We start from the raw sequence: 72089 nt of genomic DNA, 5'->3' as shown, positions 1-72089 counted from the left end.
TGAAATATCTTTTCCAAGCAATCTCCTTGTTCCCTCCTCAAGGTTGCCACAATATTCCATATCATGGTATACTGCGAATGGGGCAATCAGAGCGTAAGGTCTTGATCATGTCTTTTGCTTGTTTTCTTTTCTGCTTGTGGGTTACCCAGTGTCGTTTCCACACTGCTTCCTCTGGGATTCATGTGTGATACTGGGGCAATCCTTGTGTGTTTGTTTTGAGTCAGTTCATCAGTCCTCTGGACAGTTGGTGAAAAGGCCTTGATATTCTTAGTAACCTTGGCAATTAACCAACAGTCCTATAGAAAATCTAGTGCTCAACTACATGGTGGTACTTCTCTTTGAAGTATACCCCCGCTCAAAAAGCTTCAATGGTTTCCCTTCATCTCCATTATCCCCCATCCATATCCAGCATCTGTCTCTCCTACCCCAGCTTGTGTAACCGTATCTCTCAGAATCAATCATCACTCTTAGCTTTAGGGATCCACAATCCTAGTCTTAGGGATCCACCAATCCAAATCAATCCACCAAGCCTCATCTTTCGAGATCCACAATCCTAGTCCTAGGGATCTCTGAAACCCATCTTCTGCCAATCTGACTCTTCGAAATCCTATTGCATCAGCTTTTTTAATCCCCTCATCCATCTCCCCATCTTGGATTCCTTTTATAGCACTCTGCTCCTTCATCCTCTACAATCCCTGAGATCTTAAGCTTGCTTCCTCTTGTGCCTCTGATTCTCCCTTTATCATTCTCCCGTAGTGAGAGTTTGAGCTAACTAAACCTCTTCTCTTAAGCCAATCTGAGTCTTCTTGCTCATCTCGGATTCTTGTACTTTTCAAGAAGTTGTCGAGCCTCGCTTTCTCTCCCCGCCGCCTTCTTGAGGGGGCATCTTGCAATCCATTCTCTCCTCTTCTGCTCTAGTCATGGGCATCTTATTTTCTTATCTTTGATGCCATGCCACTTGAGACATCACATCAAAGAGAGGCAAAATATAGACACCTAAAAACCTTTAGAAAATAAAGTATTTTTATTTTCTGAAAAAGTCTTGATGACATCATCATTTATTAATTAATTAATTATTTAATTTATTTATTTATTTTTATGCCATTAAATCCCTTTATCTTAATTAAAAATATTTAATTAAGAAATCCCTCCCAAAAATGTTTAAATCTTATTTAAACATTATTTCCTTATTTATTAATTATTTAATTAATAAATTGACCAAAAATCCCAAAATAAATTTTTTTTTTTTTTTTTTTCCCAAAAGTTGGCCAATTTCCTTAAGACCAATAACCTCTTCCAAAATCTTCTAATCCTTCTTTAATTTCGATTAAAGGCTAATCTCGTCATTTCCTACCCCTAATCCCAACTCAAAATATTTAATCAAGATTAAATATTAATCCTCATGTTTATTAAAAATATTTTAATAAATATCTCCTCAACCCAAACCCTTGAAATAAATAAAACTTTATTTATTTCATAAAATCTTATCCTAGGAAGTTCTAGACTCTTCTAGAAAGTCTTCATCCTCATCCAAAGCCTAGACTCGTCTAGAAGATGTCTTTAACCATAATCCTAATCCCCTCCTAACCTTGTCACATTCCCTAAACATGGGTTAGGACTTGCTAAATCAAGCCAAAGTTAACAAATATCTCCTCCTTCACCCACCCTCATTAATTGCAATCCACTTGCCATCCACTTGCCTAGTCCTAAGCCATCTCTAACCCTTCCTCTAATCATTTTTACAACCCTAAGCAAGCTTAAAACCTCCCTAACCCCTCAAATTCGAATTTCATGGTATCTCTCACAAATATCTTCAACCACAAAACTTTATAAAGCCCACAAAGTCATAAATGTTCTTACAAAGCACTTATGAAGGGTCTTTATGAAGATTTTATCCCTTGAGCCTCCTTTGTTGACTCATCCTTCCCCTTTCCTCCATCCTCTCAACATGTGACATGTGTCACTCCTTGATTGGTTGTAAGGAAGCACAATCCATGTGCTCTCCTCTCATGTAATCTAAGCCCTCCATGAGCTTTTTCCCATCCTTGCATCTTAGCCCTCAATCCCTCAAGCCTCTTGCCTATAAATTGGATCCTTCCCCTTTGCAAAATAACACAATCCGTGAAGTAAAGTTATAATGCTATTTTGAGAGCCAAATCCATACTAAAGCCATCTATCCACACCAAAAATTCACAATCATCCATTGAAGCCTTTGGAAGCATATTGAGCATACATCCTATCCATTTAGATAAAGCTACTCAACAAGAGAGCTTCTTATTGAGAGAGTCCATTAATGGCTCATATTCTCAATTGAGAGCTCATCTTAGTCTATCTTGAAGTTTATGAATTTTGTTTAGTTTGTAGAAGCTTTATTTAAATTTGGTTTCTATTAGCATACTAACATTGCTCATATACAATCTTACCTTTAGTATCATATCGGCTTACACCTTGAACCCTTAAAATTATATAACACCTTATTTTTAATAGCTTACTGGTTGCTATCAACTTGCTACAAGCATTATGTAAACACATGGGAAAGTTAAACAAAATCTCTCCAAACTCTTTTGATAACTCCAATCTTATTTTATGTAAACCTACATGTTGGGATAGGTAGATTAGTACGTGATTAAAAATGGAGCTTACTTAACATATAGAAAAGTCTCCATTTCAAATGTACATTTAATTTCCACCAACCTCAGCTTTGTGTGACCAAACATGCTATATCTTCATATCGATAACCCATTCCCTTCCACTTAGTAAACTGAGATTAAAGATGTGCTTATCTAATTCATTAAGGCTCTTCTCAGCCATTGATTTTATGTTGTCCTACCTATCTCAAAGTAAAATAAGGGATGTACATATTATGAGCTCATTTCTTTCAAGAAAACTAAGGGATGCATCCTCAAACATTTTCAAGATGAGAATACATCAAGGGCTTCCCTAAATTGTGTCCAAAATTTTTTAAATTATGAAAATGTTTTCAAAGTTAAACACAATGAGTTGCAAAGGGGAATCTTCATTTGTCCTCTTTTTTTCAAACTACATAAAGATGAAAGAAGATTAAGAAGATTATAGGGAATTTCATTTGTCCCTAAAATCATCTTTTGTCCTCTTTTTCTATGTGAGAAGAAAAGAAAATTAAAAATATGTTAATGTGTAGGCAAGGCATTAAACAACTTTCTATTGAAAAAAAACATAGGCTCTTTACATCCCCCATTTCATAAGGCATTAAACAATCTTCTATTGCAATGAAAACCTTATATGCTCATGACATTGAAATGGCCAATTCCTCGTATTCAAAACAAAGGGTCAAAGATGTAATCTCAATGGTCTCTCTATCTACTCGATAGAAATTGTGAACCATGCACTACCCTCATAGAATATTCTAAGGTTAATTTTCTAATGGAGGATATACGGAAAATGTTGATCGGTGCAAATTGTAATAATGTAATGGATGGGTGGACCAATATTACACATTAGCCACTCATGAATATCATAGCAACATGTCTAATTGGTTCAAATTTTCTTGAAGTGTCTAATTGGTTTGGTTCATATTCTCTTGAAGTTGTTGATTGTTCAAGGAAACATAAGGACACATACTTCTATTTTAGTATTTTATGAGGTATGAGAGGTCGTAGAGAGTTAGTTGGTATGATTCAACACACGTATGTAAATGGTTTAGTATGAAGGTGATGGTGCTTAAATCTTTTATTATAATGGACAAGGTTTGGAAGATATTTTGAGTTTGATATGTGTCAGTTACTAATATGTTTGGACTTTGTCTCTCATATAAACTTTCAATTCAGCACATATTAAATTAAATTTTCTAATGTGTACATAAAATGACTTGTGAATATTATAATGTAAAATACTTCAAATTTTTGCATAATAAGCTTTGACTTATGAATATTATGATGTAAAATACTTCAAATTTTTCCATAAAAAGCTTTCCATGTTCTTTCCCTATTTTTTATATAACCATCCATTTTGACATCCTTATCATCCCCAAAAACAACCTATCAAATTAGATACCTCAAAAAAAATGCATAAAATTAGGTACTTAAAATGCATCCCCAGACGCTTGCTCTTGTCTTAAAAACTTGTTGTGACAACTAAATTCTATTTGTTCAATCGTCACCTAAAATCTCATGATTACATCCTACAGGCTTGAAAGGATTTTTTAGATCTTATTAGCATCTTTGCTAAAATTTCCAAATCCACTTCCTTTTAAGGGAGCACCTATCAGTACATCATTAAACAAGGGGCACATGTGCCAAAGTTCCTACCTTCATGTTTTTATGGTTGATTGAAGTAGCTTTTGCAATGATCTCTATCTTGTCAACGCCTGTATGTTTTACTGATGGAAACTTATGGCTCAAGATTAGTTTTTTGTGTTTAGTGAGAAACTAATGGAAAATGTTGAAGTGTCTTTTAAAATGGAAATGTTCATAACATTTTTCTGTATATATACAACTAAGCTAGTGTCGATCTCAAGGATGCCTATGGCCCATGGGATATAATGTTATACGAAGAGAGAGCTAAAAGAGAGAATGATATGTTATTATAAGGACAAGTAAAGGTAGAATAATAGAGAGAGTTGAAGAGAATTTGAAAAATATTAATAAAAATCTTATTATTTGAAGAAATATATAAATAACAATAAAAATCATATTATATGAATGAACTAATCATTTCTGCCAATTCAATTATAAGAAATATTTAATTTTAAAAAATTGTTGATTACTTAAATCAAAGTACCAAAATATGTAATAAGTTTGAGGGGTAGTATTAATGGTATAAAAAAAAATTGAGCAAAATTGTAAAATAGTAGAAGATGATAAATGTGTTCAAAATAAGAAATATATTTAACTCTATATTTGATTAAAATATCTATATTTGAATAACATTTTATATATTACAAAATAAACATCAATGTAAAACTAGTGATAAATATATTTAAAATAAGAAATATAAAACATTGAAGTCTATATTTGAACTTGGTAAGCAAAATAGATAAGAATAATTAATATTGATTATACATATTTGTGAAGTGGAAGATAAAAATGATTTTTATTTTTTTAAGTTTATCCACTTGTCACAAATGTGGACAAGTTGCAATTAATACATTCATTAATAGAGGTGTTAGAAAAATGATTGTTTTTTTTTTTTTTAAAGTTTATAGACTTTCACAAATGTGAAAAAAAAAAAGTTGCAATTAATGCATTCATTAATAGAGGTGTTATAAAAAATATTTGTATTTTTGTTGAAGAAAATTAAATTTTTTCATTGCCTTTTCCATTATGACCCACTACAATTTTTTTTAAATTGTATTTTTCAATTCCAAAAAAAACATGCAAATTAATATAACTTTTGCAAACATTAGTATATCTTGAAATTTTTTAATTATGCAACTAATATGGAACCTCATGATTCCATTAGTTTCCTGCCAAAGGCAGGAACTAATAAATACATAGATATCTCCAAAGAAAATAACTATTACAGAATCTAAAACAAAATAGATTCGGGCGTGAAAAACAATGAAAAAAATAGAAATATTAAATGTATTAACATATATTTTAACAATCTTTCAAAAAAATTCTTGTGTAATTCTAAGCCTCTCATTCTCTCATTGGTAACATTGCCGCCCTTTTACATTTTGAATTTGAATGATGGCAAACCCTAAGCCTCCAGATCCGCCACCATGCCCGGACCTGCAACTCATGGTTGCGATGTGCAAAGACTTGGTCGACCTGCTGAGTGGTTGTGGGTCCATTGGTGTTGATGGGTTGTCTTGTGTTGACAATTCTACTTTGGAGGGTGGGTTGTCATGTGATGACATTGCTACTTTGGGGGGTGGAAACTCTACTTGCTGTCAGCTAGGGGGAGCTCAAAAGTCAGATGTTGGTTCTCTATCGGGGTGGAAGAGTGCGCTTGTGGGTACCCCAAGGATCAGTCTCAATATAGAGAACCCCAAGATAACTCGTGGTCAAGATGGCCCAGTGATTGCACTTCCTGGTCGTATTATGGAAAATGTGACTTTTGGCCTCAAACTTTGTGTTGTTGGCAGATTTGTTTCTTTCCGTCCTACTATTGAAATGGTACGGAAATGGGTGGATCAGAAGTGGAAGGTCAAAGGCAGTGTAAATGTTTCTGCTATGCCTAGTGGACTATTTTGTTTCAAATTTACCACGGAAGAGGATTTCAATACTGTTCTCTCTGGGACTTGGTATTTTGGGAAGCACTATTTGGCTCTAACTAGATGGCATCCGAGCTTTGATGCTAGCTTGGAGCTAAAAAAACTTGCCCCTGTCTGGGTAAGATTACTGAGTCTCCCCCTGAAATTTTGGGATGAAAAGATATTAAGGTGGGTGGGGAATTCTTTCGGTCATTTTGTCACTGCTGATAAAGTGACAATGCAAAAATTGAGGCTGGTCTATGCTAGATTCTGTGTGAATGTAGCGCTAAATAGAACACTACCTACTATTGTTACGTTGAAGACTAAATAGGGTGAGAGAGTTCAGCCCATAGAGTATGAGAATGCAGGTTTGTACTGCCAAAGATGTGGGCAATTTGGCCACCTTATAGTGGATTGCAAAGCTAAAATACGGAAAGATAAACAAAAGGAGGGATCACCAGGGATTTTTATTGAAACCTTGGGGGAACCTTCTGCAGTGTCCGAGAAGGCAGTTAAGATACCCTCTAAGGCTTTCTCCACTATGCTCCCTACTCAGGAAAATGGTTTGATTCCTGGGGGGAGGGTTGCTATGGAGGATAAGAAGGACTCAGATGAATACCCTTTCAAAAGAGATTTGGAGGATCTTTTGTGCTCACCTAAGGTGAGATCTTCGGAGGAGGCATTATTGGAAGAAGGGGAAATTGAGGTATCCCACTCTCTCCCGAGTTCCTCAACAACTCAAAAAGGGGACAACCAGCAGGATACTCCTTCCAAGGAAATGGGGGTATCCCACTTTCTCCCGGGCTCCTCAACAACACAGGTTGGGGATTGCCAGCTGATAATGCTTTCCAAGGGATGTGAAAATAGGGAGACGGTTTGCACCCCTTTGAGGATGGTTAAAGCTTCTTAGGCCGAGATAGTTGGGAAAGTAGTGGCAAGTATTGATAAGATGGCTAAGGAGATGAGCCCTTCTTCGCCTCAAGATGAGGATAATGGAGAATGAGAAGTGCAAAAGAAGAAGAGGAGGGGGGGGAGAAAACCAAATATAGGTGCCTCAAGGACAACTGGAAGACCATCGAGCAGAGTAACCAAGACAAAGAAAACTGCTAAGGATGTGGCCAGTGGTAAGCAACTTACACTAGAGATAGTAACAAAAGGTAAGAAATGAAATTCCTTTCCTGGAATATGAGGGGATTAAATAATCCCCAAAAGCAATATGCTCTCAAACAAATTATTTCTCAAGAAAAAATTGACTGTGTGCTAATACAAGAAACAAAAATGTCTAGTGCAAGTTTTGTTAAAATAGCAAGTTATATCTGGCCGAGGGCTGGGTACTTACATATGGATGCGGATGGAGCCTCGAGGGATATTGCCACCATGTGGAACTTGAACTCCATGAAGGGGTATGAGGTTGGGAAGGAAAAAAAATTCATTATCAACTATTTCCAATCTAATAGTCATTGTTGGAGGCTGATCAATATCTATGCCTCTAATAGCAGAATTGGGAGGAAGGAAATGTATGATAAGCTTACTAGGATTACTGAAACTATGAAGGAAGAGCAATGGATGTGTATGGGTGATTTCAATACTCCCCTTTACCATTCGGAAAAGTTGGGTGGTAATAAAGAATGTTCAGAGAGCTTGCAAGACCTTAATGAATTCATGAGGAAGTTGGATTTGATGGATGTGGAGTTGTGAGGAAACCCATATACTTGGACTAACAATAGGAAATGAGAGGATTTTATCCAAGTTAAGCTGGATAGACTATTACTGTCAGGGAATTGGAGTAGAATGGGTAATTCCTATCTTGAGAACCTCATCAGAATAGTTTCGGACCACTCCCCCATTTTATTCCATTGGGAGGATGGTATTAAAGGGGGATAGAAACCTTTCAAATATGAAATAATGTGGGAGTCTCACCCGGAATTCAAAGAAAGAATTCAAGATTGGTGGAACATAAGGATAGATGGTACTGCGATGTACAGGCTTACTTAGAAACTTGATAATATTCGAAGGAATGTCAAAGCCTGGGCTAAAAGTTCATATGGTGACTTATTTAAAATTAAAGGTGAAGTGGAGGAAAAGCTCAAAAAACTCCAAGGTGTCATTGCAGAAGGGAATAATTTGGAGGAGAATATTCAGGAGGAAGGGAGGTATAGAAAGAAGTGGAAAGAGATCCTTCAAAGGGAGGAAATCTTCTGAAAACAAAGGTCTAGAATCCAATGGCTAAGATAAGATAAGATAAAATTATTAATGTCCATGAAAAACCAAAACAGTTTATGGAACTAAGCATACAAACAGAAGAGACAGCGAAGCAAAGGCACCAAACGGTGACTGAAAAGGAACAAAGCAACAAGAAGAAAGAAAGACAAGGCAAGGACTAAGGGTTCTTCATTGTCACAAAGAAATTCGTAATAGAGAGGTACATCCATGGACAATCCATAGTCTTCGGATGCCGTAAAGAACCCCTATAGGACTGATGTTGCCTGTAGAGACTGGTACAATGTCTGACAGATCTGGAATGTGAAGTAGTGGAAGGCCTTTTCAAACCCTGCGGAGGAGACAAGGGAGAGAAAAAGGTGGTAATGAGTTGATCAGAAGTTCGTCTCTGATGAAAGGACTGCAGGGTGTTCTCTCGAAGATGGGTGGCCTCCTAAAGATAAAGTGCTAAACATCACTGATCAATATAACTGAAGAGCATCGAGAGAGAAGAACAGTCTCTGAAAAGGCAATAGAATCTCCCTCTGATCTCATAGTAATGAGGACAACGAAATATGAAGTGAGTCTCGGTCTCAACTTCCATCAGAGTGCATAACTTGCATAATCGATCAGCTTGATCCATATGGTGATCAGTCCGAGCCCTGAGACGATGAGAACCAACCCTAAAAGAGCCCAAAGAGAACCGTAATGCATGATTCCAACGCCAATAAAGATAGGCAGGGCGAACAACAATACCATCCTAAATAACAAGAAAATGCTCGGCATAGAAGGCCATCTTAGGTCGCAAACCACCCAGGGGATAATACCAAGTAGTGGTAATGTAGTGGTTAAACGAAGGGGATAAAAATACTACTTTTTTTCACAGGTCAACAACCAACCACAAAAGAAGAAACACTATATTAAGACTAAATGATGTAGGGGGAAGGGTTTTGAAAGAGCAAGAGATGGGTAAACATGTGGTAGAACAATTTAGTAAAGCACTTGAGAAAGACAACTTTACTTGGAACCTAGTTATCAGGAGAAGTTTGATTAATTCAATCCCAAGGATTCTTGGAGAAGAGGAAAATAGTCTGATCCTTGGTAATATCACAGAAGAAGTGAAAAGTGTTGTGTTTTCTATGAAAGCCTTTAAGGCCCTAGGACCAGATGGATTCCCTCCGACATTTTTCTAGCATTTTTGGGAGGTGGTTAAATCAGATGTGATTTGGGCCACTAGGGATTTTTTCAGAATAGGTAAACTACTAAGGAGAATAAATAAGACCTTTATTGCCTTAGTTCCGAAAAATTCAAATCCTCTGAAATTGCTTGACTTTAGACCTATAAGTTTATGTAATACTATTTATAAGATCTTTGCCAAGGTTTTAGTGAATAGATTAAAGCCTTTCTTGGAAAGAATCATTTGAAGTCCTCAAAATGGATTTGTGCCAGGAAAACAAATATTGGATGCGGCTATAACCACCCATGAGGTTATCCATTCAATGGAAAAGAATAGGCAACCTGGGATGGCATTCAAGTTGGACATTTCCAAAGCATATGATAAGGTCAATTGGGACTTCATGATGTGCTAGAAAGAATAGAATTTAGTAATAGGATCATTAACCTAATCGTGACAATGGTGGGCTCAATATAGTATTATGTCCTGCTAAATGGTTCCCCCTAGGGTAACTTGAATGCAGAAAAAGGCTTAAGACAGGGCGACCCACTTTCTCCTTATCTTTTTATTATGATAGTTGAAGTTTTAGGAAGGTCTTTCTTTAAATTAGTTAATACGGGTTGTATTAAAGGTGTTAAACCAGCTACTAATGCTGAAACTGAGGTTATACAACAGTTTGTGGATGATACCTTCCTATTTAGGGAATCTTCACTTATGGAGGCAGAAGCTTGGAAGATGATTTTACACAATTATGAAGAAAGCTCAGGGCAGCGGGTGAATTGCCATAAGAGTAAGATTTATTTCTTTAACATTGAAGCCTCGCTTCAAAGAAGGATTAGGAAAATCTTGGATTGCCAATCCGCTTGCCTCCCAGACACTTATCTAGGTTTTCCCCTTACTACTAAGGAAGTAACTAATGAATTTTGAAACACGATTGTGGAGAGAATTCAAAGGAAGCTTGCAGGTTGGAAAGGGAAGATATTAAGTAATGCTGGAAAATTACAACTGCTCACTATTACTCTTCAGGGAATCCCTATCTACTTCTTATCCATTTTCAAAATCAACCAAAACATGGCAGAGAAAATTGAGAGAATTCAAAGGAATTTCTTGTGCTCAGGGATAGAGGAGAAAAATAAATTGAGTCTAGTCAACTGAGAGGTGTGTAAACCAAAATTTAAGGGGGGGTTAGGGGTTAGAAGGTTGAAGGATCTTAAAAAAGCTCTCCTCACAAAAATTGGTTGGAGAATGGCAGAAGAAAACACAGGATGGGAAAATATCATGAAGGCTAAATATTTGTCTAATACCTCCTTTAGGTGGAACCTATATAATAATGACCTCCTTGGAGGTTCAAAGATTTGGCAAAATATTGTTAGGAATAGAGGTTTGTTGAGAGAAGGATTGAGGTGGATTGTGGGAATGGCTTCAATATCAGATTTTGGGAAGATAGGTGGATGGATGGAAAATCGTTGGCCTTGAGTAAATATAGTGGTTTAATGGAACTGCTCAAAGAGGATATAAGGGGAAAAGTCGGGGACTATATTGATCAGTGGAGGAGGTGGAAGAAGCTTCATAAGGAGGGCTACTCACATGAGGACGTTGTTATCTTAAAGGAACTGGAAGAATTGATAAAAGAACAGAGACTCCCCTTACTGCCTCAGGAGGATATTATGGCTTGAGACTTAACCCCAAATGGGAACTTCACTATAAAATCTGCATATACTTTCATGTTCAGTAAGGATCCTAGCCCAATTCTATGGTGTAAGGTATGGATTACTAACCTTATTCCTAAAATCAATTTCTTTTGGTGGATGGCACAACATGGCAAAATTTTAACACTAGACAATTTGAAAAAAAAAAGGTTCTATATAACAAACTGTTGTTGTCTGTGTAAGGAAAAGGAAGAAAGTATTTCCCACCTTTTCATAGAATGTCAGTTTGCTTTAGGGATCTGGACTAAGGTTTGGGAAAGATTTGTTGTGGCTTAGGTTATGAAGGATAACTTGGGCCAGTTTGTGGAGTGCTGGGATTGCCCCTTTTACCACCCAAGATTAATTTTTTTATGGAATATTATTCCACCATATGTTTGCTGGCACATATGGAAAGAAAGAAATAATAGGATATTTAGGGAGGAAAGTAAGAGAGTGGAAGTGGTTTTTGGAATAATGAATAAATTGTTAAAAGAAAATTTAAGAGTGGCTAAATGTAAAATGCCAAAGGAGGAGCCAGGTAGACTTGAAGGCCTGGTGGCTGAAAATTGGGGTTGTCAAGAGGATTTCTTCCTTTTTGATAACTTAGCTAGGAGGAGACAACAGACAAAATGGAGACCTCCCACCATAACACAGTATAAACTGAACTTTGATGGTTCTGCTGGAGGTGTGCTGCGGGACAGGAATGGTGATGTGCTATTGGTTTATGCGAGTAAGGTGGGGAATGGTAGCAATAATGTGGCAGAGGCTATGGTGTTATTATGGGGTCTTCAACTCTCTAGGGAAAGACAAATTATGGAGTTAACAATAGAAGGGGACTCCAAATTAGTGATTGATTTGGTTAAGGGGGAGGCTAGATCGGGATGGAAGATTAGAAATATCATCTTGGATATTAAGCAAATCTTGAATGAAATGAAAATGGCCCATCTGCAACACATCTACAGAGAGGGCAATCAAGTGGCAGACACGGCGGCTGCCATGGGGTTTAATGCAGTGGCAATCACGTGTTGGGAGAATTTAGCTGATCTCAACGAAGATTTAAGGGTGTTGATATCCAAGGAAAAAGGCGAGAAAAATTCAAGATGACGTCTATATACTTTAAAAGTAAGGCCAAATTTGACAAGACGACGATTTTAGTCACTAAATTAAACTATTGAGTTTTGGAAATAAAGGGCAAACGTATCCGTACAAATGGCAAGTGGAGTGATTACGAATTAAGAAAAATGTATTTTCGTAGTTATGGAAACCCGTTGCGAGTTTCAAATTACTCTCTAAAGGGAATTACGAAAGATATTATTAATCAGGGTGTCAAAAATCGTCGGGGTGAGAAAATTATGATTTTTCACATCCACGAAGCCCATAATAACTCGGTATAGGATTTTGGAGTCATCAAATATGGGTCTACACTTTTTATTTTCATCTTTTCAAAAGAGTTAAGGAGAGTAGTCGCAGAAAGATCGAAGCCGAAAAAGTTCAAATGCGTATTTCTGAAGAAGGGGAGTCGGAAATTGGAGAAATTGAAATGGGGGGGACCTAAATCGGTTGGAACCAACAAAAATTAAGAACTTTAAGGACAGAATGGCTACCTAGTTTTTACTAAAGGAAGGGGGTTTTTTGCCCTACATGATGTTGATGGCTAGATATGATGAGAATTGTGTGCACCAATTTGTGAACAGCTAGAATGATAGGAAGTTTACCATCAATGGTATCACCTTCCAAGTCACAGAAGAAGTAATCGCCATGGTGACCGGCCTCTCCATGAAGGGCAAAAAATGGAGAAAAGTTAACAAAATTACTGCCGAGGCCAGCATGAATAACTTTTTCGCGAAGGATGAGGTGTCGATTCGTTACAGAGGTGGGTTTAAAAGAGATAAATTACCCGCTCCTTGGGATGATGTGTCTGGTCCTTATGAGGTATCTGATGCTGGAGGGCAGGTTTAGTGTACGCTATTACTACCATTTTCCTCTGTTGATTCATTTCAGAAATAAGGACTTCATTTCTATTCCTTTTTTTCTTCTGCACTCTCTTGAAGACATGGTTGCTGATGTTAAGGAATTTACCATAATTCATTAAGGCTTAATTTTTTGCCTTTATCAATTTCACCTCGCCTTGTGTCCCCCCAGAGAGGTGGTTGTGGAAAACCCACACCATGGTCAGAACTCCCCCCCGAGCTCAAGTACAGGGACGAAAATGCACACCCCTAGGCCATCCCGTAGTAAGGAAACTAAGAAAAAGAAAAAATCCAACATAGCCTTAGAACAAAAGGGAAACAAGAAGATTAAAATTGAAAAATTAGTGGAGGTTGTTGGAGAGGATTCAAGGGAGGATAATGGGGGTAAACCTAGAAGGAGGTCTGGTAGGCTTGCCCATTCCCAGGCTAGGTGCAAACAGAAGTCCATTAGATGCCCAGTGAAAGAGGTTGAAGAAGATAGCTCTGGCAACAACAATGATAGAAGAGAGGAGGAAGATATTTCCAACTCCAAGAAGGATGATGGTAATGAGGAGAGGGAGAAAAGTTTTAACTCTGGAAACAAGTTGGTGGATGATACTCAAACCCAGGCATCTAATGGAAAAGCGAGGAAAACTGAGACCACCCATGTCTTTGTCAGCTTCTCCCTCAAACCTATTACCTTTTGTGAAGAGAACGGCAAGAAGGATAATTTCCCCATAACCATTTCATCCCCTATTAAGGAGAATTCGAAGGTTTCCTCTAACGCACGGATTTTGCAAGATAAATCACAGGTGCAAAAAATGGAGGAGGTTGCTGCAAAGGGAGACGCGGGGCCTAAAGATAGGACCGAGGTAATGGACAAGCGATACATGCATCTAGAAAGAAGGGTGAAAGCTTTGGAAGAGGGGTTCTTCACCTTCTCCAAATTCGACCTTAAAGTTACTCATGCTGCGGCAACAACCCTTCAATTGCTGGCACAAGAAAAGGAGTACGCAGGCTTGGACACGGAAAATCATAAGTTGCTCTTCAAGTTTCTTGCTGATGACTGGGCCCAAATCCTACTACATGCAAAAGGGAAGGAGAAATAAGAAAACTAAATTTTTTTATTTTCTTATCAGTTACTGGGATCTTTGGATCCAAAGACTTTTAATACTTTACTGGCAATATTGATTTCGCTGATTATCAACTGTAATTAAGGCTTGGGTTGGCTTGGGTACTTTTTTGGACAGTGTGAAAATCTAGTAGTTAGTTTGTCTCCTTTTTTGTTTTAGCTTAGTTGCTGCTCTTTGTTAGTGGTTACAGGATTTTGGATCTTTGCTTAGTTAATTTTTTGACTGCTGGTGTTTCTAGCTGGAAATGTGCTGGTTACCAGCATTTTGATTGTATATGGGCCGACCCCCTTGCTTTTGGTCGCTTTTAATTTCAAAAAGATATATTTTAAATAATTCAATCTCCACTCATGTGACTGAAAAGTGCAAAAGAATAATTGCATCGGTGATTCATGGTCAACATGATTTAAAGTTTGATATAAAACTGATAAATGAAAAAATTGCAATGCTCTGTTCTATACAAATTCCCTCCGATTTGCTCAAATGTTGCAGATAGAAAGAGCTCACTGATTAAAATGTATGAAAGAATAACTGCATTGTGGATTCATGGACAACATGCTTTGAAGTTTGATATGAGACTAGTCAATGAGAATTTTGCAATGCTGTGTTGTAAAGAAATTTCCTCCCATCTGGTCAAATGTTGCAGATAGAACAAACTCACTGATCAAACTGTACGAAAGAATAATTGCATTGTGGATTCGTGGACAATATGCTATGAAGTTTGACATAAAACCAATCAATAAGTATTTTGCAAGCTGTGTTGTAAAGAAACTCCCTCCAATTTTCTCAAGTGTTGCAGATAGCAAGAAGAATCTATTTGTACAATCATATTAATAGATAGGAACCAAAGACATGAATCTGCATCGCTACCAAACTAAACAAAGTTCAACCATATTAATAAATAGGAACCAAAGACTTGATATCAAACTTAAGCAACTTTATTAATCCTTTACAATATTTTACAGAGTAAAGAAATGATAAAAAGTGACATTAACTTTTCAAAGTTAAAGACCAGCAAACTCTATTAATATTTACAAGCTTGGAAGAAAACAGGCATTATGGCTTATACATTATAGTATAGACCAACCCCCAACCTTGGATTGTGCAAATTTTCAAAACTAAATAAAAATATTGAATCCCAGAAACAATAACAAAAAGTGTAATGGCTCAAGACCGGGCAAAAACTATGCCAATCTTCCCCCCCTCAGCTTCTCTTTCATTGACTCAGAATGGTGAGAAATGTTCAAGATCTGGATGAGTGCCCTGTCCAGGTGGACGCCTTTGATCTCTGAAAAAACACCAGGAAACTACAAATAAGCCCTTTGATAATAGTTTAACTTCCAGGGTAATATTTTCTAATCAATTTGTGAGATGCTAGCCCTTCTGCTCTCTATAAGATAAGGCCTGCTGTCTTTCCACCTAAGTTTCATGCTAAACTGGTGTCAGTCCCTAGCTTTCTGGTGCAGTTTAAGATGCCATTTAAGAAAGCTAACCAATTAATTGTTAAACTCATATGTTCATTACCGAGCAAATCGATTAGGCTCAAAACCAGGAACGCCTGGAGGACCATATGGATCAAACCGAGCACCAGGTGGAACACCTCTGTTTCAATATAAACTAAAATTATAAGAAAGCTATTTTTTCAATGGGAAGAATGAAAATATCCCGTGTCAATGTTCATCGCAATAATTAGAGCTTATATCATACCAAACAAAAATTCATTGCAATAATTAGAATTTAAATCATACCGAACTTCTCCATGGAATCCAAGCCCTTCATCACCACCCATACCAATATTACCCCATCCTGGATCGTTGGGTCCTGCCAATAGAAATTGATAAGGTTGATTGTTTTTCAAAATATGCTTATAAAACAACAAAGTATCAAAGGTAATAATTAATTATCAAAGTTACAACACAGAAAAGAATTCCACTGACCTAGAAGCATGCCACCTCCCACTCCACCCCCACTTCTGGAATGTCAGAAAAAAAAAAAAATACCGACAGCATTAGACACATATATAACTGCACGAACTTCCATTTCAAACCTAATAAAGACCTACAATATAACGCTATTTATTGTGCATTTACACAATATAATTTAATTTTACAAAACAAAACAAAAATATTCCGTGTCCTTTTAAAATCCAAGAAATTTCATATATAAGCCACCAGTTAATGAAAGTACCACCACCTGCGAGGGTAAAAACCAGCCCCAGGGCCTGGAAATAAATCACTGCCACCAACTGGAGGAACGGGAGGATAGACAAGCCTGTGAAGACACATTATAAATGAAATAATTGCAATCTCACTGACTGAAATAAGTCTCAAACTAAAACTGATAAATATTTATTAAATTTTCTATTCCTAATTTTCAAAAAAAATTATACTGCTGTTTTGGTGAAGCTAAACCTCTCTGTGTTTAAGAAATTACATATTAAAATACATTAATGAATCAGTTAAAAAACAGAAAGCCTGGCACAATTTGTTTAGGAATCAGATTTGGGTAAAAAACTCGTGGAAATCAACCTAGGTACTTTTGTGCAATTTGATTCATTTGAGACATGAAAAAAATGGAAACACATCAAAATACACTCAGAAATAAACTAACGAGTGCAAACAACTGATTACAAACTAGTTTGCAGCAATCCAGAGCTACAACCAACAAAATCTGAAGCTTCATTGAGCTCTTTTCCAAACTGCCACTCACTTGGAGCTAAACTTAATGTCAGAAGCACGCACTTATTTACATACATCAAAAAAGCTACATATCATCTTCTTCTTCCGAAGAAATAAGAAGCTGTATAGGTATTATACAAATTCTAATTTACAGGACAAATTGGATGTTATAATTATCCTTCATGATTTTTATTTGTCTACTCTCTATCTATTATTAAATTAAATAGAAAAATATTTACATATTCTTCATTATTTATTTGTCTATTTATTAAATACAAATAGACAAATATATTGAATAAAATAATTTTATATTATTAAAGCGAAAAAAAAAGCTGTCCAATCTCATATTCTTTTTTTGGGATTGGACAGCATAGTATTATTTTCAAGATCTTCTTCATCTGCTAAGAGAAGAATAAAAACCCTTGGTTTTTTTCCATTATGAGTTCTGTTGGTAGGTCCGGGATTGGTCCCGTTGTTATTATCCCATTCTTCTTAATGTCAGGAGCAATCACTGATCCCTCCACATTCAGAAACACGGTTGCTGCTGCAATATTCTTCTTCCTCAGAACTGTTGCCATAGACATTCTATTTGTCTAGAGCTGTCCAAAACTTCCTTCTTACAATTCAAATTCAAACTTATGTACCAACAATATATTATCTATCCAAAATGATTGTTGGAGTTGTTGGTAGATAAGCCCAATGTCTGCAGGCCATCTCCAGGTTGCATTTACCCTTGGCGGTTACTAAAAGGTAGGTGAGTCCAAGGAGTGTAGGACTCCTTTGTCCGAGTCAAAAAGCAGGATCATTCTCGATCCAAATCAACGATATCCAAATTTCTTCTTAAGCGTTCAAAGTTGTCCCTGCTCATTGGCTTGGTGAAAGTGCTTGTTAGTTGCTGCTCAGACCTGCAAAACTCCATTTTTATTTCACCATTCTCAACCAATTCTCTGCTCAATGTGTTTGCTTCTTCCAGGCAACACGGAATTATTTATCAATGTTATTGATGAAACATCATCACAAAAGATTGTTGTTCTATCCTCTTGTTCTTTCAAATCTGCTAAACTACTCCTTAGCCAAATAGTTTGACATGCTGCATTTGTTACTATCTACTTAGATAGAGCAATTATGGCTTGTTTCCTGTAAGCCCCTGAGATAGTTTCCAAATCCAAATGGAACGCATAACCGTATGTGCTCTTTCTATCACCCACACTTCCTACCCAATCATAATTTGGGTAGCCAACCAGATTATTTGCTGCAGTACACAGAATGTCATATCCTTTGGTGTCATTCACATGCCTCGGAATTCTTTTAACCACTTGCTAACGGGAGTCCTTTGGAGTAGCCATAAATATGAAAACCAGACTTACAATATGCATAATATCAAGTTGTAAAATGCATCAAACTTCCAATCAAACTCATGTACATTGTCAGTTTTGCATTGCTGTTGCAATCTTCCTTGCTCGACTCAAAACCTATGGTTGGTGGTGTTGGTGCAAGCTTATTGTTTTGCATTCTAAATCTCTTCAAGAACTCTTTTGCATACTTATGTTGAGAGATAACCATGTCACCATGCATTTGTTTCCTTTTATGCCTAAATAATGCCTCAAGAGACCTAAATCTGTCATCTCAAACTCTCTTTCCATGGCCTCTTTGGAATCATCAACGAGGAAAACATCATCCCCAGTACTAAATCATCTACATGCAAGACAACAATTAGAATCTTACCATCGATTGCCTCAATGTAAAGACTGGGATCACCATCACTTACGTTAAAATCGTTGCTCATCAAATATGACACAATCTTGTTGCAGCATGCATATGGAGCTTGCTTCAGCCGATTTAGAGCTTCTTCAACCTATACACGCTGTCTTCTTGACCTAGAAGTGGTGCAGGAGCACCCACACAAAGATCTTTTCTTGGGATGTGCCCAGACCATTGTGGGGTCGGTTTTTCTATTCTGTAATGATCTAGAACATTCTATAAGCCAAATCTAGAACATTTTGTAAGCTGTTTTGGCAAGAGGTTTCTTTGGGTCGGTTTTCCTATTTTGTAATACTCTAGAATGTTTCGTAGACCTCCTAGCAAGTATAAATAGAGTTTTTAGGTTTAGGTTTAATCATGTTTTTGGATACGAAGTTATGGGGACAAGAAATCTTTAGGAGAGCAAGTGTATATACTGTTCATTTGATGAATCAATTAGAAGAATATTGTTATCTATCTCTTTCTGGTGCTGGTTCCTTTTGTTTTTGCTTCCGTTGAGTTTATCTCTACATCATTTTTGGTATCAAAGCTCAGCAAAAAGTTTGGGCAAAGATGAATTGTGAGTTTGTGTTTGTTGTGACAGGTTGGGAAGAGACCCTGTAGAATGGCCACAAGACTAGGTTGGGCATGGGTTTCATATTGTGATTTTCTGATTTATAAAATTAAAATTAAAAAAAAGCGGGTGGGGGAGGGGGCGAAGAGAAGAAAAAAAAAAAAAAAAGAAGCTAGAATGAATCAAGAGATGGAAGAGAAAATGAGATTCCTAATGAGGGAACTTTAAAAAAGGAAGAAAATTTAGCAAGACTAAAAGAGGAGTTGAAGAAAAATATGGAAAAAGAAAATAGTGATCTAGATAAACAATCCATTGAAATTTCAGAAGCTTGTGAAGATGGAATAGAGAACTTGGTTGCCAATGAAGAGAAGACTTGTCCATTGGAAGGACAAAATGAACAAATTGATGCTGATATAAAAAGTTTGCAACAAATAGTTGTTGATGAACCATATGATAAAAAGGTTCTTGAAGATAGGAAAGAGGTTGAAGTGGTAATTGCCAATGAGCCTTGTGATGAAAAGGTTCATAAAGATGGAAAAGAGATGGATGTGATGGTTCTTGATGGACCCAAGAGATTGCATTTGAAGTTAAGAAAGAAGGTGGTATGGCCTATCAAAAGGTCAATAATTATAACAAGCAGAAGACTCATGATGTAGTTGAGAGAATAGAAAAGGCTCAAATAGTGATGAATTTGTCTCCAAGCATGGAGATATTGCAACATAAAAACATTGTAAAAAAGGATGCAAAGGTTCCTAAAATGAACCAAATTGATGAATTCATTTATTATGAGGTCCCATTTGCTTTTTCTAATCCATTTATTGCAGGTTTGCAAGAGTTCTACCTGAATTCTTATGTGGAAGAGTTTTATGAAAATATGAAAGTTGACTTGGGTACTTGGCAAGAGTACAGACAACAAATACCAAGGAATTGGAAGACAAGAAAGAGGAAGGACAATCCAAGGGACTTGGATTCTATTGTCCCCAAGTGTATGGTGCAAGAGCATCCACATAAAGATCTTTTCTTGGGATGTGCCCAGAACATTGTGGGGTCAGTTTTCCTATTCTATAAGCCAGATCTAGAACATTTTGTAAGCCGTTTTGGCAAGAGGTCTCTTTGGGTCAGTTTTCCTATTTTGTAATAATCTAGAATGTTTTGTAGACCGTCCTAGCAAGTATAAATAGAGTTTTTAGGTTTAGGTTTAGTCATGTTTTTGGATACAAAGTTACGTGGAGAAGAAATCTTTAGGAGAGCAAGTGTATATACTATTCATTTGATGAATCAATTAGAAGAATATTGTTATCTATCTCTTTCTAGTCCCGGTTCCTTTTGTTTTTGCTTCCGTTGAGTTTATCTCTACATCAAGAAGAAGCTTGCTTCATCCTATAAAGAGCTTTCTTCAGCCTATACACATCATCTTGCTGCTCCGCATACACTGAATTCAAGAAGACAGACTTTATGGTCATTTGAAATACCTTCCACATGTGTCATCAAAAACTCTCCCAAACTATAGTCCATATCCTTGAAAACCAATCTTGCCTTATGCCTCTCTATTCTTCCTTTGGCTTTACTCTTGGTCTTATATACACATTTAACCTCAATAATTTTCTTATTGGGAGGCAAACTAGTTAGCTCTCATGTCCAATTTGATTTAATTGCATCTATCTCTTCATCCATGGCCTCACATCATTTCTCCTCTTTAATAGCATCCACAGAAAAAATTGGATCAATATGAGAAAATAATGCAAAAATTCATATTTCATCAAAATCTTCATTGCATTTGCTTGCCTTTCTACTTGTTTGCATCAAGAGCTGTCTCCAGCTATCTCTCTCAAAGTCTATTCAAATTTAGACCTCTCTGGAGCTCTCTATCCAACTCCATATCCATTGCAACATCTTCTTGCTTCTTTTCTTACTCATCCATCATCATCATCATCAAAGGGCACTCTATTTCAAGTGCTTGAAGATGTGTCCACTAAGCCATCCCATGACTCACTCTCAATTAGCACATCACTAATAGTGATGATCTTCTTGGTGACCAGGAAGTATAGCGTATAAGCCTTGAATTCGGAACTATAGCTTGTGAATATGCACTTCTCACCCTTGTATCCAACTTTTGCCTCATCTACTTCGGCATGGCTACATGCTCATCCCAAGCTATCTCATCTAATATTTATCCAAAGTTACCACCACCTCTGCTTCTTGAATTCCTTCCAACATTGATTCTTCTCCCCTGCCTCTTGCTTTGGCTTGAGCTTTGAAAGCTTGCTCTTGGGAAGAAGTTGCAAACCTATTTTGGCATTGCTCATGAGTTTGTAGGGGACACATTAACTCATCAACAACCAATGTTGAGAAGGTCCTCTTCAATAGAAATGACTATTGCATCACACTTAGAGGCTAAACATCCAAGGATTCTCTCCGTAATCCTCCTCTCCTACATAAATCCACCAATTCTCCTCAACTAGTTAAATATACCATAGGCTATTGTATGAAAATCTGAAAGACTCGCAAATCTTCATTTGGAATCTCACAATCTCTTCAGAGTATCTGAGGCTTCACCAATCTAACTCTATTAGTCCCTTCACAACTATTTTTGGAGGATTTCCCAAACTTATTTGGCATAGTTAGATGATGCAAAGGAAGGACCTACTTGGATTAACACAAATGGTGAAGGGGATTTCTCAACTTGAGCATGGTTTGACCAATGGGCTTTCCTCTAAACCCTTGTCCCTGAACAATCCTTAGAACATCGAGAGATTGTTGTACTTGAATGTTCCCATGTCATGGACAGGCCTTAAATAAGTGGCCTAAGGGACAATAAAAAAACTCCCATGTGAAAATTTCAATACGCCAACACTTAGTGTTTACACCTATTGTTTTATTGCAACTAGGAATGTCAAACCAAAAGACAAATATTTCAACCTACAACCCATGAATTGATTAACTCCTACACATCGGACTCAAGTGATTTCATGTGTATTTGATGGTGACGCACAAGGTATACAAGCTTCACTGGTCACTACCTGGTTATTGTTGCCAATACAGTCCTAGGTCAGTCATCATAAATCACCTTTAATTTGTTAGAAATCTTCTACCAATTGCAGAAAAAGGGTTTGGGGGACCTTCTCAAACCCTCTCATCACCTTCTCCAGTCACCAAGAGGCAAAACTATGCCTTCATACCTTCAAATTTGGCATTTGAAGTATACACGGTCTAATTTTATCAGAAAAATTGGACCTATGATCAACTAGAAGCATGTGCAACTTCATCATGGAGCTCCGCAACTTTGGGACATGGTATCTCCACATAAAAAAGTTGAATTATTCACCATACCAAACGGGAGGTATGATTTTTTTTGTGCAGCTAGAAACTCTAGGCAGGGTTAAGGACAGTTTTAACCAAAAATGTCAAACTCTCAAACTACTTGATGAAAATTGATGGTTCTAGAAAAAAACAAAGTAGACTCACATGGGAACCTTCTCCGTGCCATGAAATGGACAGTACAATTTGTACGACATGAAAGAAAGGGACTGTTGCAGGAAAATAACCCAATAATTGCTCCAATATGATCTAAAATTTTCATTTGAATGGCTCTTGGGATCTTGTGTTTTAAAGGCATATTTGTATTTATGCTATTCAAGACAATTTTCAACATCCAACAAGCCCACAACTACCTGTTTAGAACATTTCAAAAAGTTGTCATTACAACATTGTCAACATCGGAGCAGCTTTTACATCTTTTAACCAATTGACCTATAACTTGCCAAAATAAATCAACATGATCCCAAAAAGTCTCAATGGAACTTTAAAGACTCAAAAACACCTAAACAACCTAGAAATCAAAAGGCGATAATAATGCTTGTGATGAGGCTCATAATGCCTGAGTCATTAACTACTGCTATTCTGAGAAATATTGCCTCTGCCAAAGATGCTACTAGTAACCTAAGGGCTTTTTGACCTTCCCTCCTTCAACTAAGTCTCCTAGTTATTTGTGAGAGCTCCAAACTAAGTTGGGTCAGTTGTATCCCACAAATCCAGTGACCACAAGTTCCCATATATCATCTGTGACCACGATGGTTCTTCATCATCTTTGCCCAACCATCATATAGTTGTACCCATTAAACAACAATGTTGTTGTCAGTTTTTTCCTCATCTCCAACCATATCTCTTGGATAAGAAACTTCAAAACTTACAGAAAAAAATGCCCAAACTCACAAGGATTTAGAGCCTAAATAGTTTTGGTACCATGTTAGAAATTTAAAATTTTTGTCTCTAATTCTTCAACTTGTTGTGTGGAGAGTGAAATGAACCCCTCTAATATAGGAAGTTCGCCCACAAACTTGCTAAGTTGGTAATTGGCTAATTTTAGAAATTGCATTAATATTCTCCAGAAACCCTTCCAAGTTTCTATTCCAAGAGAGATTCCTTCGTCACTTAAAAGTTGTTAAATGGCCATCACATTTAAACTAAGTGATCATATTCAGTCTGTTAGGACCAAAATCGAAAGTCGATTCAGTTCAAAGTCAGCTCCAAATCGATAGTTTTCTATGAAATTCGGTGCAAATTTGGTCAGACCGACCCTGGATGGATTTTTAATTGTCTGCAGCAAATTTGGACTAGTCAACACACACCCAAAATGAATTTCGGTGAATTTCAAATGCATGTCATGGCAGATTTGTCGTTTATAACCTTTATTTTAATATTTTTAATCCTAAATGTGGATTTTTCTTCCACTCGTGGGCACACAGCATTTTTCTTTTTCTTCCACTCACGCGGGCTCGCAGCGTTGTCTTCACATAACTCATGGCCATCAATATTTTTGTTAGTTATCATTTTTTCATTGCATTCACGACATAGTTAGCATTCGCGGAAGGTCATAGTTTCATTCACCGAAGGGTATGATTCATGGGAGGCATTTTTCATTGCATTTTGTGTACAACCTAGGACATGCATTATGTGATCAATTTTTGATAGACTAAGAGTTTCCAACTCTACAGGCACTATCTATACTCAACAAACACAGGTTACAGCTACAAGAAACAGCTCTACAAACAGCATGTATGTGTGTGGGTGTATAATCTCTTACAGAAAAATCAAAAAGGAACCCGAACCCAGCCCAAAAAAAATTTGGACGAATTTTGAACGGGCATCCGAACCAAAATCCAAACTGGCAACTTAGCTGTAATGGTCTTAGGTGGGTCTTGGTTGCAATTTTCGACTCTCCCAATTGTTGTGAGGTTTTCACACCATCGCCCCAAAAATTTGGGGACCCCCTTTTCGAGCAAGCCTTGGCAATTTTCGCCTGTTAGGAATTTCTCAATTGCCTTGGCAAAATTTGGAGTTGTCCAAAGGTTTTTTTTGAATTGATGATTTTACACCTTGGACACCTTCAAGCTAGGAAGGGATTTGGTTTGTTTTCACCCGGTGTGAAACTTGATTTTCCAGAACATGTAATTTTGTCCTTAGGCCAAATAAAATTCAACAACAACATTTTTTGATGGTTAAAATAATACCTAGCAAGACAAATTTGCAAATTTTAGACTTAGATGGATTTTTCAAAATTTGAAATAGTTGTATAAGCTTGAGCATTTTCAAAATGAATTTGTTAGATTTAGTCATTTTGGAAAATCTTGAATTTTTTCGATAAAAAGAAATTTTGGTAGTGAAATTGGATTAGGAAAAAGATTTATTTTGTTAAAAAATTGAAAGTGTATTGCAAAATTGAAATTGGATTAAATTGCAAAATCTCATTAATTTGGTTGAAATTTTTCCTATAAGATTTTAGAAGCGTAATTTGGAATTGAAAAATTATTTTGGCTCGCTAGACTCCATTTTAATAATATTTTAATTGCCAATACGTTGTTAAATGAAAATGTTGACATCGCCTAAGCTTACCTTGTTTCTATTTTGCAATTCTAGATCACACTAGCAATTATATGGGCCAATTTCGCTTAGGGCGTCGCTATTTTAATGTTTCATTTAAAACTGGGCCATCTTTGGAGGTTTATTTTAATTTTTTGTTTCCCTCTAGGCAAGTTGGCCCACTCTGGAGATCAACTAGAGGATATAAGAAAGGGTTTCCCCCCTCTTATTTCCTCATTCATTCTTTCCACTTCCTCTTGCAAGATTGAGCGATTTTCTTCTAAAGGGGCAAATTTCTGCCCTAAGGCGATTTTTGGGGTCTAATTTTCCATTTCTTGGCAGCAATTTCTTCCTTCAAGTTGGGAGATTTCTGCCCTAGGGAAAGTTGGAGGAGCAAATCTGATTTTTGCAAGTTGGCCAATTTCTGCCCTAAGTCAAATTTGTGAGGGAAAGCTTGATTTTTGCGAGATTGGGAGCAATGTTGAAGTCCAATATTTTTTTCTCCTTGGCAGCGATTTCTTCTTCTAGCTATGGTGATTTTATTTGGTGAAGAGGCAAGGCGATTTAAGGTCTGATTTTTTTGCATTTAAAGGCGAGTTTGGGAAGTTGAAATTCTGATTTAGGGCAGATTTTGCAAGCAATTCATTTGCTAAGGGTATCATATTTTGGAGGATTGAAATTTCCGAGATCTGATCTGAATTTGAAGAGGCCCGATTATTGGTAAAAGACAAATTTATGGTAAGATTCTCGTTCATTTTTAGGGGTGAATATTGGTTTTAAAGGCGGATTTTATTCCTTGTTCTTGCTTGGTGTGTTTCCCTTATCTTCTTCTTGCACTACTCATCCACCACTTCATCATTTCCATTGATAGGCTTATGTTGGGAGATATAAGTGTAGATTTCATGATAGGACACTTGGAGAGGCATAAATAAGCTAAACCACCCTAGGATTGAAGTTGGGAGATATAAGTGTAATCCATCCTAAGGTAACAAAGAGGCTGAAATAAGTGGTAGTCCCACCCCTAGCATTGAAGTTTGGCGATTGATAAGTGTGGAGACAGGATTTGGAGAGGCAAAAATAAGCTAAATTCCATCAATAGAAAGAAGTTTGGAGATTGATAAGTGTAGTCCATATCATTTAGAACGAAAGGGCAAAAATAAGTGTTTAGGATGGTAGATGTTAGTGCACGCAAAAACCCAAAGTGAACGAATACCAAAAAAGACAAGGAAGACATGATGCCTAAGACCACCTTCTTCTCAAAAGTGAAGCAAATAACTGATACCAACATTGGCATGATGAACATGGTACAGTTGAAGGGTAGATTGAAGAAAGGACAATCGCCCATGGCAAAGAAGATCTACAAGAGTGAAATTGTACATGTGACAGCTTTCCCTCCCACCTTGCCTTCTCCAAAATTGGTAATGGAGTGTGCATCCTGGTTTGATATTGTGACCAAGTCTATCATTTTTTATGAAGGGAAGAGAGTGTTGGCTAACATCAGTGGACAAGTGGTCGAAGAAGTATTTAATATTCCCCAGTATAAAGGCATCACAGTGGTGATGATGGACCAGGCAACCAAGTTATTTCAGGATAATCAGGAGGCTTACTTCATTCATCTAAAGAAGAATTGATTACACGAAGGCAAGAAGGGAGTTACCAAGTCGTCAAAGCTCACCAAGTCAAATTTTAAACCGGAGTATGGCGATCTTATTGTGCTTCTCAACCAAATCATGGGTGTGGCTCAAGGTATGCAATTCAAGAACTGAATGTACTATTTTATTAATGAGATTGAAAATGGAAAGAGAAAATTTGATTGGGCTAGAATTATAAGTGAAAATCTAGAGTTGCAACTTAGGACAGTGCAAAATCAAAAGTAATTCTATATGGGATCCTATCTTTTCTATCTAATTGTGAGACTATATGAAAATCATGGACTTAAGGCCTTAGGAGTGATTCGCAATGGGATGGGGCAATGTTTGGTGCATGAGTGTTATCCACAACTTCATTTGCATAACACCATAAATTATAAGATATTTTATGATGCCTTTGCCATGAAGACGATAAGGATATTACAAGGGACACCTGCTAGGAGGCTCTCATCGGAAGCGGAAGTAAAAGTTAAGAGGTATGAGAGTTGGTTCATCCAATTTCCACAATTTACATATATTAGGATAGCAAAGTATAGTTTGTCCCAAGAGACTTTCAAGGTACTCACCCAACAAGACAGTTTTGATGGAGTTGGCTAGGCAACTTGAGCATTATGACAAAATGATGAAACTTAAACGTGAGACAAGGATTACATTCTCATTTTGAATAAGCAATGATACTTGCCCCAATCCTATCACCTTTGCAACTACGGAGGAGTTAGAGCGATATCATCTAGGATGGTATAAAGCAAGATAGGGATTCGATCATAATGGTCTTATGAAGACGTCTCACGAAAACACATTCAAACATGTTCCTACTATAGAAATTTTTGGGCCAATACACAAGATGACTTTCACGTGAGAAAGCTAGCTTTCTCAAAATTGTCAATGGGCATGATGAGGGCAATCAAATGGAGAGGCCTTGTTATTCCCGATCAATTGGAAGATGATGAAAATGTGCTAAGAGAAGATTATGATACAGTGGATGGAACAAAATTGGGTCTAGTGGATTGGAATGATCATCAGGATCCTTCTTTAGAGGCGGTTATAAGGACATTTGATCTACAAACTAAATCATGGTACAATGAGAGGTTAAGGCAATTACAAAGTCGGAAGGTATGCCTTACTTATGAGAAGATGAAACCGGAGAAAGAAGGTCCAGCGAAGTTAGTCGAACAGAACGCTAGGGGCAGTAGCCAGCGACAAAGAGTCATTAAGAGCAAGAAGAGAAATTTGGAGGTTGCGAAAAGTAAAGAACATCAGGAGCCTCCAGCAAAGAGATAGAGTGCAACACCGTCAAGGGGGAGCATAATTAAGGCTAGGAGCCAAGAGGTTAATACAAGTGGACAAGGGGTCGCAGTAGAGATGAGCTATGATTCGGAATCAAGTGGTTACAATGATAGTACCGTGTACTCTCCTCTCTCGAAGAACCAACACGAAGATAGTGTGGCAGTCACTAGTGAAGAAGAGGATAGGCCAATTGATATTGAGGAAGCAAGCCAGGCGCCTAAGGCTGTTGGTGATGCTTTTCTAGTCAAACCGAATCTAGAATTGGGGAGATGCATTGCACCACTATGGTTAAGGTAAATGCTTATGCGAAGAGGCGAGGTGGTGACTATCTGAACAATTGAAGATATTCAAGGGTTAGTGGAAAAGGAAGATAGTGAGAAACAAAAACAAATTGCAAATACGGTGGCAAAAGTAATTAGAAGCAATGATGAGGATCACCAAAAAGTTCAGATTGCTATACCAAAGGTCAGCAAGGCAATGGATGAGATTGCAGCTCGGGAATATGAGATAGTAGAGCATAACTTGGGAAGAATCACGGATGACATGGAATGTGAGGAGATCTAGGAAGGCATGGTTTCAATTAGAGAAAAGTTGGGGAAAGCAAACGAGAGGATTTTAAAGTTGGAGGCTGAAAACAAGTATTGGAGAGATTGTCAAACTATCTGACAGTTGCATCAAACAGCCCTTCCTCAAGATAGTGGAAGCAACATGGAAGAGATATCCACTTCGCTCCACGAAACTAAAGATCGAATCAGTGATATAATTCAAGATAGGCAAAATTTCTTGCCTTCCTTTATCTCAACATTCAGGTCATTGGTGGCTATTAGAGACAAATTCAGAACATTTGAAGGGCAGTAGAAGGATTTCCTTCCAGTCAAGGACTTAGCCATTCCCAAGGCACGAGCATTTATTGGGCTACCGAAGAGATATTTGGAAAAAACAAGTTGGTGGATGAAGGAGGAATGAGTACGGTGGAGTCTTGTTATGTTGCCTTGACCATCAAATTGAGGATACTCGAAGAGATACAGAATGAGATTGCACAGCATAGCCTAGGTGTTGACACTTCCATTTCAACCATGTTGGGCGATGTTGGGGTTGCACTTGATTTTGAAGATATCAAAGAGGAGAACGTCAATGAGACAGAATTTGGGTTGAGATTGGGTGAGTTGGGGAAGGTTGCCATCAAGAAAAAGCATTTGGACACCCTTGCCTCCCTCATTGCCTTTATCGGATATGTGAAAGAGTATGAGAAGGGTCATGAGAAGACACTGCAAGCAGCGAGCAACATGATGAATTCAACTGAGCTCAAGATGAAGCACACGCCTTACCCTCCCATGAAGGAAGACAACGATAGGCTAGCCAAGTTCATTGCCTTGGCTAAGAAGATGAAAGAAAATGGTAGAATTATATTAAAAGACCATTTGATGTAAGCCCAAGTGGAAAATTCTCCTTCTTCTTGGGTAGGATAAGTGTTTTATTCTGATTGGCTACCATTTTGGTGCCTTTTCATTGTTGCCACTTTTCCTTTTTTTTCATTGGTCCATTGATGAGGTGGTGTCTTCTCATTGGCTGATGGGGTGGCAACCCTAATTAGGGTTTCTAGGATTTAATCTGGATTGTTGATTTTGCCTCTTAATCTCTATCGTTGGTTGTATTTTTGGCCCCTACATAAGGCCATTTACTCTTATTTGTAAAGGGTTGAAAAAAATTGTTGCTTAGATAATACCAAAATTGCTTCTCTTATCACTGTTGTGTCTTGCATGGTGATTAAGAACACTTGGTGTTATTGCATGGTTTCTACTTCCAAAGGTTGAAGAAAATTGTTGCTTAAGATATACCAAAATTGCTTCTCTTATCATTGTTGTGACTTGCATGGTAACTAGGGACACTTAGTGTTATTGCACGGTTTCTACTTCCAATAGTTAGAGTTAAATTTCATTGAATTTGTTAAAGTAGATTTTATTTCAAGAAAGTTGTTAAGCAAGAGTAAGAATAATTGGATAGTTGTATGGTGATATTAGTGGATGTTTGATAGGGATATATAAACTAGGCCACTAGCATCCTAGCAGTTGGTTAGGAAGCCTTGCGTGGTAATCTAAGTTTTTTCCCTTGAATCATTGCATCTATGGAGGTAGCGCCATTGGTAAGCTTTCATCAAATTTCGATCCCCATCCATTTGCTAATCTTTCCATTCATAGGAGTAGAAGTAAAGCAGCGAGTAGTGTAGTAGTTGGATTTCATTCTTGGAACAAGTTAGAAAATCAAAGCATTGCTAGTGGACATACCCTCCATCATCGCCATCAACATCATTTGGCACTAATATACATTGCAAAGCTAGATTCATCACCACCACAGCAAAAGTACAAGTTATCTTCAAATGAATAACGTAAGCCCACCTACGTGATTAACCAGCAAATCACATTAATATAACTGAGTTAATATCCACAGCTGTAAGGAACCTTGGAGTTCTTCTCATGTTCTTCATGAGTATTTACTTTTCAAGAGAGGGTTGAGTGTTTGATATTCCATATCAAGTATTCAATTGCTATATGTTATGTAGTGGTACAAAACTGACATCAACACCAGTGAGAGAAAAATTTGTCTTTGAAAGTCGGGAAAAGCTTGGGAGATAACACTGATGGAGATGTTGATTCTTGACATTTGGTGTCGGGAAATTTTAAGAATCTCCCAAAATCTAAAATCTTTATTATAACTCTGATGAATCTGAAACCATTCTCAAACAGCCTCACAGGATTTATTTTAAATATGAGTTACACTTCAATGTTAAATTTTATATATATTATGTTGCCCTCCAAACGGAAGAAAGTAAAGATCATCATACAATGGAGAAGCAAGCCAAAAAATGTCAACCTCGACATAGGGCACAACCCACCTGCCTACCCTCTTCCTAGGCTCAAATCTCAATAGCTCTAGATTTCTGTTCTTGCAAAACCTACAATTTCAACATTTCCACCAAGAGAAATCTGAAAGTCTCCATATTTCCACCAAGCAGAGTCTCGACATCTTCATATTTCCCCCTAGCATTATGAGATGATAAGGCTTTGGTGTGAAAACATAATGATATAACAAGCTGGGAATGATGGAAACCAAAGTGAATGCTACTCTTTGAATAGGGAGATGTGATCAGAATTCCACCATGGCTAAATGATGATGTGATAAGTTTGTGAGGTGAGAGCAAAAATATCAAGCTCCCCAAATCTCCACCTTTGCATTATATTGATATGTGTTTGGAGTGTGCAAACAACAAAATGATGTCGCCCCATCCCTTGAAGGGCAGATCACATAACACATGAAACGCAAATGAAAATTGGCAAGGAAGACTTAGCACACAATTAATTTACATATACCAATGTCATTGCTTCAGCACTGACATCAAAAACCTTGTCTTTATGTACATCCTGATAATCAATTTTAACGGATTTGTAAAAACAACTTAATCTTTTCGATTTTAGTCTTCTTTGAAGCTAGTGGACTCCCAACCCCTTTGAATATTCAACTCAAAGCAGAATGATATATATATATATATATATATCCTTCTGATGTGGCATCTAATACAAAGAGAAACAATTATCTTTGAGACAAAATATCGGACCCTTTAAAATCATCCTTATGTTTTATTTTATCGGGCTGTTATTCTTCTAACCATCTGAGACTAGTTGGTCATATGCTGCAGATACAGACAAGGATTCAATAAAGTCCTGTAAATTAGAACCTGTTCCTCCATTCTTGTATTGTTACTATCTGAAGTTTACGAACCTTCAAAACTGAAGAATTTTCTTTTTTTTGTTGGGTCGACATCTTTTATGCATTCGTTTTTCCATTCTGATCAGATATTTTATATTCTCTGCTAACGCTTGATAAAAACATCGTTTTCTTGCCCAGACGTCAATACAAATGCATCAACTGCTGTTGCAAATGCATCAAACGCTGCAGAGAAAGAAAGACTGGCATACAGGTCCTTCTATAATCAATATGAATTCAATTTGTCATATACACACATTTTCACATTTCCAACGAAACAAGACAGATGGTAAGAATGATATGTGTATGACCTTACTAATTATTTTTAATTCTGGGTATGGACTTTCAAATCCATCTGCTTATTCTGCTATAAGTAGATCAGTTACGTTCCTGTACTTTTGACATCAATGACATAGTTTTCAAAAGATTCTTTTACGTTGGGGGAAAGGATCTCTGTAAATGTAATGGCACTATATATATTTTTATGTGATTTTCAAGTGCAGACCTGAATGCATATATATAGGATTAGAAGAGACATGACTCTATGTTAATCAATATTTGTTATTGCAAGTTTATTTCCATTAGACGTTATTAACAACAATATGTGTGTGTGTGTGTGTGTGTGAATGTGTGTGTGTGTGTGTATATCAGATTGCTAATTAATCAAATGCAATAATGTTTAACCAATAACCATCAGGGATTAATCTAGATCAATTCAATCCGACTGAAGCTACAATATTAACACCATCAGCTGCTACCACATGATCGACCACTTGACTCACACATGGATCCAACAAAGAACATTTGGCACTATCACGTTTTCCAATGAACATACATACTTCCGAGAAATTCCATCACAACTACCAATGTATAACTGATCCATCAAAACTTATCGGTTTCACATCATCAACCAAATTATCAACCTAAAAGATCTACAGGAAACGATCTACATGTTACCGATTCAAGATCAAACACAAACATTCAACATGTTCTTCATTTTCCTTGTTGAATTGTCTTCAATCTACTCAAAACACATCTTCCTTTAAACCAAATCGAACACAACTCTGACACTGATCAAACAACTTAATATTACATCATAAATCCTAAATTTCTTCTCTTGAAACAACATAGATTTGATAGACCAATTAAATCATTCATTGTCTGCCATAAATCGAACCACTTGACTGTACCAACTCACTTCAAATACAACTAGAAACATCTCTCAATACTATGTGCAGTACATGAAACTTCATATATAGCAACTAGAAACATCTCTGAGTCTCCCATACCAATCGTGCACTCTAACTCATCACACAAATCAACTACAATCGATTTGTCACCTACACAGTAAAAACTTGTCTTCCTATAAACAGTTCATAACCAACAATTCAGTTGACATCAATGACAACACAATTATTAATCCAATCATCATCAAACATATGCTTCAAGACATCAATAAACTCTCTTAACAACTCTTGAAGACATCTCCATTAGTTATGTCAACAATATCCAGCTATGGTATTAATGGCAACACCAATAATAATTGATACAACATTGATTGATTGTTCCCCATGAGCTAATCCAACCTTTGATCTGCAGTGTAATACCAATACTAGGGCATGTCAGGACACCAAGATGGCAGGACAAGTTTTCAGGACAAGGGAAATGGGCCTCACTTTTGGGATGGCAGATGACAGCCAGGGGATGACTGCGAAGGGAGGACGAGGTAGGGAGGGGTATTGTATAGTATACATATAGAACTTGAAATGCTAGTTATTAAATGATGTTTCAATATAACACACCAAATTTAATTACTTGAACATACAAAAATTGCAACACGGACTAGAACAGTTGAACATTCAATATAGTAACATAGTACATACCCAATAGTAAAAATCAAAAATCAAAATTCAAATAGAAATTCAAGTGCCCATCTTAGCAGCAGTGTAGTTGTGGAATGGCAAAGGTGGGGGTACTCAGGTACTCCAAGTACCCGGTGTAGGGGCAGTTCAGGGACAATTACTTCGAGATTTGGGAGTGGGTGCAAGTCCCTATGTTTCATGGTTGATTTGTACTTCTAATACTTCTCCACCTAGGAATGTGATCTTCTAGTTCTTCTCCACCATATAGTTTTTCTCCCTACTGATCTTCTTGTTGTTCTTCTCCCCCTTTGACAACAATGCCAAAGGTGCTCCAATCATTTTTGAGTTCACTTTCATACTTTGAATCTCCAACAACTTTCTGACTAACCACTATTGATAATGAAATTGATAATGAACCAACTACTTACACGTGCTTGAGAAGTAGTCCTCGTTACATCAATCCATAGAAAGATATACATTAAAGTTCAATGAATTGATGCAATCATAGCATCTTAGTTCTAATCCGGTAGGGGAATGACCCCCTGCTCACCTCTCAAATACTCACTTGCATCCTTAGGTAATAACTTAGTGAAAATATTTGTAACTTGCTCATTTGATGTCACGTAGTCCATTCATACTTCCTCCTCTTGTACCATTTCCCTCAGAAAATGATACTTAATTGCACTATGCTTTGTCTTGGGATGTTAGACTAGACTCTTTGATATGTTATTAATACTTGTGTTTTCACAATAGATAGTAATCAATCCAATCGCCTTCTCATTTGTCCCTTCCAAGACTTGCTTGTAAAGAATTACTTAAGTCAACAACATTAACTAGTTTAGTTGTTGACAGAGATATACAATTTTGTTTCTTACTAATCCAAGAAACAAGACTCCCTCCAAGAAAGAATGCTCTGCCACTTGTGCTCTTCCAATCAGCAACATTAACTTACTTTTCCCTATCCCACAACATAGACGGCTTCAAAAATCCTAGAGGTCGTTCAATGAAAATGCGCAAGTCCCACAATGGCTGAGCTTCCCATAGGTCAAGTGCACCTAGGAGCGATTCTAGGCGTCAACAGACACCATCTTACATAGCTAGTTGAGTGCCTTCACTTGCTGCCCCCCTTTCCTCATCAACTCAGTCCTGATATAATTAAATTCATGCACTTATGAGTGTTGAGCCTCCTAGCAACAGATCATCCATTCATGTTCTCAACTTCATATCATAACTGAAATAAAGCATTTGCCTTTTATGAACGATTGGAAAATGGCAATTGGTTCATAGGATTGTGTCCTCAAGAACATGCTCACCATAACTGGACTATGAAATAGGCCCTCAAACCATAGATGTATTGGATCACCAATTGACGATCCAAAATAATGAGATGAGTAAAGAATAGATCCCACACCCTTGCACGTTTGCATCAGCAACCAAGAGACTTGACTCCTCTTCCACAATATCCAAAAGCATTGCATTTACAATACTCCTTGTTTTGCAATTTACAAAAAGAACATATTCAGATGCCTCCAAGAAAGTAACCTTTAAGAATATGCTCCTCTTTGTTTTGACTCTTTTGTAATTATGATTCTACGGCCCTTCAAATGCTTCCAATCACATGAACAATGCAGATCTTTCATTTCATTTACTCATTTTGGTAGCTGATTTGCTGCACTGCAAACAAATTTGTCAAGGGATTGCCAAATGACCTCAAGAATTTTAAAATTTGATGTACAAATCTAAATCTGTGAAAGAAGGATTTCATTATCATGGCGCCAAACTTTTCCTCAATGAGACCTCTTTGAGGCTAAGGTAGCTCAAATTTCCTTCTAGAACGGTTGAATCACTACTGAATCTATGGAATGCACTCCTCCAAAATCACTTATTTAAAAACAAAAAAACTCAGAATTCAAATCCAATCCTATTTAATTTATATTCTGCTTTCATGAAAACCTAGCTCGGATACCATGCTAATGTGTTTAAACCAGAAATAAAAATAAGCAGCAGAACCAAAATAATGAATTCTAAGACAGCAAATTATCTTAGGAAAACCCGCCAACTTAAAGGAGAAAAATTCAGCCACAAATATATCGCTTATATATAATGAACGTGCAAAAGACTGATATACAATATGCCCAAACACAAGGCAAACTCTAATTGATAATGAACAACACTCATATGATCTTGTATGAATTCCTCCTAGAAGAATATATAAAATTGCCTTGACCATTCATTGTCTTGCCATTACAAAGTGAATACCTTTCGTTATCTTGACCCTTCATTGTCTTGCCTCTTCAGTCCATTGTTCCTTTGCAGGGAGGACCTGTTGTGTGGTTTTCACACCATCGTCCCATTGCAATTGGGGACCTCTTTTCGTTTGAGCAAGTAAGGGTTTTTGTCTTAGGTGGTTTTAGTTGGTAACATTTCAAGTCTCCAAGTCTAGGATGATTGAGCAATTTTTTTGTCTCAGGTTTGTGTAAGCATTTTGATGCCGCTTAGAGGGAGTTTTCGAGGTCCAAGTCTAGGTGGAGAGTGGAATTTTAGTCCAGGAGAGATGGGTTTTTAAGAGTTGAGAAGGGGAACGAAGCTAATGAATGAACCAATCTTTTGGGGAAATTCCACCCTCTTGCAAAATTTCCCCACATTGAGTCTACCAAGTTTTGCCATCCTCTAAGGCATTAGAAGACTGATTTATGGCATGAGGCCAACACCATAAAACAAGGGATCGCCAAGGAATGTTCAAATTAAAAAAATTGAGAACACCATGTCTTGGGGAGATTTCGCATCTTCCAAAATCTCCCCAGACAACTATCATCCTTTGTTAATCACCAAAACCATCCTATCTCTTCTCAAAAAAAATGAGATAGAAAATGACAAAAATTAGAAATAAAAAAATAATAATAAGTCGTTTTGGATTGAGATGAGACTAAAATTTGCCTATATTCGCAAGATGGTTGGTTTTAAATCAAAATGAAGTTTGATAGTTATTCATGTGATTTTATTTTCAAAGTTTTTTCCACAAGCTTAATGCTTTTCTTCTTTGTTTTGCAAGGTGAATTCGAGAAGGAGGAGAGCTGGATGGAAGTTCATTCTTGGAAAATCCAAGCATTGTTGCACATACCCTCCATCGTCACACCAACAAAAAGGAGAAGCTAGAGGGCAAGGTGATGATCAAGGCCTCAAGACTTCAAGTGGATACTACAAGGAGATGTCTCAATCCCGAGGACTCAAGTAACAAGGAAGGATTCATGGTCAAACCATCAACCTGCAAACTCAAGCCGAAATCATGAGGAAATTCAGGAAAGCACAAAGGATCCAGCTACACAAGGACATGTTCAAGGAAAATCAAGAGAGATCAAGTTCACTGGTTCACAAAGATGCAAGTGATTCAAGTCAATTCCACAAGAAATTTTGAAGGATGGAGAAAATTACAAATGTTGGGGATACTCTACAGGCCAAGCCTCCAACACAGGATAAGGATAATAAGGTGGCAATTGTTTGCCTCCAATTAGAAAATTTCAGTTTCAAGCACAATCAATAAAATCATGCCAAGTGTCTCATTTTCTCATTGGCTATCAAAATCATTCAAATTTTCTTATTGGCCCATAAATTGGTGCCTTCATGTAATTGGTTGCAAATTAGGCAACCCTACTTAGGATTTGTGGGAAGAAATCTTGGCCCTTGATATTGAACCAATCTTGGCCCTTAGTTGTAATGGAACTACTATAAAAGGCCAAGACATTATCATTTGTAATTCATTAGTTATAGAGATTAGCTTAGAGATTGGAGGTAGTAGAGAGATAAAGTAGAGTAGGATAGGTAAGGGAGAGACTTGATGAAGTTGTTGTTATAATACTTGTCAAAGTAATTTATAATTCATTGTTGGTTGTTCATGGTGGATTACTTAATATTGCTTTGTAAGTATTGCACGGCTTCCTCAATCTTTCACCCTTAGTAGATTTTTTTTCATGCTGGAAGTAGTTTAGTTGAATGAAAGTTATTGTGGATGTTCTCTTGTTTGACTCAAACAAATCCAAGCCACTGGCCTCTTGCTGATGGTAAGGGTGCCTTGTGTGGCCCAATGAAAACACTCAACTTCAATTGATGTTCAATATTTGGTTTGCTATTCAGATGATGGGATTGGAGAGAGGATATTAACCATAATGTGAAAATCATTTGTGTATTCCTTAGAAGCTTGGACTAGGTGAGTGGAACCGCTAGTGAGATTACACCTACTAGAGTCCAAGTCATCCATGATTCCTTGCATTTTGTAGTGCCTCTCCCATTTGACTTTTGTAAGTCGTCCTGATGGATCCAACCTTGATGATCTTTTGTTTTGATGGGATCATGATTGTGACCCTGAGTGGTCTACACCGTTGAAGTGTTTGGATTTATGTTTCTGTATCAGTTACTTTGATTATGCTTTTGACTGATCGTTGAGATATTGATGTGTTTTTTGGTTCACTGAGGTTTGTGCCAGTGGTTACCAGGAGCTATGTGGTATCATGAGGTTGTTCTGCGATTACCCTGAAATTTGTGCAGAGATTGCACTGTGTACCATTACCATGCTACACTGGACTAGGTTCCTGTAGCAATGGTTTGTCATGTTTATGACTGTGTTTGCTTATGTGTTTTAAACGCTTTTTTTTAATGCAGAGTAATCAATCATTATTAATGTGTAAGTAATTAAATGGTTTGTTCATGTGGGATTATTTGGTTATGTGCTGCGGACATTTACCTTGTTATATTTCTGATCTGAGAGATATCTGTTCTTATGTGATGTTTTACATTTGAAATGACCTGAAGGTCAAATGTTACTCTTTGATTCCAGTATCATAGATATTAGACTACTATGCTGTTCAGTTAATCATATTGCATGATGATGCCATTTTGAGATGATAGTGTGTTTTATGATGATATCTAGTTATCTAGTTATCTGGTATTTGGACATACCTCTGATTTTGTTATGTGATGGATTTAACGCTATGATTATTTACTTCATTCCTGCGTTGTTATGCGAACATGAGTGATGTAAATAGATTATTTTAATATAATTAAATAAATGGTTAAATTAGGTGATTTAACGCATTATTGCTTCGGCTATGTTATTATATGCAATTGCACTTGATCGTGTTGTTTAGTGTGCAAAATTATATCCCTGGCAGTGGCACATGGAGTTAGTGATTCAGTCGTTCATATTTTACCAATGTCGTCCTTGTATGGTCGACGTATCCTTAATTAAATGTTTAATTTAAACCTTTCGGTGATTATTAAATCCGAACTCATTTGCATAATGTGATTAGACCAGTAAGCGTGTCTGTGCATTTAGAGGTTCGCATTGTCGCAAAAGTTGTTAAGGTGATTTCTGTGTTTTTTGGGTTTTCGGGCTTTTTAATTGATTTATTTTATATTTCTGGCAGCTTTGCCATAGATGAATTCCTATTTATAGGAATAGCCTGTTTTCGTTTGGGTCGATTCGGGGGTTAACTAGGTTGGCTGGTTAAATGCCCTAATCGATTATTCACCTGAAAAGTGAATAAGTATCCAAAGAGGAATTTAATTCCTCACTTCACTTTCAAATTGGAAAGTAGGAGAGTAAAACCCAAAATCCTCTTCATGAGGATTTACTGTTTTGTTCGTTGTGGGAGCTACGGGCATGGGATCGTCGCGAGGTTGGGCTCGTTGGATCCAGCTCGGGGAAATCTTGGATTGCCGTGATTTTCAGCTACTTCTGCGGGATATTTATTTTATGGTTCAGATTCCTGTTTTGCCCTTTTGGCTGTGAGGTAGGGCTTTCTCGTTTTATTGTTTCTGCTCCGTTTCAGCTTCGGTTTTTGGTAGCCGTTTGTTTGGAGGCTGAGAACTAGTGTTCCCCTCCGTTTCTGTATGTTAGTTCTACCCGGTTGGGCGGGTATGAACATTTCCCTATTTTTTGGGATTAGGGTTTGGAATTTTACGCCGTTATGCTGGCCGTTTTTGCATACGGTGTCCGATTTCATTTATTTTTGGATTTTTGGGGTTTTTGAACCCAAAGGCCAAATGGGTTTTAATTTTGTAGTTTTCCAAATTTTTGGAGTTTTTACCTCGTTTTGCGTGCTGCCTTGTTTTATCGGATTTTCTTGGCACAATGTGGGTCGTGGACCTTGATGATCCGTTTGGATATCAGTCAGACCACTTTTGCACTTTTATGTTGCATTGGGATGCGTGTTGCATCCGTACTCCCGATGTGTTCGGTTGAGTGATTTTATACCTGTTATGGTTTCTTTTGGACCTTTGCTTTTGTTTCGTGAACGCTAGGATTCGTGTAAAATCCATACTCTCGGATTGAGGCCGGTTGAGTGAGTTCATGATGTTTGGTCTTGTTACATCATTGGGATTTGTGTAGAATCCATACTCTCGGATTGAGGCCGGTTGAGTGATTTCATGATGTATGATTTTATTGGCTTTTGGATTCGTGTAGAATCCGTCCTTCCCGTGTTGCTTTCAGTTGGGTGTTTTCTTTGCATTGTGTTCTCATTCCTGGCCTTGTGTTATGATCTTCGTGATGGTGGTGCGCCACACACGAGTACGTGCGCGTACATTTGTTGGGTGACTTGCGAGGCCCGATCTTCCGTGGATTTGCCGGAAGTTATGATCATTGGGGTTGGGATGGGAGTATGCATGCCCACGGGCACTTGTCGTAGGATGAGCATGGGTAGGGTAGGGTAGCATATGGAGGGGGCTTCTACCTCGCAGCCTGGTGATCATTGTGCCCAAAGGGTTGGCAAAGGAAGCTTTAATTAAGTGATAATTAAATAAAATGTGTGACTGGTAATAAAACTTAAGATAATAAAAAGGTTTGGGGTGCAAGAGCCTTTCCGTTGAGGGATGTTGAATTTGCGCAAGTCCTAGCTTGGGCTTTTTGATGCCAAGCGACTCTCCATGATGTTAGTCCCTACATAGTAGCCTATTGAGTGTCTGACCAGGACCTGTACTCCTTGCATTGTCTTAGGTTCTTGGTTGCAGTCATCATACTGTCTGGCGTGAGTGTTAGCCATGGATGTTGTGATTTTGTGTGTTTGTGGTTGGATCATTATCTCCATTAGCACGGCGGGTGTGGACCTATGGGTGCCACGTGGTTGGGAGGCATAGCTACCTTTACCACTGCTAGGGACTGGTGTACAGAGACGGTCTCTTATCCTAGTGCGACCGTTGCTGGATGTTTTCACTTGGTACTTCGGGTTCCGGAGTATGCTTTCTTGTGATTTATGCTTTCTTTGGGATGCTTGTATATCATGTTTAGATGATGTTATTTTATTTGGCGCATTCCCTTATTATGATGTTTAGCATATGATTAGATGCTGTGAATTATTGTATTAGCATATCTGTTGCTTATTGTTGTTTAGCATGTGATAGGTGATGTTATCTACTGTAGGATTATCTTATGCGTTACTACTAGCATGTTAGATTTCCTTATGCTTATATTGTTGCATGTCTTTAGTAGTGACGTTCCTATTACGACAGTACCGACGATCTGGTCGATGGCTTGGGATGTTACGCGCGGGGGATGGCTAGGATCCACGATGGTCTTATGATGCTATTGACGATTGGGAGCAACCACGTACTTAGTTTGGTTGTTTTGTTCCTGAGATGCATTTCTATACATTGCGATGTTGCTTTTGTTCTCTGCAATGCTTATTTTCAATGTGTTCTTTGCTGTTGTAGTTTAGATGGTTTGGTGTTCTTCATTCTGTGTTGTTCCTGCACTCGAGTGTTCATTCCTCGAGCCTTGGTGGATCCGGTATTCCCTGGTGTGGAGGTTCTTTGCTATTTTTTTGGTCCTTTTTGCTTCTGGGAGTGTTTTCGTGTTTCTATGGGCGACATTTGTTCAGCATTGTGCGACACTGATAATGTATCGCACGCCCATAGAAAGAATGTCGTACAATACTGTAAAGTATCGCACGCATTACTGGAGAAGTGTCATACGACACTAGAAGAGTGTCGCACGGCTTTATGAGAAATGTCGCGCGATACTTTTCCAGTATCGCACGCCTTCTTGAAAAGTGTCGCACGCAGTAAGGGAGAAGTGTCGCCCTCCCTTAGTAAAAAGTGTCGCACGATTTTTGTGAAAAACCTGCGCGTGCCATCAGCGGGCACTTTTCTTCGTGATCCGATCTTTTTGAGAATGGTCTTGGATACCCTTTTGGGCGTTCTTCGAGCCTATGTTGTTGCATTTTGAATTTAGGAGGTTTCTTTTGATATTCAGTTTTTAGGTTTCTGTTGTAGTCCTTCGGGGTTTAAAATATATCGTTTAAGTATAAGTTCCTTATACTTAAGATATATTTTAATATATGCGACAAATCGTTTGAGATAGGTTTCAGACCTCTCGGAGATAAGTTATGGACTCTAAAAAATTTAAGGGCTTCAGAAATCCAGACTTAGCCAATTTTCAAGGTTTCAGGATTTCAAGCTTAGCCAAATTTCGGAATTCTGCATTTTACCCCAGCTTGGTGTTTTGTTGATGAGTGGTCATTTCTAGTGCCCTCATCTTGTTGTGGTGGTTGTTGGCTTTTGTTTGGGTGTGTCAGTTGGGTAGTGGCGTTCGGAGATTCGTTGGTTGTCGGGATTGTGTTGAAGTCTTCAGTTGTGATCTTTCTGATCCTTGCATGATGTTGTCTTGTGCATTCATACTTGTATGAAAAAAATATCTTGGCTTGATTTGAATCCTTGTTTCCAAGGATCTCCGGGCGGGGCATTACACATTTGCAGTTACAAGTAGATGTAGTAGCAGTAATAGAAATTAAGTTTAAGTTGAAGTGCAAAAGCAAAAATCACATTTTCATTGCACATTGTAGAGCCAAATCTTTAGAAGTGCACGAGTTGATATTCATTGAATAAATAGTGTAAGTCCCTTTGTGATAACCAACATAACACATAATAAAACTGAGTGAAGTCCACGATTAAGAAGGAACCTTGAAGTTATCTCATGATCTTACTTTGCAATCTTAGCATGAGAGATGACCTTATATCAAAAGTGGATTGAGTGTTTGGTGTTTCTCCTCGAAACATTAAGTATTTGATTCTACATGTTGTAGTGGAATAAAACTCACATCAACAAACATTGGTGCTAGGAGGGCATGAACAAAATTCATTTGCAGAACTATCAAGAAGTGAGCTTCCAAGTTGTATTTGAGATTATTGATTTCTTAAAAAGTGAAAAATCCAAAAAAAGTGAAAATTTGAAAGAAAGAAAATATTGAAAAATCAAGAACTTTAGAAAAGAAAGTGGTTTCTCAAATGGATAGGCAAGTGGATGTTCTTCCTATTTGTTTTGATTTGAACAAGGGATTACATCTATGCAATTTGACTCAACTCGCAGCAACGGGGCAATTTAGGATACATGACACCATTGAACATGAGGAAATCAATTGTTTAATATTTCTCTGAGGGTAGACTGGGCATTACAAGGGAAAATTTCTTTTTCAAAAGTGTATGAGCCTGTGGTGCTTGTCAATTCAGAAGCAGAGTTCCTTGATTTCAAAGAGGATATCAATAGGAAACCAAGAAGTGGATATAGAGGAAATACTTGGTATAGCGTGCATAGCCTTTTACATTCAGAAACTACTTTCCGTAATGCAACAGGACGAATTCTTGAGGATGAATTGCAAGCAATTTCACATACGCTTGGAAAGGAAGGGAGTTGGATGGATGCGCTAAACAAGGAACAAGTTATCATGATGGGTCAAGGTATGAAGAGAAAATCAATAAGTCATTACAAGACATTATCACTACCGTATTCTTTTGGGGGGTGCTAAAAGATATCATGAAGAAAGTTGATTTATTGCCAAATGCATTTCAAGATGCTCAAGTTACTGCAAGTGGCATGGTTCTCCATCAGCTTCAATCTCCAAAGACTTTACCACTTGATATTGAATTTGATGAATTAATGAGGATATTTGGTGAGGAGCTTCCTTCTAGTTTGGAAGAGGGTAAGATTGATGAGATTTTACATGAAGGATTGCAAGTTGTTTGTAAAGAGAAATCTACATGCAAGCCATACGGAAGACGATGAAGAACGGTTTAGGTTGATGTCACAATTGGATATTGCATTTGAACAACTTGGGAAGATATTTGAAGGAGAGATTATCAGGGAATCCTTGACTTTTGAGGATGCACTCAGCAATACACACAAGGATGCGTGGTTCGTGTTATACAAGAACGAGTCGCCTAAAGCGACATTCCAAGGGCTTGATCTCAAGATGAATCCTTCCTTCGCCACTCATGAGTTTGATGCTACCCCCAAAGGGGTTATCCACCACCAACTGCGACCTCCTAAAGCTATGGATGATCAACAAGGATTTCAACATGAATTACCAATCGAAACATGTCAAGTTGTTTCTTTCCTTGCTTCTCATCTTGAAAATTTTTAAATGTTATTATTTTGATAATGGAGGTTTAGGAAAGAAAAGTTGCATTTGTATCAACCATGGACTACATGAATTGCCTTAACTATTGATCTTGCATGATAATTTTCTTGAGTTTGAATATGGATAGAATATATTTTTTGTTAAACAAGGATAGATTTGTAAAACTGAGAACCATCACCCAAGCCTTGCTGCTCTTGAACATCTTGAGAAACCATGTTATGGATCAAGTTTATATATTAGTATGGTATCATCCCTTTAGGATTCTTGTACATAGTTAGAATTGGCTTATCTTGAACCACTTGGTTTGAGAGAGTTAGAGTAGTTTTCCTTTTCGTTGGTTAGAATAGTTATTTCTTTGTTGAACCAAGATGTTAATTTGCCTTGAGTCCTTCAACTTGAAATTTCTTTGAAAGGCTTGGTGTGTTACTTGGCTTAGTTCACTTTAGAAAGTCAATTTGTAGGATTGTCTTGGGTCGTTTGATTCTAGTTCGGCAAATGTTTCTCTTAGTTGTCTAGCCTTCTTTAATTCCATTGCTGTTTGCTTAGTTTGGCTAGAGGGGTCCAATTTTGTGAGAAAGGTGGGGTGTTAGACAACATACTTTGGTATTTATCCCAATGGATTTGATTGGTATATTTCCTGAATATCTTTTTTGTCAGGTTCCTTGAATTGGAGATTGGATTCCTACTAACCTTATCTTGCCAATAGGATTTCTACTAAATTTGGATTGAATTCATTCGTTGGGTTTGACTGTCTAAACCTTTTGATTACAAAATTTTACTTACACTTAATTCTTTGAGTTCTTTGGGAGTGTCCAGGTGAAGTTGGAATTAGTAAAAATCATACACCCACTTCAGCGCCACTGTGGCCTTCCAATCCCCGTATGAGCTTCACTACTTGAAAGCCAAAATAAAAGATGTAGAAGGAAAGAAAGACTATCCAAAGAAAAGAGGAAAAAAATGAAAAATTAAAAGGTTTGGCTTTGGGTACGAATATCTCTACCGGTGCTATGAAAATTATCAATTAAGGTAGAGCAATGTCCATGGTTGACCACAACGATAACCTTGTCGGGGATATGGACACCTGCCTGGCAACGAGGCTCTATCCAAGATACTTTTGGAGTAAGGATATCAAAATAACTAAGTCCAATGGATCTGAGTGGATTTCTAGGTTCTTGTCCAACGAGGAACGAATATAGTTACACAAACGTGTGTAATCAAGGATGAAGTCCCTTAGCCCGATTCGTGGTTTTATCCATTTTGAGTGCATTTCCTAGTTGTTTGAAAGGCGAAAGTGGAGTCACTCAAAGGTTCTTGGTTTCGTACAAGTTTTATCCTTGAAATGTTTAGGAACATTTCTTTTGGGTAAGTGCCAAATGTTGTGTGATTTTCACACTATCGCCCCATAGCAAATGAGGACCCCTATTTTCTTTTTAGCTGTTATTTTTAGGATCGCTGTAAATGTACTAACAATTTTTACGGTATTGATCATGTTCCAAATGCAAATGAAGGCTTATAAATATGAGAGGAGACATGTCTCATGAAGTGACATGTATCTACAGTTAATCATCACTAGTTAACATACTAATATAATAGTAATATAAATAACCATATATGAATATATTATTATATTATTATGTAATAATATATAATATATATTATTATATTATTATATATTTATCTTAAAGATGATTTACCATCAACAAGGTATCTCAAGTTAAAATCAATCCAACAGAAGCTACAACCTTAACATTAGCAAGTAGGGGTCTTTGTCTTAGGTGGTTTTAGTTGGCAAAATTTTCAAGTCTCCAAGTCTGGGATGAGTTTGGGCCAATTTTTTGTCTCAAGTTTGTGTAAAAATTTTGGTGCCACTTAGAGGGAGTTTTTGAGGTCTAACTCTGGCTGAAGAGTAGAATTTTACACCGAGAGAGATGAGTTTTTTTAGAGTTCAAAAGGCAAATAAAGTTCATGAATGACCTAATCTTTTGGGGATATTCCACCCTCTTGCAAAATTTCCTATGGGGAAGTTCCACCCTTATGTGAAATTTCTTTTGGGGAAATTCCACCCTCTTGCGAAATTTCCTTTAGGGAAATTCCACCCTCTTGCAAAATTTCCTTTGGGGAAAAATCCACCCTCTTGCGAAATTTCCCAACATTGAGTCTACCATGTTTTGCCATCATCTAAGGCATTAGAAGATTGATTTATGGCATAAGGCCAACACCACAAAGCAAGCGACCGCCAAGGAACATTCAGATGAGAAATTTTGAGAACACCGTGTCTTGGGGAAATTTCAAATCTTACGATATCTCCCCAGCCACCTATCATCCTTTGTTAATCACCAAAACCATCCTACCTCTTCTCAAAAAAAAATTGAGAGAGCAAGTGACGAAAATTTCTCTATAATTCGCAAGATGTTTGGTTTTAAATTGAGAGGAAGTTTGATTGTTATTGATGTGATTTTATTTTCAAAGTTTTTTCCACAAGCTTAATGCTTTTCTCCTTTGTTTTGCAAGGTGAATTTGGAAATGAGGAGGGCTGGATGGAAGTTCGTTCTTAGAAAATTCAAGTATTGTTGGTGCACATACCCTCCATCGTCACGCTAACGAGAAGGAGATGCTAGAGGGCAAGGTGATGATCAAGGTCTCAAGACTTCAAGTAGATACTACAAGGAGATGGCACAATCCTAAGGACTCAAGTGAGAAGGAAGGATTCATGGTCAAGCCATCAACCCCCAGACTCAAGTCAAAATCAAGAGGAAAATCAAAAATGCACAAAGGATCTAACTACATGAGGACGTGTTCAAGGAAACTCAAGAGAGATCAAGTTCACGAGTTCACAAAGATGCAAGTGATTCAAGTCTATTCCACGAGGAAATTTCGAAGGGTGCAGAAAACCACAAATGTTGGGGATACTCTATAGGCCAATACTCCAAGCACTTGATAAGGATCCCCCAATTTAAAAATCTCAATTTCAAGCACAATCAATAAAATCATGCCAAGCGTCCCATTTTCTCATTAGCTATCAAAATCATTATAATTCTCTTATTGGTCAATAAATTGGTACCTTCATGTAATTGGCTGCAAATTTGGTAACCTTAAAACCTTAATTAGGGTTTGCGGGAAGAAATCTTGGCCCTTGATCTTGAAGCAATCTTGGTCCTTCGTTGTAATGAAACTACTATAAAAGGCCAAGGCCTTCTTTTTTGTAATTCATTAGTTTTAGAGATTAGAGGAGAGATCAGCTTAGAGATTGGAGGTAGTAGAGAGCTACAGTAAAGTAGGATAGCTAATGGAGAGACTTGATGCAATTGTTGCTATAATACTTGTCAAAGTAATTTACAATTCTTTGTTGGTTCTTCATGGTGGATTACTAAATATTGCTTTGTAGTATTGTATAGTTTCCTCAATATTTCACCCTCAGTAAATTTCTTTTCATGTTGAAGTAGTTTAGTTGAATGCAAGTTACTGTGGATGTTTTCTTATTTGACTCAAACAAATCTGGGCTACTAGCCTCTTGCCGATGGTCAGGGTGCTTTGGGTGGCAAGCCGATAAAAATACTAAACTACAATTGATGTTCAATATTTGGTTTGCATCCAAATGATGAGATTGGAGAGAGTATATTGATGTGAAAATCATCTGTGTATTCCTTAGAAGCTTGCACTAGGTGGGTGGAGCCACTGGTGAGATTACACCTAGTAGAGTCCAAGTCATCCATGATTCCTTGCATTTGCAATTAGAAGTAGATGTAGGTGTAGTAATAGAAGTTAAGTTGAAGTTGAAGTAGATAAGCAAGAATCATATTTTAATTGCACATTGTAGAGCCAAATCTTTAAAGTTGCAAAAGTTGATATCCATTGAATGAATGGTGCAAGTCACTTTGTGATAACCAACATAACACATCATAAAACCAAGTGAAACCCACAATTAAGAAGGAACTTTGAAGTCATCTCATGAACTTACTTTGCAAGCTTACCATGAGAGATAGCCTCATGTTAAGAGAGGATTGAGTGTTTGGTGTTTCTCCTTGAAATCGTTAAGTTTTTGGTTCTAGATGTTGTAGTGGAATAAACTCACATCACCAGGACCCTATGTTGTCTTCAATAAAAAATAGGTTATTTATAAATTTGAAATTTGGGAAAGAAAGATAGCCCCTGACGATATTACATCAAAAGTTAAATTGTGCTTCCCTACCATGATCACAATTCTCGCTATCCTCTCCCTATGTCCATTTTCTTATATTGCACGGAGTATTTTGAGTTCTTTCAATTGTTACTATATGTTGTTCATTTATTCTAGTCCTTAATTTGTATATTCTTTATACATATTGTACTAGTTGCATAAAATATGAAGTGAATTTGTCTAATGTTGCTTCTATCTGTATTGTCATACAGCCAAAAAAAATAGTCTACTAGCAAGGATTTATAAGTGGAAATGGAAACATTGAATTTTATTCTAGTTCAATATGCACCGCTTCACTTAACAATGTTGTTAACATTATGCATCCCTTTACAACCCAATGAATAGTGTATCAAATAATCTCAAGATGCTATGGCCTAATGGAACTTAAAAGACAAGTATTTCTCCAAAAACATCATACCCAGTTGAATATGGCTGATTCACTGGCACACCCAATCCTGGTTGGCTTCTATTAGCTTCCTTTCCACTAGAAGAAGTTGTTGACCTGTCAAGGATAAAACTATATTACCTTTTGCAAGACACAAGATTGAAATTGCAATAACATATTTCTGATATTCCAGATAGGAAGACATGTAAGAAGAACCATCTAAAAGAATGGCATAGCAAAAAGTCCTACATTATACATCCTAACAAGCTGCTTCCAAAAAACTCAATAATCTTCTTTACCTCTCTATCATTTAATGATGCCATGAAAGGAAATCCTACAAAGTGAAAAAGCTCAAGGTGTTAACACAAATTGGTAAGACATCTCACTGACATCTAACCACGAAGCCAAGGCTACTGCTCTTCATTGTGTTTGAATGGCCTAATCTATAGGCACATTGAGCTTTCAATCATTTACTACTTGTTATGATATCACTCTTGACAAAACAAATCCAAGTAATTTAAATTGAAATTTGGAAATGATGACAAAGATTAAATTGAGGTGTAATTCTTCTTAATTGTGACACTGCCATAGACCAATTTCACTATAATCCAATGTATCTACTAATTGTAGGACATAAATATGATGTATAAGAAAAAACGAAGATAAGCTTTGTCATGGCTTAATTTTTATTTTTTTATCTCCGATTACTATCTATATTGGTTATGGACAATAACAAGCTTATTCGCAAAAGGTAAAGTTAAAGCCTACAAACGCTTCTAACAAAATTAGAAAAACAAAAAATCTAAGTTTTTAGTTAGATCAAGGATGAAAGTGGTGTTGTGAGAAGACGGTGACAGATCAAAAGAGGGACAGTGCCTACACAATTGGGGTAAAGGTCCACCCAAACCTAAACAAAAGGAAAAGAAAACAAAGAGCATCTTTAAGTAAAAGCCATATATAAACAAATCGATAACTACAACATTGTAGACAATGGCATGTGATTTTCATTGGCAAAATGAGAATGGAAACACAGGGAAAGTAAGAGCATTAGTGCATGGCCCAACATACAAAGGTTACAGAAATTGGAATTATGTTTACACCCACTCAACTACTACTCCACAAAATGACACATTCCCAAACTGCTACTAAATCATCAATTTTGTCAGTATTCTATATGACTGAAGCAAATAAGATAACACAAAATACGGGAGGAGAGAACAGCCATAACCCTCATATCAATCCAATTTAAGTTGTGATAACAATAGTTTGAACCTTTTAATATTAACTTGACCATATCTTTAAATACTACGGAAATTACTGTAGATGAACCTTTTAATATTAACTTAACCATATCTTTAAATACTACGGAAATTACAGTACATGCAAGGGGTGTGTCCTTGGTTACAGGATTTGACGAGAATAATGGAGAATCACTCCTAAACTGGAGAGACGTAGTACAAGCACATCATCTGGCAAGATGCTGGTCTAAAAAATTGAATAATAATCAACTAAATGTTGGGTTTTGAGAACAGAAAAATAAAAGCAATGCTCGACCAAAGCAATGCTTGACCAGGCAAAATATTAGACTAGTTTTATTTGACTCTATAGACAACATTTTAATTGACAGATCTATGATGTCACCAACTGAAACCATCAGGCTTAATGATACATTAGATGTCCTCTTGAATACCCGAGAGGAAGAAGATGGGGTGCATTATGGGTCTTTGATTTGTACTCTATACTATTCTTAAGTAGTGGTGCATCTTTCCATACAATCTGAGTGATTTTAAGTTTTTGGGCACACCTGTATATACAATTTAAGTGACTCCTAGCCTAAAAGCTTAATATTTCCTCCTTTGAGTTTAGTGACTTAAGACGCGTGTATTATAAGTGATAATTACTAAACATGTACCAAAAGATAAAGGGTGTTTTGAATTAAGGAACCTATTGGCTCATTTTTGGGGGGCTTTCATTTGAAGCATTGAATTAAGTTTGCAATGGATCTATGGCTAATTTTAAATCATTCTTTTAGGAGTCATTATACAACATATTAGTGTTCTTTTGGAGACCATTCTGTGTTAAGTTTGCAATGGATCTATGGCTAATTTTAAATCATTCTTTTAGGAGTCATTATAGAACGTATTAGTGTTCTTTTGGAGACCATTCTGTGATCAGTCTTCTGTGGCTTGAGGCTTGAAACCCTTTTGTATTCCTAGTTTTGGAGACACATATGGACTCTCCCTAGTCAGAAGCATGCACATCATTTTCAGAGTTGCATTTCCTTATCAGGTTTGACAATTTTGGAGGTATGGTTCAAAGTTATCAACATCAGATTTGGACATCCTACAATAATGTGTTTGCATGCTTTTGAGCATCGTTGAAAATAGCATCAAAAAGGACAAGTGGTACAACATTGTGAGACATAGAGCTGGGTTTCTGAGGGTTTTCGCATGGACAGCTAGAGTTGTTGACATTTCTGAGGTATTTGAACATAGATCTGCATGCTGCTGGTCATGTTCATCTCAGAGGCATAAGAAAAAGATATTGCAAATGATTTCTGCCCAGATTCTTGGTAGAATTCTTTGAAGTTTTTATGAACTCAAAAAATTTCAGAAATTTATATAATTTAGCAAATGAATCAGATTAATATTCTGAGTCCGGATCTGAGCATGCTGACAAGTTTTTTATTTGCAACTTGCATTTCAAAATTTTTGGCATATCTTTGGATACGTTGTTTTCCCTTTATACCTATTTGGGGATATTACAAAATCCCCTATCGTCTTGCTCTGTCTGTTCTCATTAAGATACTCAGCTGTTCTGAATTCAGCCATCTGTGAGTGATACAGTTCGTGCACACTTTTGACAGCATTGCGGTATCCTTGAGATTTAGATGATAAAAATATCACCATTTTTTAATTTGATGGTTGTCAAACTGTAAATATTACATCAGGTATGAATACCTTGATCAATTTACCCCTTTTTATGCTACTTTATGTGCCAGTGCTTGTAATGGATTGGTTCAAAATCAAGGGTTCTGTGATTCATTTATTGCTAGCACTTACTCATTGCTTTTATTGTTTTCCCTTAATAGGCTTGTAATTTTAGTGTATGTATGTAAACGCCAATCCCAATACAAGATACTTGAATTTCGTGGATCACATTATTAGGTGAAGGGAAACCTGTAACTTCAAGCCAGCCATTTGTGGGCAAGAAAATCATATTGTTCATTATTTTTATGACAGCAGAGGACCGCCTTAGATTCAAATTTTTTGACCCAAAAAGAACAAATAGAATCATGATACTAAACAAAGAAACCCTGAAACTTTTAGCCAAACAATAAATTCATTAACTAAATTAAACAATGTGAACTACGACACTCAAGTCTGAGATTTGCCGTTAGCCTCTAATTAACTTCAGGAAAATGCAAAAGGGTAAATTTGAAATTTCATAAATAACTACAAAAATTTAAGGATCTGCTTGCAATGCGCCATACATGCATACCTTGAGGAGTCCAAACTAATTCCTTTCTCGGGAGAACCTTCCAACTTCAAAATGATCGCCGAGTTTATTCTCTCAACAAGAGTTGGGAAATTCTTATACTGTTTGGCATAGTTGCCGCTAGTAGTAGAATCATTTATATACTCATTAACGCTGTTGACATAAACCAATTTGCAAAATCAATATGACGAGGCCATGAGATAAGACACGAGAATAGCATTGACGAATTAGTTTCCCTTCATCCAGTTTAGGGTTTTGACGTGACAAATTGAAAATTAGTATGCAGAAACTTTACAAAAAAAAAATGGAAAATTTTGAATCAGAAAAATGATGATAATAGCATACTTAATCTCCAGATTGTAAGGCTCAGAATTCTCTTTCTCGCTAATAAGGGCCGCGTCGACTATGAGCATATCCCCCATTACCAAACATTTGACGATTACAGACCTGTTTACTCCTTTATCGCTTTTGGCATAACAAAATGCATATGCATCCTCCATTTCATTCCATCCATCAATTCCAACTTCCTCTTGACCTACCAAATAACGCATAGCTATTATCCATTCTCATTTTCCATTCAGGATTCATCAGAAGACCATATAAAAAAACAAAGAGAGGGTTTAGTAATTGCTGTTACCTGATGAAGAAGGGGCTGAAGCGGCCGCCGCTTGGTAACCGGTGGCAGTGAGAGAATAGCCAGCGGCTAAAAAAGATGCATGGATGGCAAAGACCACTCTGTCATGCGCGTTTCTGAAGCCTGGGCGCGAAGCTCTAATTACTGCCAGTACCGAGTCTGCCATTGATGATCTCGAATCTCCTACCTGCTTTCTTCTGCTCTGCTTTGTAACACGTTAAATCTAATCTGCCGTTTGTCGGCGCGTATATGCGTCGCAGCCGCCTGATCGTTGCTTTCAATTTATATACATTTGCATGGTCAGTTTGCAACACGCCTTCGATTTTTAACTTTTTTTTCTCTTCGATTCGGACGGTTATGAAGAGCTCGGGCTTCGTTACGTACAAGTTCAATCCCTTCGGCTCCAAGCTAATGACGACACTTTTTGGAGTTTATCTCGTGAAGGTCAATAGATTTTAGGGCCGTTTGGTGAGCGGAATAGGAATACGTATTCTGGAATACGTATTTCAAAAAATTTGAATCTCTTGTTTGGATACACCAAAATGGGATTGGAAGACGAAGTAAAATAAAAATACATATTTCAATTTTGGCTCAAATATGGGGTTTTGCAATTCCACCCAAGTAGGTGTTATTGGAATACGTATTCCTATTCCATTTTTTTTAATTTTAGAAAACATAAATTTTCGGGTCCACGAATTCCCATCAAATATTGGCTGAACCAAACGGAGAACAGGAATACGTTTTATTCCAGAATACGTATTCCTATTCTCCTCACCAAACGGGCCGGGGCAGTTTGTTTGCAGGAATAGGAATAGGAAAATTAGAATTGATTCCGTATTTTCTGTTTGTTCTCTCAAATCAGAATAGGGACTACGGAATTCTATTCCAATTTTACCCCAAAAATAAGGATATGTCCATTCCCAAAAAAATTTGTTATTGGAAAAAAATTAGAATTGATTCCGTATTTTTTGTTTGTTCTCTCAAATCATAATAGGGAATACGAAATTCTATTCCAATTTTACCCCAAAAACAAGGATATGTCCATTCCAAAAAAAAACTATTATTGGAATTGCTCATTCCTATTCCACATAATATTTTTTTAAATTTGACAATTATTTGAAATTCGTCGTTTTCATTTTAGCGCTCGAGAACCATTGTTTTCACAGTTCTCGCCGAGTTTGTGGAGGAGGGTTAGGTTTTTGCTGTGCTCGCGTTGTGGACAGTCCTCTGGTTGATGTAGCATGAAGAGACGTTTGTTTGTCTAGTTTCTCTGAGTCAAGGGCAAGCAAAGAAGCGACTTGAATGAGGTCATTGACCACATCAATGTAGCCTTCCTTGCAAGCAATAAAAAGGGCAATTTCCTAGTCCTGATTAGCATTGTAAGCAATGCGTTGGTCTTTCTCCAACAACACCCTCACAACAGTCGAATGTCCTCCTCTTGCAGCTTCTTGAAGGGTTGTTTCCCACTTGCTGTTGACATAAGATAGGATTTCGAATTTGATTCTCAGAATTTCAGATACAAAATCTACCCTACCCACTCTTGCAGCCACATGTACAACTGAATTCAGACTCGAACTCGTGACCTGTTGCAGAACGTCAGCATTCTCTTCTATCAGAGATTGAATGGCATTGATATTCCCCAAATTGGGTGGCCTCGAAAACTATATTATTATATTTGGTTAATTTCAAATAGAATGAAAAAAAAAATTATTTTCTTTACAATAAATTGAAATAATTAACCAAATATAATAATATAATGAAACAAATAAAATATATTAAATGAATTTAAAAATCAAATTGACGTACAACTCAATTCATCAAATTCAGATAATATTTTTATGTTTATATCTATTCATTAAAAAATGTTGACATAAATTAATGCTTCTTTATAATAAATTGAAATAATTAACCAAATATAATACTATATTAAAATAAATAATATATATTAAAATATAAACTTAACTGTATTCCAATTCCAATTTTGTACAACCAAACAAGGGAGTAACATATTCCAATCAAATACCAAGCGAACCAAACAAGAATGGGAATGCTCTTTTCCATTCCCATTCCACATTTCCATTCCTATTCTAATTTTCCATTCTAATTTTATATTCCTATGCTGACAAACAAACAGGGCCTTAAAGTATTAGTTTGCTCCTCCGAAGAGTGTCATATATAAAAATATTGCCAAATTTTCTTGTCTTGTAGAATTTTTTTATTTTTTTTGTGTAGTTTTTTTTCTTTTCCATACAAATAATAGAAAGAATGTTCTCAAACACTCTATTGTGTCTAGACTATGCTTTGTCAATTATTGTTCGTGGTGTCAATTTCTCTTTGCAAAAGATTTCTATATTGTCACATACTAGCTAACGTGTTCGTTATAGCTTCTAAATTTATGAACCCAGGTGAGAGCATCCATTAGCAATAAGTAGTTTTGGAATGCTTGCAACAGAAATAGAGTACAGGGTTAGGCACAATGTTTATCTTCTACAAATTTTAAAATATTTAAGTTTTGGTTTTACAAATATTTAAAATATTTAAGTTTTGCTCTCTGTTGAATTGTTCACAGAAGTCTCCTACAACAAGAGGAACTCTTCTTAAATTGTGTGCGGAAGTTGAATTGTTCACAAAACTCTTTGTAGCAAGAGGAACTCTTCTTCTTGAATTGTGTGCGGAAGGGACAAGATTTGAAAAGGTAGACAAGGGAAATTTTTCTTCCAACCAAAAAATCTGCAAGACTGCCTTTTATTATAAAAATTAATTGTTATCCAGCAATAACAGGCAAGAGGAGGTTTGATTGACAAGGCATTACAAACACTAAGTCTGTTTTTTATGTGTTATCATTAACGAGTAAGAGGGTTTTGGATTCTACATTATTTTTTCATGCAATTGTTTTGTGAGAGTGTTTAAATGTGAGAGATGCCCATCATTATGCACTCTTATTCTCCTTTTGTTTAGATATCACAATATTGTAGGCAATATGATACAATTTTGAACTTCATTAATCTATGGAAAAAACATGCATTGTCAAACAAAGTTGGATAACATTTTAGGTTTGGCTCATAGAAAATATAGAAGTAATAATATTTATAGTTGTAAACATCACATACTAATGATTAATTTGTAGATTAAAAGTTTTAAATAGTAAAAACTATTTAATATTTTTCAAACTTAATTTTTTCTTCACATGTGATCGTTTCAAAATAGCCTCTATTTATATACTTTTGAATATGATACTCCTTTTAAAGAAAAAAGTATTAACTGAAATCTGGAACTGTAAGAACTATTGAAGTTAATGAAAGATCAACCCCCCAATTCCCAAGAATCACCTACATGTAAACACCTATCACAGAAGAGAGAAGCAAAAGGCTATGGAGCCTAGAATTGTCAGATCCATATATGAGACATTTTTTATGAGAAAAAAAGAGATTCCTAATATCAAAACTGAATCAATTTTTACAATGAGAGATCGTCCTTATAAAGGAGATCAAAACTCTAAAAGGGTATAACCTAGGTTGCATCATAATAATTAAAAAAAGATTAATTATTAAATGCCTAGAGTTTTGCTTAAGCAAACAAGAGTTAATTAAGAAATATCTAATAACTCTAAAACCCCCCCTTAAGATAAACTTAGGGAGTAGCTAAAAACCTATAAACTACTACTAAAAGTAAATTTGGGCCCCAGCAACAAGGCCTGATGAGGTACCCAAGCACAACCAAATCTTTGAAAAGAGGAGAAATGGAGAAAACCACATGTGAAAAACCCTACTCCAAAAAGAGATGGAAATAATGTTGAAAAGAACTAGTGAAGGACTAAAGAAGTCTCCAAACTAGGGAATGTTCCAGAAGATAGGAACAAAAGATATCATGAAGAACATCACTGAAGCATGTAGAAGCTATAAAGCTCTGTCAAAAGTAATTATTGATCTGAAGAACCACCACTAAAATAGAATCTAACCAAGTAGAGAAGATTGTAATCTGCATAAAATCAGGAGGCACACAAAGGCAAACAACTAAACTCGAAGATACAAATGACATGAAACACCAAAGCTTGAAGAGTTGATCAATCGAACATGGAAGGGTACATCTAAAGTGGGAACAAAAATAAGAGTGTCTATATGGTAAATGATCCATCTCATTGAAATGCATAGGTACCCAGCCACTACATTTGCCTAGTACATAGGAACAAAAATTGAATACATAGCTCACTCCATCGAACCAAGGAAGCATGAGAAATAATAGAAGAACCCCCCTAATGCAGATAAGGGTGAGGTGACAAGCAACTGGAAAAGTGGGCCAAAAGAATTGCATGTCAAGGAACCATGATCAAGACACACAAAAGAGTACATATGTGTGTACTGAGTTGATCAATCTTAGACACATCATGAGGCTAATGCCACAAAAGCGAAGCTCACTAAACAAAGGAAGATGGCAAACAAAGGAAAAACATCTACCACCCCATGGCACTTTAATCAGAGCAGTGCATGTATAATAAGGCACAAGATATAATGAATCCCAAGAATACAATAATCTACATGAGTGTCTTCAAATGACACTCGTCAAATCAAAAGGCAAAACAAGGCAAAACACCTGAAACAAAAATACATGTGCAATATGGCACTTTGTCTCAATGCATTTGCAAGAATGCATACAAATGATGTCTAAATAGACCAGAAGATACATGAGACTAATACAATAGCTAGTACAAGTCATGATGAATCATTTGAAGCAATGAAATCGATCCTCAAACCTGAAACAACCAAGGTACCAACCAGAATGCAAAAATGCAAAAGACTAAATAGAATGTGCCTGGAGTAGAATTTGGAAAAACAACCAACATCATTGGAAAGAGATTGGAAAGACTTTTCCAATGATATAAAGAATTCCCAGATCTGAGATTGGATGCTCAAGATATGTCTCCAGGAGTGTAAAAAAGAACTCCTGAATTTGACAGCAGACAAATCCATCAAAAAAGTATCAAAATTGAAAACTAATTGTACCACTATGATGAGCTCAAAACCAGCTTTTCGGTGATATCTTGTTTGCAAAAAATGGAGTCCATATGCATGAGATATGAGCAAAAATGCGAAGGTAGGTCCAAAAAAATCCTAAAGAGGTGATAGGATATGCTAATGCAATGCTAATGTCAACAAGTGATGAGCATAAATTTGGCAATCAAATGACTGTTGAGGAAAAAAATGCCATAAAAATGACCCAGTGGACGAAAAAAAATCTAGTCTGCTAGAAAGTCGCTTTTGCCAAAAAAATGATGCCAGAGCCAGAATATTTTAGTGGCCAATAAACATTTGTGTGACAAAAGGTTTGAAGAGCAAAGGAACAATAATCCAAACTTTCATGCATTCTCCAAAAATTATGCCCAAAGTCAACAAAACCAAAATGAAAACATTGTAATTGCTTTGTCTAAAAGCATAAACTAGTTTTAAAACTTAGACCACTTGGGATTAAACTCCCAATCAAATTAGTCACCCATCATTGCTATTAAAGAGTGGAGGGACTACTGATGTGGCCCGAGTGTGTGAGGGACCAAGAAGTGACTTGGCACCATCTCCAAAACATAAGTCGTTGCCAAACAAGGTGGGTATGAGTAGCACACAACCATCAAAAAATAATACAATAAGCCCAAAAAATTATGGACAAAGGCTTGATACACCAGCACATGCACACAATTCCTCTCCAAACTACGGTAAGAAAATGCTTACAATCGGCCTCTCAATATCTGAAACTACCCAAAAATGGAGGTCGTGTGGTCTTTGACTATCTCTTCAAAAGGGGCAGACAAAGGGGGCTTCCGAGAAGCAGGATTCAAGCTATGTGAACTCCCAAAAGTGTTGTGTACCATAAAAGCATGCCAACCTAGTATTTTGTAAAAGCAAGATTGCCCCCAATTAAACTCTCGGTCTCCTGCATCAATCAAGAAGTTTTGACACCATTCCAAACAATTGTTCGTGCTGACTATGAGCATTGATGGTGGCAGAGAAGGAGGTTGACTTCAAAACTGAGAGCTATTTGCACCACCCAACACAAATTGCAGAGGTCAGAAAAGACGTTTAATGGGTGGCACTGAGACCAAGACATGCGATCACCAAAAACTATCTTGTAAAAAAGACTCCTTTGGAAGCCGTTGGTAGAGGTCAAAGGAAGTGGACCAAATTTGGAGGTGTGCCAAAAAAAATAAGGCCCGTTACATCAAAAAAAGCTCCCAAGAAAATGCTCCCTTGGTGTACGAAGCATTGATGTGGCACAAGCAAGCACTTAACTTGGACTCTCTAACCCAAATGCCCATGCATAAAACCCAAAAAGTCACTAATGTGGGGCATGCAAAAGAATAACTTGCAAAGAGGCAAAGCATGCCCTAAGAAGACCAAAGGATGGCCAATAAAAAACATACACACCAGAATTAGTGGCCTCAAAACAATCTCACCAACCTGAGGCAAGAGTTAGACCCAAGGAGGAGGCATGTCATCATGTGAAAGCCTAAGACAACGTAGGTCATACAATCAAAATCGCACCACTTAGGGCCCCAACTTCATAGCATAATCAGTACAAGCCTACAAGCAAGCCACCCGTGTCCACGAGGTAATACAGGAAAAAAAAGCACCAAAAATGTGTCGCCTCGTACAAAATCATGCCAAGGTTGTTTCTAATATAAAAAATTTGACTCCTAGACAAAAAAGGGGCCTTCTAATTTTGACAGAAGGCATGCATTTTTGCAAAAAATAAAATTTACAAAAAAATATTTTTAACCAAAAAGATTAAAAAATAAATCACCTCGATTTGTGTGCCCAAGTCAAAATAGCTTGGGTACAAAAAAATTTGCCTCTGATTTCATCATTGTCCAAACTAGACGTACTTTATATAAAAATGGGGGTTTTTGAGTGCTCAGCACTCAACAATGATGTATGTTTGGACTCATAGTGCTTCAAAAAATAGGTCCCCCCCTCCCCCCCCCCCACCACAAATCCAATACAAAATCCTATGAAGGCCACAAATCTAAAAACCGAGCCAAACTTCTCATGAAGAGAACAATGGCATGAAGATCTGGAGCTCTGATACCAAGTTGAAGTTGATGAAAGATCAACCCCATAGCTCCCAAGAATCACTTGCATGCAAACACCTATGACAGAAGAGAGAAGCAAAAAGCTATGGAGGCTGGAATTGCCAAATCCGTAGATGAGACATTCTTGATGGGAAAAAAAGAGATTGTTAATATCAAAATTGAATCAATTTTTTACAATGAGAGATCATCATTATAAAGGAGATTGAAACCCTAAAATCTAACCTAGGTTGCATCAGAATAATTAATAAAAAAATTAATTATTAGATGCCTAAAGTTTAGCTTAAGCAAACTAGAGTTAATTAAGAAATATCTAATTACTCTAACACCCCCCCCTTAAGATAAACTTAGGGAGTAGCTAAAAACCTAGAAACTACTACTAAAAGTAAATTTGGGCCTTGGCAACAAGGCTTGATGAGGTACCCAAGCACAACCAAATCTTTGAAAAGAGGAGAAATGGAGAAAACCACATGAAAAAAACCCTACTCCAAAAACAGATGGAAATAATGTTGAAAAGAACTAGTGAAGGACTAAAGAAGCCTCCAAACTAGGGAATGTCTTAGAAGATAGGAACAAAAGATGATTATGAAGAACATCACTGAAACATGTAGAAGGTACAAAGCTCTGTCAAAAGTAGTTGTTGATCTGAAGAACCTCCACTGAAATAGAACCTGGCTAGGTAGAGAAGACTGTAATCTGCATTGAATCAGGAGGCACACAAAGGCAAACAACTGAACTCGAAGACATAGATGACATGAAACACCAAATCCTGAGGAGTTGATCAATCAAACATGGAAGGCTACAGCCAAAGTGGGAAGAGTGTCTATATGGTAAATGATCCATCTCATTGAAATGCATAGTTACCTAGCCACTGCATTCGCCTAGTACATAGGAACAAAAATTGAATACATAGCTCACTCCATCAAACCAAGGAAGCATGAGAAACAATAGAAGAACCCCCTCTAATGCAGATAAGGGTGAGGTGATAGGCAATTGGAAATGTAGTCCAAAAGAACTGTACTTCAAGAAACCATGATCAAGACATGCAAAAGAGTACACATGTTTTTACTAAGGTGATCAATCTCAGACACGTCATGAGGCTAATGGCATAGAAGGGAAGCTCACTAGACAAAGGAAGATGGCAAACAAAGGCAAAACATCTACCCCCATGGCACTTTAATTAGAGTAGTGCATGTGCAATAAAGAAAAAGATATAATGAATCCCAAGAATACAATAATATGCATGAGTGTCTTCAGATGACACTCCTCAAATCAAAAGGCAAAACAAGGCAAAACAATTAAAACAAAAATACAGATGCAATATGGTACTTTATCTTAGTGTGTTTGTAAGAATGCATACAAATGATGTCTAAATAGACCAAAAGATACATAATACTAATACAATAGATAATACAAGTCATGACGAATCATCTAAAGTAACAAAATTGATTCCTGAACATGAAACAACCAAGATATCCACCAGAATGCAAAAATACAAAAGACTGAATAAAATGTGCCTGGAGTGAAATTTGGAAAAACAAATAGCATCATTGGAAAGAGCTCAGAAAGACCTTTCCAACGATATAAAGAATTCCCAAATCAAAGATTAGATGCTCAAGATATGTCTCCAGGAGTGCAAAAAGGAAACCATAAAAAAGTATCAAAGCTGAAAAATAATTGTACCACTATAACGGGCTCGAAACCAGCTTTTTGGTAATATCTTATTTGTAAAAAATACAGTCCATATGCATGATATATGAGCAAAAATGTGAAGGTAGGTCCAAAAAAATCCTAAAGAGGTGATAAGATATGCTAATGTAATGCTAACGTCAACAAGTGACAAACATAAATTTGGTAGTCAAAAGACTATCAAGGCAAAAAAAATGCCATGAAAATGACCTAGTAGACAGAAAAAAATATCCAGTGTGCTGGAAAGTCACTTTCGCTGGAAAAAAGATGTCAGAGCTAGAATATTCCAATGGCCAATAGACATTCGTGTGACAAAAATTTTGAAGAGAAAAGGTACAACAACCCAAACTTTCATGCATTCTCAAAAAATTATGCCTAAAGTCAACAAAACCAAAACAAAAACACTGCAATTGATTTTTCTAAAAGCATAAAGTGGTTTTAAAACTCGAAACCACTTGGGATTAAACTCCCAATCAAATTAGTTACCCATCATTGCTATTAAAGAGTGGAGGGACTGTGGACGTGGCCTGAGTGCGTGGGGGACTAAGAAGTGACTTGGTGCTATCTCTAAAACATAAGTTGTTGCCCAACAATGTAGGTATGGATAGCACACAACCATCAAAAAATAATACAATCAGCCCCAAAAAAATATGGAAAAAGGTTTGATATAGCAGCGCATCCACACAATTCCTCTCCAAACTACAGTAAGAAAATACTTACAACTGGCCTCTCAACAATCGAAACTACCCAACAATGGAGGTCACGTGGTCTTTGATTGTCTCTTCAAAAGGGGTGGATAGAGGGGGACTTCTGAAAAGGAGGACTAAAGCTATGTGAACTCCCAAAGGTGTCGTGTACCATAAAAGTGTACCACCCAATATTTTGTAAAAGAAAAATACCCCCAACTAAATTCTCGATCTCTTGCATCAATCAAGAAGTTTCTACGCCATTCCAAACAATTGTTTATGCTGACTATGAGCATTGATGGTGGTGGAGAAGGAGGTCAACTTCAAATTTGAGAGTGATTTGCACCACCCAACACAAATTATGGTGGCCAGAAAAGACGTTTGATGGGTGGTGCTAAGACCAAGACATGCGATCACCAAAAACTGTCTTGCAAAAAAGACTCCTCCAAAAGCCGCTGGTAGAGGTCAAACAAAGTGGGCCAAAGTTGGAGGTGTGCCAAAAAAAGAAAGGCCCACTACATCAAAAAAAACTCCCAAGAAAATGATCCCTTGGTGTACGAGGCACTGATGTGGTACAAGCAAGCACTTAACTTGGACTCTACAACCCAAATGCCCATGCATAAAACCCAAAAAAGTTGTTGATGTGGGGCATGCAAAAGAATAACTCACAAAGAGGCAGAGCACAACCCAAGGAGACCAAAGGATGCCCAATAAAAAACATAAACACAAATAATTAGCGGCCTCGAAACAATATCTGCAGCCCAAGGTGGGAGTTAGACCCGAGGAGGAGGCATGTCATCGTGCGAAAGCCTAAGACAAGGTAGCTCGTATAATCAAAATTGCACCACTTAGGGCCCCAACTTCATAGCATAGTCAGATGAGCTTGCAAGCAAGGTACCCTTGTCCACGTAGGTAATATGCGTACAAAAGGCACCAAAAATTTCTCAACTCATATAAATCATGCCAGGTTGTTTTCGATAAAAAATTGACAACCAGACACAAAAAATGAAATTTTCCAAAAACTATTTTTAACCAAAAAGATTTAAAAATACCTAAACTCGATTTGCATGCCCAGGTCAAAATGACTTGGTACAAATTTGTTTCCGTCTAATTTCAACAACATCCAAGCTGAATGTATTTTATATAGAAATGAGGGTTTTGAGTGCTTTGAGCTCAACACTGATGTATGTTTGGGCTCACAATGCTTCGAAAAATAGGTCTCCCCAAATCCAATACAAAATCCTCTGAAGGCCACAGATCTTAAATCAAGCCAAACTTCTCATAAACAAAACAGGGGCATAAAGATCTATAGCTCTGATACTATATTGAAGTTGGTGAAAGATCAACCCCACAGCTCCCAAGAATCACCTGCATGCAAACACCTGTGACAAAAGAGAGAAGCAAAAAGTTACGGAGGCTGGAATTGCCAAATCCATAGATGAGACATTCTTTATGAGCAAAAAAAAGATTGCTAATATCAAAACTAAATCAATTTTTATAGTGAGAGATCATTAGAGTTAGTATTAACCAAGTTCACTCGGTTGCCAAAGGATTTGTGTGAAGTTCAAAGTGTTAATTGAGCTTCTGTTGGTTAACATAGGAAATCATTTCAGAACCAATGTTTAGTGAGTTGGGTCGGCTATCGAAGGATTTTGTTGATTTGTAATATGAAGTTTAATTATTTCAAGTATTGATTCCAGCCGACTATGGTAGTGATTATTGGTCATTGAAATTTGTATTGAGCTGACTTGACAATCTGAATGATATAAATATAATGTCAAGTTGTGATTTTCAGTAGTATGCAAGTGTATTGATTGATGGAGAAGGAAAGTGTGTGAGAAAACTTGAAGGATGGTTAGATATCCTTATGGAGTAGCAAAGTAATATTCGATCAAGAAGGATCAAGTTTTTGTGAATAGAATAGAGATTTGGATTCAGCAATTCACTTGTATCTCAAGCAGGTCATTTCATTGTTACTCTCCAACCATTGTAGTAGTGATTTAAAAATCTCTTAATGGAGTTGGTCTAACAGCCAATAGTAAATCCTCTGATAAGGTGACAATTCCATTGAATTGTTTTAATGACCTCTTACAAGGCCACTCCTAACAGGGTGATTAAATCCTCTAACAAGGTCACATCTAACAGTGTGTTTTGTAACCTTTAATCGAGTTGGCTCCTAACAGAGCTCACTTTAGAAGAGTGAAAAATAGTAGCTAGTTACATTGGTGGTTTTTTTCATATTGGATTTCTACATTAAATTTGGTGTCTCTTGTGTTCATTTCTTTTCTCTCACGTTTGCAAATTATTACTATTGATGTTAGATCTGCTAAAGTAAAACATACTCTGCATTTACCAAGTTACAACATTTTTAGTATGTTTACTGAATAACAACAGTAGTTAGTTTTGTCAGACATCTAAAGGATTTGTGAATATATTTTGTAGTAACAGATTCACCCCTCCCCCCTCTCAGTTACTCCATCTATATTTCCAACATAACTAGTCTAAAGATTCCCCACTCCCCGACTTCTTTTTGAAGTAGATTACAAAACCAAAAAAATCATTGGTCATTATAGAAGATTATATAAGACATTAATTTAGTGGAATTCATTCAATTATGGAATTGCTTGCAGCTCAAAACAGACTGATTAGCATCATTAAAATGATTAAAATTCTTATGGGAACATTTTTCAATCAAACGAATAATAAAAACTACAGTGTTTGAAAAATTCTAGCCTCAAAAGAATGCAAATAAAATAGAGGATCTTACCAAAGTCATGTGTAATATGATTTCAAATTACATTGCATGTTTCTGAATCATAATAGTAAAAATTAAAAACCTCCTTCAAGCCTATTTTTGAGATCATAACCACGTATTAGGTATTGCAATTTATGGTAGACCCAAACATTTACTTGATGCATTAGTTGATGAGCTTAAGGGGCTTTCTAATGAATAGCTCATAAGGCACAACACTTGGTGATTTGCAAATGGGGTTGCAAGCAAAGTGGGTTTAACCATGGAGGAAAACTATGTAGATTAGTGTGCTCAAGCTTGAGTAGTGTTGGGATGGGTGACCTCCTAGGAAGTCCTAGTGCTTGACCTCTATGAGCATCAGCTAGATCCAATGAGTGCTAAGTGTTCCATTTATTGTCATGAGAGTTGGATTCATGTGATCCAATACTCATGAAACATGAGTCAATGATTTTGATTCAAAAACTACAAAGTTAAATCCTAATAGTAATTTCACAACAATGAATTAGTTTATTGAATCAGTACTATACATGTTGACATCCATAAACTTCTCAAAAGGGGTATGTGAAAGTTTTTAGTCTTCTAATCATTATGCAACCAAAGTTATTGATAATTTTTAGGTTTTGCATGTAATTTCATTTTTCGTAGTTTATGGGGCTTCGTGTTTATTTTGGTTAAGTTATTTTATCAGTAATTTTTAAGCTGTGTACTCTTTTTCAGAGCCATTAATATTTTAAATCTGAAATAACTTAGTCCATGCTTTTCACACTACTGTGCATTTTTTAGGATTAGTGGACACATGGTAAATGGGTTATGGTCATTTCTCATTATGGCAATACCATGAGGTGCTTTAGGAGAAAGTTTTTACTTGATAATTTTATTAAAAAAGTTTGTGTACAAAAAGGTTCTTAATCTTCATATTAAGGATCTGTAATCATACAGGGAAAAGAAAACAAAGTTTCTAATTATCACATAAACCCTAAGGAAACTTGTTTATAACACCATTTCAATGTCTGACTCATGTGAATTTTAATTGAATTACTCTTAGTATAGGGCCCTAAACATTTTTAATATGTTTGTGTTGAGAAACCTTTGGGGATGCTTCTAATTGCCCAAGAAGTCAAAATAAATATAGAGAAAAAGTATCCAACTCCATGATAATTTAGTACAAAGCAAGCTATAATTATAAAATGAATTAGAAAGTGCTTTTGGATATTTTTAAATCCCAAAATGTAACAACAATGACAATGGAATCGTACTAGTTGGATATCAATTTGGTGAGACTAGGTGGCTTGATACCATTTATGCATGCTATGAGTCTTAATAGGTGCAGGTAAGGCCAGTCTATGTATGATGCTTTGAACAGTCATTTGTAGAAAGAATTTTACTAGCTAGTTATTTTTGTATGTTTTTGTTTTATTTTTACTATGAAAATTTAGTAAGAAACAAACAAGCATGTTGATAGAAATTCAAGACTAGACTATAGCATATGAACATTCAAATTCATGTGGTTAAATCCACATAAAAAGCATAGCATTGGGATCTTAAATGCCATGTCTTAATATTGTACAATATGCATTGGAATGCTAGGTTTGTAAGTGTAAACTAGCTGATAATCAGAGTCATCTTCGTGCACTAGTTTCTCCATTTGTCTAGTTCACTAGGTACCACTAGGACACGATTTATTTTATTTTTCTTTAAACTAGTACAATAAAATAGTTCTCCTAATGTTATTCCATATAATTTTAAATGATGTCCAACTAAAAACTAAATTAAATCTTATTGTTAATAATAAAAAGGACTCTAAAACTAGCACGGTGTTGCAAATTGGTGATAGGAATACATTGTAAGATATGACAGTGAGGGCACATCTAGAGGAAAATATACCTTGTGTGGCATTTTTGGCTAGGTCCCTCTTGGTGAATCATCATGTTGGTAAAACCAACACACATTCTTAATGCAAATGATATTACAATTGTAAATGTCAATGTTGAGCTTATTATGTAGAACCTTCTTGTTTCACTTAGGAGGTTTTATATAAGATGTATTTTACATGGTTGTTAAATGCATACCAAGAACTAAAAAATGTCTATGATATTCTAATAGTATTGCATGGGAATACTTATAATAGCACCACTTCAAACTCATCTTTATGGCATCTTTTGTAGAAATAGAAGGAACACTTACATGGAGGTCAAGCTCCTTCAAACAAGACATACAAAGATGGGATTATAACAAGTGGAAGCATGGTTACTAGTTAGTTGATGCATGCTTACCAATGCTAATATTATATGTGATTTAAATTTTATACTTATTGGTGAGCCAACTAGTTATATTAGTAATGGGCAAGTTAGATCTATGTATAGTTGTCCTTTACACCATTAATTGAAATTAGATTCAAATTTAGAAACTTTGTATGTGAAGTGTTGAGTGACATCAATTTTTATTTTCTAAGAACTAATATGTTAGGGTCTGAGGGAAATTGTAACAAGATGTTTCATTTTTTAAATAAAAGTGGAATAGCCATTGTTTTTTTTTTTTGCATAATAGAGTGAAGTGCATAATCCATTGTAAACAAACATAAAATGACAAAGTCCTCGATCAGGAAAATACAGATGAAAATATAGGAGATTACAAAATCTAGTTACAAACAACCACAAGGAGACCCCAAAGATGACATGTGCTGGTAGACTGTAGAAGAAGAGATGTAAAAAAGAGCCGATAACATTTACAAAATTGGGTGATTGGTGTACAAAAAAGCCCAAGATAGAATCAAAAGTGGACATTAACATAAGCTTTAACTAAGAAAGTTGAGGCAGTTACAATTGAAACTCCAAGGATGCTCGAGTATACATCAGGAGAGAACTATTGAACATGAACCACTTGAAGAGACAGATTATTATTTGGAATGGGATGTTGAATCAGTCTAAACATGTAGAGAGAGAGTAGGAGGGTTCAATCCAAAATGCAATATAAAATGAAATGAATCATACTTATGAGTATCACAATTCATTTTGGGGTTCAATTCAATTCATTATGTAGATATGATAATGTTCAATTTAAAATGCTAGATATTATAAACTATTTATTGATTTAGTAATTATTGTGTCTATTAATAGTATATGGATACAAAAAAAATCAAAAATTATTTATTAAAAAAAATGTTTAAATTTTTTCTTTTAATGTTTCTTATTTATCTTTCGTAGCACAAGGCAGGGACTTGAGCTCTATAGAGCCCTTGTTTTTATATGCTGTTGAAATTTTGAAGAAAATATTAAGTTTCATTTTTCATTTGTTTATGCGATAGAAAATATTGATGAGATTTAATGGGTTTTTTGTCTATCGATGAAGTTGAAATGTTCTTAAAGAGCCCACCATAAATTAAGTCATGTTAAGTATGAGGCTTTGACGTTGAAAAAGGGACGAAGTTGGGATCATGCGCCTAGACAAATTTGGCTATTGGCTCATACTCCCATATTGGATAGATATAAACATTTCATGGAGGACCTCCATGAAAAATAATATTGATGAGTAAATTAATCTATACAATCAAGATGTTTCAGTGTGAGATATTGCTACCAATTACATTTTAGTGTGCAATAGATACATTGACTAAAACAAAAACTCTCAATCAAGAAAATAAGAAAACTCTATTACCAATACACACATGTTATGTTTTTGATAGTGAGAGAGAAAATTTGTGGAGGGATAGAAATAGAAAGAGGGAAAGGTAGAGTGGTAAGGAGATAGAGACAGAGAGGACAAGGAGACAGAGACAAAGAAGGAGGGAGAGATAATAGAAGAAATATGTACCACTTAAGTGAAAAAAAAACTCATAGAATTTTAATCTCAACATAAAATCACAAAATGTAGAGGTGAAAATGTCTTCGTTAAATGGATCTAACTTAGTTGGCTTTTTTGTTCAAACATTTTTTTGTTTAAAAGAACAAGTCTAGTTACAAGGTCACTCCCTTCAGCTACAAGTGAATGACTATTTTGTGTATGAGCGAGGTAATTCGTATTTATGTAGAAAATTGTATTGACCTAAACATTTTTTTTATGTGTTTTAAGTTATGCAGAAGATTTTGAAGTTCATTTTTTTAATGTGATTGAAAATATTAACGAGTAAACTAACTATATAATCAAAATGTCACATTATAAAATATTACTAGCAATTGCATCTTAGTGTGTAATGAGTACGTCGAGTAGATAGTGAAGGAAAATTAAAGTGAATTGGTATGGTATTTGTGCTAATAGAAGTTTATATAAAGAGTGATACCTTAAATCAACTATGTGTCCACTTACATGATCCAAACATGACTAAAACAATATCTATTGATAAAGAAAATAATCGAACTTCATTACCAATAAGCTTACTTTATGTTTATCGTTGTCTCTCCTAGTTTGATGTTCTCACCCAAATAGAAGATTTAATAAATAGATAATAATATTATTTTTATTCCAACATAAATAATGATAATTTGATCAAACATAAACTAATATATTGATAATAAAACTATTTTAAATATTAAAATATGCATTAATTTTTTATTGGTAAGAGGTCGAAGCCAAGATTCATTATTATTATGTGATGTCATTAGTTGTTATTATTTATTAAGCTTGTATAGAGTCAAAACCAAGACCTCTCTGAGTAGAGGCTAACAATTTACCATTGTGTTGTAGGCTCTTACCTATTAAAATATGACATATTGTTATAATATATCATTGGTTTAATTAATATAATACTGCAAAATGTAATTAATATCTTAATGTATAGCCAATATGATAATTTAAAAAAAATGAATATATAACTCAATAATAATAATATACTAAAGTATTAACATTTATTAACTATAAAACTAATGAAAAATATATAATATATTATGATATTTTTTTTATCGGTAATACGCTGAAGCCAAGGTAGATTCTTATAAATTGTTGTGATTAATTATTATTGTTATTAGTTAAGCTCAAGTAGATTTGAACCCAAGACCTCCTAGATAAGAGGCACATAATTTACCATTATGTTCTAGGCTCTTGCCTATTATATTATGATATATTACTATAATATATTATTAATTAATTATAGCAAACAATAAAATGGGATCATGAAATTCGAAGGATATAATTCTAAAATGTAACATTAAATTATGTATTAGCATATATCAAAAGTAAAATAATATTAAAAAGGAAAAAATGGTGCACTGCAGAACAAAGGAGAGAATCTCAAGGAAGGGCCATGACTAATAGATCTTGGCATGATGAATCATATAGAGGCGCACAAGATAATCCACCCTCGGATAATTAACAAAGATAGGAAAAATGGGGAGATGAGATCAAGCAACATGTCGGTGAATGAACTTAGGGACCAAATTTACAATGGTTGGAAAGCATATTGTAAGTGAAAAGATGTAGATTTTGGTAATAAGCACAATGGGTATTTGAAAATGGAAGATGGGTAAACTAATCATGAGGGTTTAACAAAAAAAACAAGCAAGAACTAGTCCAAAGGTAGAATTCACAATTTAGGTTAGAGCCTATGTTCCATCAAACTCGCCCTAAAAAGAAGATGAACAAATATCATCAGTGAAGACCCAATTTTACAAGACAAAGGTATGAGCAATAAGGGTAAAATACAAACACTTAAGAGAACTAGGAGGAAAAAACCTTAGCAATCGAGGCAACCAAACTAGTAATGATTGGAAGACAAAAGCTCTAGAGACTGAGAAATAATTGACAATAGTGGATATACTAAGTAAGTTAAGCAACAACCTATACATTCCTATCAAACTTAAACAAGAGAAAATTATGCGGTTAATGACAAAATATAACAAAACCAACCTAATTATAAAATGGATTGGGGAATTAATGAAATAAAAAATATTAAGTAATTGGTTCCAATCGAGATGGAGATTGAAATGTGAATTGTATAAATTATTGAATAACTTTTTCATGGTAACCTTACTCTTTGAACATGAGAGAGATAAGATTATTTAGCAATGCAGTTGATGATTAAGGGGGATGCACTATTAATGGATGAATGGGAGCTAAATTTTATTTTATGCAAATTTGAATTCAGTATGAAATTTGTTTGGGTTAGGTTGCATGAATTTCCTATTGAATATTAGGATAATAAAGTATTGAAATATATTAGAAAATGATTGGGAGGCTTATAAGAATCTCATGGTATCATAAAGGATTAGGCTTTTGGAAAGTATGGTAGGATTCGTACTGAAATTTTACCCTTTGATTAACTACCCCAGGAGATTGAATTACAAATGGGTTGGGCCATATAGAAACAAAGAGTGCCCGTAAAGGTCATATATGCTCCTCAATCCAAACAAAGAATAGAGGAAGATATTAACAACATAAATAAGGAGCAACATGAAACAACAAATGGTGCACATAATAATAATGTAAATAATAACTTGGCACTCAATATTATAGAAGCAAAAGATGAAACTCTCCAAATGAATGTTCCTAAACCCTTGGAGGATCCATGTTAAGGGACAAAAATGCACATTGAAATCACTCCTATAAAGGTCTTGAGTATAATTGATAGAGAACACAAATGCAAATGGTAATTTGGAGAATAATGTTGATAGCCAACTGGATGGATCAAAGGATGAATGAGAAATTGAGTTTGAGAGTGCTGAAGAAATGGAATTGGAGGTTAAAGATGAACCAAACAATGAGAAAGTTTTCCCCATAGGGGAAGTAAGCATTAAAAAATCCCTTCGAAGCAAAAGAAACCAATTATATCTATCCCTAAAAGGAAGGGTCAAAGGTCAAATGTTGACAAACTGCTAATGGTTTCCAATGCCAAAGGCAAAAGAAAACTTAGAAATGGGAAACATTATGTCCTTCCCAAGGAAAAATACTTGTAATTCTAGGGGTTTCAATGCCTCTAGCAAGTGACACTTAATCAAGTGCCAGGTTGATTAGAGTGGAGAAAACATATTTTAGAGTGGAATATCAAGGAAGGTAACAAGTGCATGAAAATATGGAAAAAGTGAATGGGTGGGTCTTTTTGTGGAAGCAGTTGGTGCATCTAGTGAAATTGG

General features: G+C 36.3%; 1 protein-coding gene across 1 annotated transcript; it reads right to left on the bottom strand.

The window, feature by feature from the left end:
• Positions 1–15231: 15231 nt before the first annotated feature.
• LOC149553891 (proteasome inhibitor-like protein) lies at positions 15232–53231 on the bottom strand. The gene is made up of 9 exons (XM_089789238.1): positions 52830–53231; positions 52538–52727; positions 52196–52345; positions 48728–48811; positions 16509–16586; positions 16253–16287; positions 16064–16136; positions 15840–15917; positions 15232–15603 (listed from the first exon to the last, which is right to left on the bottom strand). Exons 1-9 carry the CDS (start codon positions 52990–52992, stop codon positions 15540–15542), a joined length of 915 nt encoding a protein of 304 aa, XP_089645364.1. The 5' UTR covers positions 52993–53231; the 3' UTR covers positions 15232–15539.
• Between the last annotated feature and the right edge of the window lie 18858 nt (positions 53232–72089).

Source organism: Cupressus sempervirens, chromosome 6 (assembly GCF_028749045.1).
Source record: "Cupressus sempervirens isolate cs-2001-9-10 chromosome 6, ASM2874904v1, whole genome shotgun sequence".
Taxonomy (NCBI): Eukaryota; Viridiplantae; Streptophyta; class Pinopsida; order Cupressales; family Cupressaceae; genus Cupressus; species Cupressus sempervirens.
The sequence above is the reverse complement of the archived record's forward strand: the minus strand, read 5'-3'. Positions and strand labels throughout refer to the sequence as shown.

Excerpts from the sequence above, each read along its gene's own strand:
- LOC149553891 (XM_089789238.1), bottom strand. The coding sequence starts at position 52,992 with ATGGCAGACTCGGTACTGGCAGTAATTAGAGCTTCGCGCCCAGGCTTC. Across the intron at positions 52,728-52,829 it reads TTCAGCCCCTTCTTCATCAG|GTCAAGAGGAAGTTGGAATT; the intron begins GTAACAGCAATT and ends GTTATTTGGTAG. Across the intron at positions 15,918-16,063 it reads GGATTCCATGGAGAAGTTCG|AGGTGTTCCACCTGGTGCTC; the intron begins GTATGATTTAAA and ends ATATTGAAACAG.